The 59,968-nt window shown below is 40.5% G+C and overlaps 4 protein-coding genes and 1 long non-coding RNA gene across 7 annotated transcripts; 2 read left to right on the top strand and 3 right to left on the bottom strand.

Moving 5' to 3' along the window:
• The first annotated feature begins 1,975 nt into the window (after window positions 1-1,975).
• Window positions 1,976-19,295, top strand: LOC119900814 (GTPase IMAP family member 4-like). Its single transcript, XM_038716073.1, has 2 exons — window positions 1,976-2,096; window positions 17,924-19,295. Exons 1-2 carry the CDS (start codon window positions 2,060-2,062, stop codon window positions 18,931-18,933), a joined length of 1,047 nt encoding a protein of 348 aa, XP_038572001.1. The 5' UTR covers window positions 1,976-2,059; the 3' UTR covers window positions 18,934-19,295.
• Window positions 3,206-11,038, bottom strand: LOC119900808. The gene is made up of 3 exons (XM_038716063.1): window positions 5,031-11,038; window positions 3,416-4,488; window positions 3,206-3,315 (listed from the first exon to the last, which is right to left on the bottom strand). Exons 1-2 carry the CDS (start codon window positions 10,615-10,617, stop codon window positions 3,929-3,931), a joined length of 6,147 nt encoding a protein of 2,048 aa, XP_038571991.1. The 5' UTR covers window positions 10,618-11,038; the 3' UTR covers window positions 3,206-3,315; window positions 3,416-3,928.
• Window positions 11,438-12,055, bottom strand: LOC119900818. Its single transcript, XR_005444108.1, has 2 exons — window positions 11,647-12,055; window positions 11,438-11,547 (listed from the first exon to the last, which is right to left on the bottom strand). It is a non-coding gene; the product is annotated as an uncharacterized LOC119900818 (long non-coding RNA).
• Window positions 19,296-26,157: 6,862 nt separating the features above from the next.
• On the top strand, window positions 26,158-31,380 carry LOC119900816 (GTPase IMAP family member 7-like). Its single transcript, XM_038716074.1, is given in 3 exon segments — window positions 26,158-26,284; window positions 29,388-29,869; window positions 29,871-31,380. Coding segments are annotated over 3 exon segments (864 nt in total). The 5' UTR covers window positions 26,158-26,241; the 3' UTR covers window positions 30,210-31,380.
• Window positions 31,381-31,787: 407 nt separating this feature from the next.
• LOC119900810 (vitamin D3 hydroxylase-associated protein) lies at window positions 31,788-59,137 on the bottom strand. Of its 3 annotated transcripts, none has more exons than XM_038716070.1 (15): window positions 58,682-59,137; window positions 56,226-56,339; window positions 55,466-55,606; window positions 55,195-55,328; window positions 54,837-55,043; window positions 54,687-54,727; window positions 54,472-54,596; window positions 53,715-53,840; window positions 53,496-53,593; window positions 36,708-36,807; window positions 36,528-36,571; window positions 36,399-36,438; window positions 36,203-36,316; window positions 34,187-34,264; window positions 31,788-32,980 (listed from the first exon to the last, which is right to left on the bottom strand). In XM_038716070.1, the coding sequence occupies exons 1-15, from the start codon at window positions 58,895-58,897 to the stop codon at window positions 32,858-32,860; spliced, it is 1,701 nt and encodes a 566-aa protein (XP_038571998.1). In that variant the 5' UTR covers window positions 58,898-59,137; the 3' UTR covers window positions 31,788-32,857. The 3 variants fall into 3 exon arrangements, 2 of the variants coding, with proteins under 2 accessions (XP_038571998.1, XP_038571997.1); XM_038716069.1 differs by having other exon boundaries at window positions 34,187-34,332; window positions 36,208-36,316; window positions 58,682-59,118; XR_005444106.1 differs by having other exon boundaries at window positions 32,845-32,980; window positions 36,208-36,316; window positions 58,682-59,122.
• Window positions 59,138-59,968: the final 831 nt, after the last annotated feature.

Raw genomic sequence — 59,968 nt, 5'->3', positions numbered from 1 at the left:
AAACAAAATAATAAATAAAAGTGAGAGGCAGTCTTACTTAAAGGTCCAGTGTGTAATATTTAGGAGGAATGCTCAGTGTCTGATTTTACATAGAACTACCGTTTTTCTCCCAATAACATTATTAAATAATTTTTAAACAGTACAATTGGACGGATGAGCAGAGCAGAGAGAAAAGTGTCAAGTTAAACACACACACGCCCAATTCGATGATCAGTCGACTACAGGCAAGACGTGACAATTCTGATTCGACAATGTAAATCCTTAGTCAGGGACACCCCTAAAAACAGTAGGCTATGCTTGACATCTAAAAATAGCTTGAGTGCTGCAGTCAATCTAGCATGCAGGGACTCATGCTGTTTAGAGGGGGAGAATGTAGCCTGTTGGTCTCCAGCAGTCATTGTGGGTAATCAGGACAATCAGACAGATGAGAAATCCTTAGAACAGCTACTTTAAGTTTTATAGTCCGTTGGTACCTCCTAGTGGCTCTGTAGGGAGTGTGCTTGAAACCACCTGTTGCAGAGTTCCTGTTTATTTTCCGGTAGAGACACATGCGACACAAGCACGTTAGTGGCCTTAGCACACAGCCTCGTGTAGGAAGTTCACCAAAGCTAACTACGTGGTTAAAATTTAGTTAGTTAGTGAAGATAACGAAACAGAGATTCTTCTCAAGCTGCTGAACCGGTCCAAACCGGTGTGTTAATGGAGTATTCCGGTTGTTGTTGTTTTTTTTGTGAGACTGTACAATAGACTTGAACTGAGCGGACTGACCAAATAAGTTGGTGTGTGTTTCATTAAGCGGGGAGTTAAATGGTATCATTGGGTGCTTTGCCGATACCCTGTGTAATTAGCCTCCTCAAAGAACCTAGATATCTTCTGATATACCTAGGGGATATTAGCACCCTGCAGGTTACGTAAGCCTGATCGTCAGACAAACCGACGATAATGTGCTTCATTACCTGTTGTAATCAGCTGGTTCATTTGTTTTGAAGAGGAGGAGAACTACCTCTGCTCCTTGTAAAACTTAAAACAACTCTGGACGCAGTATTTAGACTAACTACATCAGCTGTTAGACACACAGCAGGACTAGTTGCACACTGGCTGCTATTTCAGTGCTATAAATACAATGCTGACGTACGATCTCAGGCCTACATCAGCAAGACTTCTGTGTGCTGTCAGGGTGTTTGTTTTTTGTTTGAGTCAATGGTGGAAAAGAGATGAGCAGTAGCAGCAAAACTCAACTTAGACCAATCAGAAATGCACTGCAAAGGGGCGCTTGGAAAGGGAGGGGTGAGTGTTTGATCAGCCATAGGTTGCAAATCGCAAACCTCACCACTAGATGCCACTAAAACTTATATCCTACACTGAACCTTTAAAATACAATCCTTTTTTTAAAATTAACTTTTAAATGCTTCAAAAACATGAGGAAACCAACATTTCTGTAAATAATATTCTGCCAGCAACATCAAATAGTTTTACAAGACATTCAGTATATCAGTAGGTATTTGATGTTCTCGTCTCAAACAGAGCTTAACCATGTTGTGTGACATGCTTCAGCAAAAACAAATACTAATGGGATAGAAAGTTGCAGATGCTTAAGTCATATTTAAACGTCTTGCTGTTTGTTAACTGTGTAAATGAACACATTAGCTTTTATGTTGAATTTGATTTCATGTTGAACAGCGTGCCTTTATTTTTATTATAAACTATGCTTTAACATGATGATTGTCATCTTGTCATCTTCAATCACATCATTATTAGAACTCTTAAAAAAGTGGTTGTTTGAGTCCATTGAATGCATGGTAATACACATGCACGTGTGTGCCAGTGATCTGGCTGGTAACACCTCCATCTCATTTTGCAGCAGGAAAAACCCTGATATTCCCATCTATATAATAATGAAACTGAAACTTCCACATGGAGCTTCAGTTTCACTTTTATTGTGTAAACAGTGCAGCTAGATGTGGGTGTGGTTTGGGCCATTTTAAAGAGGGCTGCAGCAGCCAGTCTGAACTCAGTGTCTTCACTTCATCTGCGATACTTCGTAATCTTCAACTCAAACATGACCAGCAACTATTACAACATGAGCAGCAACTTAGGTATGTTATGATACTGTATCTTATGTATGGATGTTTTAAAGTTTAATTATTTGATGGTGATATTGAAGTGATCACAGCTAACTGTGATTCCACCGGCGTCACCAGGTCATTTTCCCGGGGCTTTATCCCTGAATGTTTTGACTAAAGCACCGAATAGCTCAGAAACATCAAAAAATAATAATAAATCCGTGTTAATATGAAATAATCCTCATGAGGCAGCCTGTCTTGCAGGAGGCTACTGCTATAATATTGCTACATTATGTATGAAGTTCACGTAACGTGACCACAGGATCAGGATGCTTTCCTCTGAAGCAGCTGTGAGCCATACGCGTATAGGAACCATTGTACATGAGGGGGACATGTCCCCCCCACATTTCAAAATCTGTGTTTTGTCCCCCTCACTTTTTTTTTTGGCGATTTTGGAGTTGGCTCATAGCCAGGCGCTTTGAGTGACTAATCAATCAATCACACACTCCGCATCAGACATGATTAACAAAAATCATGTAGACCTAAAGAAAACATGTTTCAAAAGGCAAATGCGGTGCTGAAAAGTTATGGGAGAAAAAAAGAGTTTGCTCAAGGCAGGTGCGGCAAAGTGCCTCAATATTACATTTCTTTTGTGCTGTTCTTTTTGTACCTGAAGACAGCAGTGAGGACGCCTGCTGCAGGGTGGGTAGTGACGTGTTACAAGTAACATAATTTTGCAAAATAAATAAAATAAAAGAAGTAGCCTAATTGACACCTTTTAACGTTCCTTTTTGAAACTGCAGCCTACTTTTACTCTTTACTCCAGTATTTTCTGTGGGCCAGTAATCTACTTTTAATTCGCTTCATTTTCCTTTCACACCTTCATAATTTAACCAGTCTGTAATCTGCAATAGGCTTCTTTAACCGAATGAGCTGTCTGCAGGCTGTGGGGGCGCAGTTACGCAGAAGAGCGCAGGTCTCCTCTTTGGTACAGAGACGGCGCTTATATATACACAGATATGAAGATCGAATTATAAATCAGGCAAATACCTTTTCAGTTAAAGGCTTTATTGTTCAACTGAAAACTGAAATCCAGTGAGCGCTCACTGTAGCTCTCTTCGCGACAACACAGACACAGGTCAGTTCTTTGCAACGGGCGTTTATTGCTGTGGGCACATCGGGTCTCTTTGGTACATCCAGCTTCACACCATGTACGCCTTGAACGTCGTATATGCCTTATACGCCGTGAGAACTACATTGTAAGTGAACACAGTACAAATAAATCAATACATTATAGCTTAGCAGAGAAAATACAAACAACATCCAGATCAATAAAAACAATATAATAATACCTCGTTGGCCGCTTGTCGTGAAAAGAGGTTACTAAGTTCTTTGAAGTCTCTTGAATGTCCATTTGGTCGTCTGCATTAACTTCAAACCACATTTTTAACTTTAATGCAGTTTAACAAGCATCGGAGCTATCTGCTCCGCCGGAATTCAAGGCAGTGAGTGTCGACTTAAACCGTTGTAGCGGTAACACAGACAGAAAACATTAGTTCCGGGACAAACGTAAATATACAGAATGAGATAGATACACTGTTAACCACATATCATTTAGCAGCTTATTCTACCCTTTAGTTCTTAAACATGAATTACATTTTATCTTTACACCAAATTAAGTTATATTTGTTACATGAAATTATAACAGCAATTATGAACTGTGCATCATGAAAACACAAGTATTTATGCAACAACACTTACACTCCCACCAAATCCCTAATTAACTTGAAATGTAGGATTTCTATACGTGGAAGGTCAATTAAAGGTGTTGTAAGACTGAATGAATGTAATCTTGTGTATGTGACTCAGTTAGATTCAAGTAAGGTAACTACTTTGTGAATGGGCCTTTCGAGGTAGATTCTTTTAGTTAGTGGCTGTCCTTTATCAGTAGTGTCTCCGACTAGTAGCTTCAACTTCCGCACCATACTGTCTGCACTAGGGTGAACTTCTACGACCCTGGCAAGCTTCCATTCGTTTCTTGGAGAGCTGTCATCTTGTAGAATCACAATGTCATCCACTTGTGAATTCCGTGTTGTTCTTTGCCATTTCTGTCGTTGTTGAAGGTTTAGCAAGTATTCCCGCTTCCATCTTTGCCAGAATTCATCAGCTAAGAACTGCACTCTTCTCCAACGTTTGCGCAAATAGAGATCTTCTTTGCAAAACTGCCCGGGAGGGGGCAGAATAACTGATGATTTCATCGTTAGAATATGGTTGGGTGTGAGAGGTTCTGGTCCATTGGGATCATGAAGATGTTCAACACTTAACGGTCTGCTGTTGATTATAGCCATTGTTTCGTAGAGAAACGTTCTCAGCGATGTGGTGTCAAGTCTGCTTGCGGATTTGTCGAGCATAACGGTTAAGATGCTTCGGATTAGGGCTGGGCGATATGGCCTAAAATAAAATCTCTGATTTTATTTTTTTTAATTCAATTTACGATTTTTTCCGATTTCCCCCCCTACTTAAGGAAAGCAATAAGGTTTGTTGGTCAGTGCGGCTTTGTTCATCGCGGAGAGACTGGCATTTTTCATATTCGGCTGGATGTCTCTGTTTCAGGTGTTGGAATAGGTTTGTGGTGCTGCTGCCTTTCACTGCGATAGGCTTTATGCAAATGTTGCAGCGTGGTGTCTGTTGTTCCACATCTGTCGCAGCAAACCCATACCAGTTCCAAACAACAGATGACTTTATTCCTTTCTTGGGAACAAACTTCCCGCTCTCACCGGTAGCCATTTTGTCGCTTGCTGTTGCTGTTTAGTGTATGATGTTGTCGCTATGGGAAACGAACACTACGGAAACCCCGGGGAGCCAAAAATGTGCTATTACACAAAAACTCGATTTACTTATTTTTTAAATCATCCGCAACAAAAAATTCGAATTAATTCATTCAATCGATTTTTCGCCCAGGCCTACTTCGGATAGTTCGAATTTGACGCTCCCAAACTCCACCCATATGACTTGCTGATGGGACGTTCGTTACAAATTCGCAACCGAATGCTCGTTGACGTTCTTGGTCAATTCCTTTAAGCAATTCAGAAAACAGTCTCCTGGCACCCATGAAATTTGTTCCCTGATCGCATCTCAATTGACGCACAGGTCCTCTAATAGCTACAAATGTTCGAAGCGCGTTCATGAAAGCGTCTGTTGTTAAGTCGTCTAGTGTTTCTATATGTACTGCTCTGGAGCATAAGCAAGTAAACAACAATCCATAGCGTTTCAACTCTTTCCTTCCTTCCTTTACGATGAAGGGGCCAAAGCAATCGAGTCCGCAATAGGTAAAAGGAGGGGACATTTCTGTTCTCTCTTCCGGGAGATCTGCCATTTTTTGGACTTCTGTGGCTCTTCTGTATCTCCTGCAAGTTACGCATTTATAAATGTGTGAGGAGACAGCACTTCCGCAACCAAGAATCCATATTCCATTTGCGCGCAGCTCGTTCATGGTCATGCCTCTTCCTTGGTGATGTACACGCTCGTGATAGTGTTTGACTAGAAGGGCTGACACATGAGATTTCTTCGGAAGTATTGCCGGATGTTTTACGTCATGGTGTAAGGCTGATCGAGATAATCGTCCTCCCACTCTGAGAACATTGTCCTTATCCAAGAAGGCATTCAGCTGGCGTAACTTGTTACGCTTGTTCAGGGTGTTTTCTTTCTGGAGCTTGATTTTCTGAATGTCTTCAGCAAAAGCTTCTTCTTGCACCAGCTTGATAATAAAGATTTCGGCTTCTCTTCTTTCTTCAAGGCTAGTTGCTTCCTTTGTTCTTGGCTGATGTCCTTTGAATTCTCTGATGAATCTCTTTAGCCTAGCAGCCGCTCTCACTGCTCTGGACCAGTCCGAAAACTTTGTAAAGCGCTTCACCAGTGAATTCACCTCTTTCATCTTGACTGCATGAACATGGGCTTTGCGAAGCTCAGGATCGGTCATTTCAACTTCTCCCACCATTTCCTCTTTACATGGAAGATTCTGCTGCCAAAGAAAGTCAGGTCCTTTCAGCCAGTTCGACTCCTTCAACTGAACCGAAGTCAGTCCTCTTGAGGCATGGTCGGCTGGATTATTTCCAGAGCTGACATGTCGCCATTGTTCAGGATTCGTGCTAGCTCTTATACGTTGGATCCGATTGGCTACGAATGTGTGGAACCTCTTTGCATCATTGTTCACATAGCCAAGAACCACCTTCGAATCAGTCCAGTAATACTCTTCTAAGTTCTCAATCTCAAGCTCCCTTTTTACAACATCGCCGTTGCGCACTGAAGTCACAGCTGATGACAATTCAAGTCTCGGGATGGTCGTTAGCTTGGTAGGGGCTACTCTTGCCTTCCCCATGACAAGTGAACAACTGATCTGTCCTGTTTCACTTATTGCTCGGAGATAAGAACATGCACCGTATCCATTGAGACTTGCATCTGAAAAGTTGTGTAACTCATAACGCATGACTGAGTCAAAATGTGATGGAAGGTAACTTCTTGGAACATTCAGTGCTGCCAGGTGTGGCAAATCCTTAAGCCATAACTCCCATCTTGGCAGAATGTGTTCGGGAAGATCTTCATCCCAGCCTACCTTTTCTCTACATAGCTCTTGCAGGATCTGTTTGCCGACTAATATAAAGGGGGCTACAAACCCTAACGGATCGTAGACAGAGGCGACTGTAGAGAGAACTCCTCTTCTTGTCAGTGGGCTCTCTTTAACCACGACTCTGAATTTGAATTCATCAGTTTCGATGCACCACTGAACTCCAAGTGCTCGCTCGATGTGAAATTCTCCTAAGGCCATATCTTGATCTTTGGTCTGTGCACGTTCTTCTGGTGGTATTGCGGCGGTTACTTCCTTTTCATTGGACACAAACTTGTGCAGCCGAAGATTTCCTGTTCTGCACAAGGCTCTAGACTCTTCCACCAGATGAATGGCTTCATCGATTGTTTTTACGCTTATTAAGCCATCGTCAACATAGAAGCTTCTTTGGATGAACTTGATGGACTCCTCGCTGAACATTCCATGACCCTGAGATGCCAGATGTTTGAGTCCAAAGTTGGAGCAGCCAGGGGACGATGCTGCTCCAAACAAGTGCACTTTCATTCTGTACACTGAGGGTTTCGAGTCCAGATCGCCTTTGTCCCACCAGAGGAATCTTAAGTAGTCTTGGTGTTCCTTTGCGACATGAAATTGATGAAACATTCTTTCAATGTCGCACATAATGGCTATTGGACCCTTTCTAAATCGAAATAGTACTCCGACTAATGTGTTGGTCAGATCTGGCCCGGTCAGAAGATGATCATTTAGAGAGGTTTCTTGGAAACGTGCTGAACAGTCGAAAACGACACGGATCTTCCCAGGTTTGTGGGGGTGATAGACTCCATGGTGCGGAATGTACCACACTGATTGATTATCGAGTTCATTCCATGGGACCTTCTCAGCATCTCCTAGAGTTATTATGTCATTCATGAAACGGACATAATCCTTGTTATACTGCTCATTTTTTCTCAACTTTCGCTCTAAAGAGGCGAGCCTTCGAACAGCACATTGCTTATTGTCTGGGAGATTAGGTTTGTCCGTCTTGAAAGGAAGTGGTAGTTCGTAGTGGCCATCTTCCTTGTGCTTTATACCCTTCTCTACCTTGGACAAGAAAAGAAGGTCTTCCTGAGAAACGAGGTTGTCATCCGTAGTGTGATCTGCGAAATCGAATTCGAGAACCTTGATGATGTCTGTTGGACTAATCTCTTTGACCTGAGTTCTGCAGGCAAAGTGTACTTCTCTCTTTAACTCAACTGATTGATGCACTGCAGGCGTCACCTGTCGCACTATGATTCTATGACTGGTTCCTATTGCATCACTGCAGTCACTTTCTAGATTTGAGCAGCCGACTATGCTCCAGCCGAGATCAGTTCTCTGCGCGTATGGATGGTTCTCTTTGCCCGCCAGGATTTCCCTTGGTAGAAGAGCTTGCTGACAGTTATAACCAATCAATAGGCCTACTTCGCAGTCCAATGGTGGTGGAATCTTGTCTGCTAATTGTTCCAGATGAGGCCATTTTAGTGCTGTTTCAGAGGTTGGAATGTGCGATCTGTCGGCTGGGATAAACTCTCGTGTGAAAAGTGATGGTAATGGAATCCTTTTCTCTAAGTTGTATCCTCTCACTTGCAGGTTTGTTAGCTTTTGACAGGGTATGACTGTCGACCTTGTAGACATTGTGGATAGTCGCAAACTGACATTTTCTTTGTTTGTGTTGAGCTCCTGGGCCACTTCATCTAGAATAAAGGTTGTGTCGCTCTGTGTGTCTAGGAGCGCATAGACAAGAACTTCTTGATCTGGTCGTTTTGTGGATGAGATCCAGACAGGAACAATTGAAGAGGTTTGTGTGCTTACGCCGTCTTGTACGACTCTGTTTGTGGTTGCAGTTGCAGTCATCTCTTTGATGTTTGCCTTGTACTTTAAGTGTTCTTCTCCCTTTAGAGGTGATGACCTTTGACGTTCACTGACCTTGTCATCGTGCAAACATGTTGGATGTCTCCTCTGGCACCTTTCGCATGTGTTCTTGTTATCACATCTTCTCGAATGATGACCAGCCTTTAGACATCCAAAGCAAAGCTTCTCCACCTGTACAAACTTGACGCGCTCTTGAACTGTCTTTTCAAGGAACCTTCTACACTTGGCGAGAACATGCCCTGTTCTTTTGCAGAAACCACACGATGGAATGCTGCTCTCTGTTGTGTTTGTAGACAGTGTTTTAGCTTGTATGGGTTGGTTTCGTGGGTACCTTGGTTTCTCACTTTCCACATTCTTCAGCGCCTGTACCGAAGATATGGGATCACAAGCAAGATCTGCTTCCTTCGACAGAAATTCTACGAACTCTTTGAACGGTGGATACTCAGCTCTTGTTTGTCTGACTTCCATTGCCTTGCGATTCCATCTGGATACCAACCAGTCAGGCAATTTCAGTAGGATTTTTTGACTCTCATTGCAGTCGTTCAGAACTTCCAATGTTCTAATGTAGGGCATTGCTGTTTCACAGCTCCTAAGAAAGTCTGCAAATTCTCTTAGTTCAAACCCATCCTTAGAGCTTATTTTTGGCCATGCGTGCAGCTTGTTTCTGAAGGACTTCCCAATCACGAAAGGGTCTCCGAAACGCTTTTCCAGCAGCTGCCAGGCTGAGTCGTATGCTGATTCCGTTCCTAGTAGGACAAATCCTTCTACAGCTTTCTTTGCAGCGCCACCAAGGTACTTTCTAAGGTAGTACAGTTTTTCGTTCTTTGGAATGTTTTTCCTATTGATTAGCGCTTCAAAGGATAATTGCCAATCTTTGAATTTCAAAGGATCTCCAGTGAATAATGAGGGCTCTGGAGTTGGAAGACGATTAGCACTTATAGCTTCTGCTAGAACGTTGACCAAATCAGAGCTGTTCTGCACTTGAGGTATGGGCACTAAAGTTGATGGGGCTTGAGATACCAGTTGAAGGCTTTGTGGACTATGAAGGGCTTGCATTGTAGCTGGAAGAGATTGAGGAATGAACGGGGTGTTTGAGGCAAGAAGAGTTTGTGATGCGACTGGTAGGGATGGAGGACTGAATGGGGGACTTGAGGCATTGAGAATTTGTGATGCGACTGGTAGAGATGGAGGAATGAATGGGGGACTTGAAGCATAGAGTGTTTGAGGTTCTCCTGCTAATGCAACAGTATGAGGCAAGTCAATCGCTTTGAAGTTTTCTTCGATTTGGTCGTAGACCTTTACTCGAGCTCTTGCGGCATTCAGTTTCTTCACTTCTTCAAGACGTTCGAGTTTTCTACGCTGCTCTTGCATCGCTTGCTGTCTAGCAAGGTTCTCAGACTCAAACTGTGCCAGTCGTTGCTTATCTTCAACCTCTAACCTTTGAAGTTCTGTCATTTCCTTTTCTTGTTCATCCAACACCGCTAAAACCTCCTGCGATGCAGCAGCTTCGGCAGCAGCCTCATGTTTTTTAAGCGAGTGGAAGCTAGAGTTGACAGAACCACATTGTGATTGATGTGACAGTGGTCTTGATGGAGAACATGTAGAGTTCAGGATCGATCCAACATCAGGCCAGGGATCTTCTGTTGTGATGCCTTTAAGATGCCTTTCTGCCTTTTGAATGATAAATCCTGACAGCGATATACATGTGTCTACTCTACGTCGCAGTTCTGCTTCAGGAGCTTGGACTCTACGTAATTCTTCGTAAACCATCTTTACATCAGAACACGTAGCTTTCATGTTCTCAATTAGCTCATACAATTCGTCTTCGGAGGCCTCATCATTCAGTATTTCTTTGCTTGTTCTTGCGTGATACCTCCACTTCTCATAGAGTATTCTATACCGACGTTGTATGCTCTTTAGCTTTTCTTCTTCGAATTCTTTTCCCTTTTCTGTTAGGGTTCGGGTTCTTTCGCTTCTTCGTAGCCTTTCTACATCTTCTGTAGCTCCAATGTCTATAGTTTCGGCTTGAGCAGATGATTTTCTATTCTCATGACAGGTCTCAGGACTTGAGTTTGACATTTTGGGCTGTGTGTAAGCTACAGTAGGCTAAGTGTGATTAACTAGGAAATTTTAGTAATTATTTGAATCTTAACAGATGTGTGAAGACAGTGAGCGAAGTCTAACTCTGAATACGTAAATGTTGTACCACAAACTGTGTCAGTATTTAAACTTGTTTAGACTTCAAGTTAGCTTAAACTAGGAATTAGTTTGGCAAAACACAAACCTTAATTAACATAAACCTTAATTGTGAATTAAATATGCTCAAAAGGCATCAAAACACTTGTTTTTACACTTGAAATTGAAAAAACATCAATGAAATTACTCTTTAAACTTAGCTTAAGTTATACTTTAACTTCTGTTACCTTTCAAAGTATAAATAAAGAAAATAAATTACAATGTACTTTCCTTTAACCTTACTGAAACGTGTTAATTTGCTTAAGGGGTTGAACTTTCTTCCTTTTAGATTTGTTGCATGTAACAATCATGAATACCAGCACATTAGATATTTTCTTAAACACAGGCTAAACAGTATGCAAGGGTAATAGACTTAAATCCTTAACTGCAATTTCCAAGTTAAACCACTTCTCACACCACTTGACTTAAGATGGCTTTGGTAGAGCTCTTTCTGGCCTTTATACGGAAAGTCGCACCTTTTAACAAAGTCTTATAACATTTGCTTGTGGTAGCTATGTCGACAGTGTGTCCTGGGCTTTGCTTATCTTACATGCTGGATCTTCATCACGTCGTTACCCGCCGTAATCTCGTCTTCTCTCATACCCGCGCCGAGCAGGTCGAGTTCTCACTGTAGCTCTCTTCGCGACAACACAGACACAGGTCAGTTCTTTGCAACGGGCGTTTATTGCTGTGGGCACATCGGGTCTCTTTGGTACATCCAGCTTCACACCATGTACGCCTTGAACGTCGTATATGCCTTATACGCCGTGAGAACTACATTGTAAGTGAACACAGTACAAATAAATCAATACATTATAGCTTAGCAGAGAAAATACAAACAACATCCAGATCAATAAAACAATATAATAATACCTCGTTGGCCGCTTGTCGTGAAAAGAGGTTACTAAGTTCTTTGAAGTCTCTTGAATGTCCATTTGGTCGTCTGCATTAACTTCAAACCACATTTTTAACTTTAATGCAGTTTAACAAGCATCGGAGCTATCTGCTCCGCCGGAATTCAAGGCAGTGAGTGTCGACTTAAACCGTTGTAGCGGTAACACAGACAGAAAACATTAGTTCCGGGACAAACGTAAATATACAGAATGAGATAGATACACTGTTAACCACATATCATTTAGCAGCTTATTCTACCCTTTAGTTCTTAAACATGAATTACATTTTATCTTTACACCAAATTAAGTTATATTTGTTACATGAAATTATAACAGCAATTATGAACTGTGCATCATGAAAACACAAGTATTTATGCAACAACACTTACACTCACCATGGCACTGGTGGCCTGTTGGAAAGCAGCCTGCGTCGCTCTTTAACTAGCCGGCCGGCACCTACTTTCATTTTCCATTAACGGCGCATTAATAGCGTCTTTAGTCCCTGCAGAGAAAACGTACAGTTCACACAGTAACATCTAAGTCTGATGATCACTAGAATGATTCTGATAAATTAACAGTATCCTGTTGTTGAAAAGAGCATCGCTTTCTTCTGATGGATATTCGCCTGTTTTGTGTTGCGGTTTTTTTGTTGTTTTTTCATAGCCTACTGTTTAATAGCGATGTGAACAGAATGTCGCCGGTGAAACTAATCTTGGCTTTCACTCAGCAGCTACCAGCTGTTATTTATTCAGGAAACAATCATATTGGAGATGCACAGAGAGAGAAAATATGGTGGATAAAACAGTCCTGTTGGGCTTTAGGCATGACGCACAGCTTCCTCTGTATGTAGTTTTACCTGCTTCAACAACGAGCTCCGTGTTACTGCCACAATCATTATTTGCGTTGTAAAGATTATTTAGATGCTTTAGGAATAATCAGATTGTTTTGGCTGCATGTGCTGCTGCAAAGCAAGCGGTTTGGTTGGCTACATGTCCATAATAAGATACAGGCAACAATAGTGGCTGGGCAGCAAGCCTGATATTTTAAGGTGATCTTATCAACACATTCATAGAGATTTAAAAGGTAAAATAATTATTTAAACAGAAATGGCTAAAGATAATCAACCAGCAAAGCAAATTGCATTCCCTAGAAATAACCATGTTGCAGCTGTTTCAAACCTGATGAACAGCAGATAAAATATATTATTATATTTATACATGAGTAGGTTTGTCATTTGTTTTCCTTTTCCTTTTATGGGAGTAATTGTGCTTTTTCTTGAGTAAAGATTTTGAGTACTCTACCTGCCACTGGCCAGCAGCACCACTACTAGTGCTGTCATGGTGATTATGAGACTTGACAGCAGAGATGAGGTCAATAGCAGAACAGAGTCAAAGCCAGCAGTTTATGGTAAGATTGATGATATGACTTATTTAGTTATCTACTCTAAGGGCTCAGCTGAAGTGATTACTTTAAGGGTGTTACAGGGATGTTTCTAGTTTTGAAAATGTATTTTAAAGGTTAATTTAGTTATGTACTCAACTTGCATAAAATTCTCAAGAAGGCAGGAATAAAGGTCTCTAAAGACCCAGATAAATGCTTTGTCTGGAGAGCGGGCTGACCAGGGACAAACTCCTGGGCCACTTTTTTGCCTCCATCTGTGACCATCCTTGATCTTAAAAACTTGTGCCAGGAGGTGTGCATGTGTCTCTGCTACGTGTCCATAAACAATTAAAAAGTAGTGAATTGTCACACAGACGAGCATCCTGCAGTATTTTAAGAGGAAGAGGACAGAGGTCACAGGAGCAGGAATAGAACAAACTGAGGAGGATGAGCTCGTAAGTTGTATGGATAGCTAGTAGACATAATATATTCTAAAACTCACATGGTAAAAAGACTTTGTTAGGCCAGCGGCATGTCATCAGAGTTTGCATTGAAGACAGCTCTGTGTTCACAAACATATGTTGCAGGGAGAATCAGGGCCAAGTGAGACACAGGAAATATCACAGACAGCTCACAAGTGTAAAGTTAGGATAACTAAATACATTTGTACAGTGGCTAGCTACATTAACTAGCAGCTGTTCCAACATCTCAATGCGTCATAACTGACGCTTTCAGACAGCATATTTAACTGGACAGAATGAGGAGACATAGTTGTTTACAGACACACAAAACTTCCTATTTGACAGGTAGGATGAAAACCATTCTAGGGCAGTACCAGAGATCCCCACCCAGTGCCTCAGTCTGTCTAACATGATGTTGTGATCAATGGTGTCAAAAGCAGCGCTAAGGTCCAGGAGTACCAGGACTGAGCACATGCCTTCATCAGCAGACATGAAAAGGTCATTGGTGACTTTAAGCAGGGCAGTCTCAGTGCTGTGGTACTTTCTGAAACCAGATTGAAATTTTTCAAATAATTTGTTATTTTCCAGTACAGTGAGCAGCTGTTTGGACACAATTCTTTCTAGAATCTTTGCAATAAAAGGCAGTTTTGAAATTGGTCTCAAATTATGTGGGAGGGAGGGATCTAAACCAGGTGTCTTTAAAAGTGGGTTCACGCAAGCCGTTTTAAAATAATCAGGGACACAACCAGTAGATAGGGAGCTGTTGAAAACAGAGATCAAATGGGGCCCAACAGAATCCATTACTTTCAGTAAAAATTTTGTAGGTATTACATCAAGTGGGCTGGAGGACACTCTCATTTGTGATACGGTTTTTAAAAGCTCAGAAAAGTCGATGGGATAAAACTGGTTAAAACTCTCTTGTTGCTGGTGAGGAACCTCTGAGTAAGAGGCCGCGGGGGTAATAGAGGCTCTGATTGACACCACCTTATTGGTAAAATAAGATAAAAACAATTCAGTCATCATTACTTCCAATGATGCACAAGGAGGGGTTGGGTTTACCAGCTGAATGAATATGTTATTCATTAGGGTCCCAGATGTTTTTTTCTTTATTTAAAGTATTTTGAAAAATACAAATCCTGACTGTCCTCAGCCAAATTTGAGCTACATCTTTCATAGTTTTGTTATGATAAAAACTGTTATAAAAAAACACCATTAATTAAAAATAAGTTATTATTAACATTAATTGATTAAAAACATGAAATTATACATCCATTTTATAAATAAATAGTATTTTATGACTGTCCCCATGTTTTTGTCCTGTCACGGTTACATAAAACAGTATATAAAAAGTATGCAATACGCCTTTAAGGTTATGACTCAGTGGAATTGACCTAATTTGATCTAGGTGATGCTAAAAAAAAGGGTGAGTGATTTTGAATGTTTTTTGAGGAGGAGGACAGGCTAAAGGGTCAGGCCCTGTCACGTTAATATTCTCAGAAAAGAATAACATTTTTGTAAATCCAATACATGTCGACAAAGGTTACTGAAATTCCTTTCTTGCATGCTAACAGTTTTGCTGTTAGCATATTAACAGGCTGAGCAATGGCAGTTAAAATGGCTGACAGTCAGGCCCTGTCACACTGTGTCACACTGTGACAGGGCCTGACTGCCTTGTGACACAGCCTTTCAAATTAATGGCATTGTTCCTTTTTATTACCTTTCTAATAAATAATATGTATTTAACGCATTCCATATCAAAACATTATTTGAATAAATAGACATTACACTTTAAATTTGAAGCTTTTTTCATGCTCATAGACAAACGTTTTGAATCTGATAGCTTTTCAAAGACAACTTTGACCCACATATACTTTACTTTACTTCAGCATAGCTGTTATAATGCTTTTGATCATATGATCTTCATCAGCAGATTGATTTTGCCAGTTGCCAAAGAATTAAGGATGTTCAAATGTTCTCATTTTAAATCTAAATGTTAATTTTCAACCCAAATGTATAATAATAATAATATCTTAGCTGGTAAAGCCTACAGTATTTGCTGATGAAGATCATGTGAAATGACTGAAAGCACAGTGGATCTTGTGGTAAACTGTTTTATTAACAAGAAAGCTTTTTTTTTTTAACCGAATAACTACTCAATCTATTGAAATGAAAATATGTTTGGTCTTAGTTGTCAGCCATTTTTTTATGCATTTGATCATTATTATATGTCACTGGCTGAACATAACTGTGTTAGTCTAATGTTACATTAACATTATAATCATAATAAGAAATTAAAATAGGAATGTTTACCAATAAAGAACACAAACATGTCAGTCCTGTCACAACACCATCAGCCCTGTCACGCCACAGTCAGTACTGTCACATTAAATATTATGATAAAAAATTTTCATATTTAAGATAATATTGATTAATTAATTTTTTTTAACTGTGTAGATGAAGGTGGCGGTATATACCCACCGTTATGTGTTTGTAAAATATCCTATGTTAAAGTAGTTTTTTACAACTATATAAGTGCCTGGCGGTTATTCTGGACTTTCCATTCACTACTTACACCAAAACATTGCTTATATTTCTTATAGAAATTATAATACCATGTTAGATACAATCAGGGACTTGTAATCAATAAGAAACACTATTTGTGCCAAACTAAAAAAACATACAAATTGGTCTGTGACAAGGCCTGACAATTTAGGTGTGAAACGCTTTTAAAAATGTATTTTATTCAAAAATACAAACATGCTGGGATGGCACAATATGCATTTCCCATAGTTTAAAGTGTCTTCCATATGACTCAATGTTCAGATTAAAGAATAAGATCTATTTTTCTCCAAGACATTTAGAAGTGGAATTGTACGTTTCTGGTCCAGGAGTTTCTAACTGAATTAAAGTGAATTAATTAATCATTGAGGTGAAAAGGTGCTACATGCACATTTGAAGACTTTAGGCTACTTCAGTCGTGCCTACAAGCATGCAGACTCAGCAGGGATGCAATTAAATGAGAAAAGTTGATATACAGGAGAAACATATCTGACAGCAATACAGAATGCCTGAGAGCCTGTATTACACTATATTTTTTATATTTTGAATTATCACCTGTCCCCTGAATTTTGTGTTTCCTTTTATTTAAATAAAGACATTTCCTCAATAAGTTGGTGCAGAAAAATTCACCAGAATGCAGGAAATTAAGTGTTTAAAGCCCAAATTTAAATTAAATGTATTTAATTTGTTTTGACTGTTGTTGTATTTACTTCTGTTTGATTTGATTTATTTGATCCCACATTTATTATATAATTTAATTTAATTCAGCTAACAGCTTAATTTGCAATTGCATCCATATTTCGTTATATGCAGGGACAGTTTAAATTTAAAATGTACTGGTATAATGTGTTTTTCTAGGCTGCAGCGTTCATAATTTAGTAGTATTGAAATTTGTGAATGTGCTGCACTCCTTCCACCACCAAGTGCTGCCTTTAAGTAAGTTGGCCGGCTGACTATAGAGAACTGACATATATACTACTTTGTTTTTGTGCAAGTTAAACTACGTCCCAGTGTCTTCTCAATTCTCTGACTGCAACATTTTACACAATTAGAAAATGAAATTCATATTTTATAGCTTTATAATAATCATGCCTTTAATGTCTATGCTTACTTTCTTTGATTTAGAGACACCTTAGCACTTTTGCATTGTTATTTATATTCAGATAAATGTCTGTTTTATTAAAATATAATACAATTCATCACATCTTTGAAAAAGTAGAATAGATATAGCAGGTTACAGAAATTAGACTTAATGCAATCTGACTCCACTGTGGCATGACGTCCACATATGTGGACAGTTGGTTTTTGGTATATAAAAACTACATTTTAATTTATAAAACATAAACATGTTAATAACACTTTACGTACTACTTTTTTTTTTTTTACCTTGATTGACCCCCTTGAATAAAAGTCTTTCACAGATATGCCTGAGGCATTTAGCACATGGCAATCCGAATTGGCTATCTTGAACTGATGAGGTCAATAAGCAATAAATATTTGGAAAACAAGAGAGTAACCACTGTTACAGTGTTGGTTGATTGGGGGAACATAACCATGATATATTAACCCAAAATGGAGTTGAAACAAGTGTCCACAAATGTGCATGAGAGGGTATATCCTGATGTATGCTCTTAAGCTGATGATACACGGAGCAACGTTTAGAGCAATGGTGCTGGGCAATGTTGCTGTCAATGGGAATAGGTAAGATTACTACCGTAATCCCCTTCTCTCGCCACTCCGCCACCCTCCCCGCACCGCCTCTGTCCGTTCAACACACAGTCGGACTTGCCCAGCAACATTGCTCAAAAAATTGCCCCGTGTATCATCAGCTTAAATGTCACTCATTCTTCTACACAGGAAGCACCAGAACAAATGATGAGGATCTGAGGATAGTGATGGTGGGGAAGACTGGTAATGGGAAGAGTGCCACTGGAAACACCATTCTGGGACGACAGTGCTTTGAATCAAAGTTCAGTGCAAAGTCCATGACTGTTGACTGTGCAAAGGGCAAAGCTGAGGTGGATGGGCAACAGGTTGCTGTCATTGACACCCCGGGCCTGTTTGACACCAGGTTTGGCATAAATAAAACAACTAAAGATATGAGGCAGTGCATCTCTTTTGCTCTTCCTGGACCCCACGTGTTCCTGGTGGTCATCAGGTTGGGCAGATACACTGAAGAGGAGAAACAGACGGTGCAAAGGATTCAAGAAATCTTTGGCTGGCCTGCAGACAGATACAGCATGGTTCTCTTTACCGGTGGTGACCTTTTAGAAAACACTATTGAGGAGTTCTTGGATGAAAGCTCAGACCTTCAAGAACTCGTGGGCAGATGTAAGGGCCAGTACCATGTCTTCAACAACAAGGAGAAGAAGAATCGCTCTCAGGTCACTGAGCTGCTCCAGAAGATCAGAAATATAGTCCAGAGGAACGGAGGAAGCCACTACACCAACGAGATGTTCCAAGAGGCCGAGAGGGCACTTGAAGAGGAGAAACAACGCATCCTGAAAGAGAAGGAAGAGCAAATACAGAAAGAAAAACAAAAACTTGAAAGGAAACTTCAGGAAGAATATGAAAAAGAAATTAAGGAAATGTATGAGCAACTCCAGGCTGAGAGAGAGAGGGAGATGAAAGAGAGAGAGGAGGAAAGAAGGAGGGTAATTGAGAGGATGGAGAGGGAGAAGAGGAGGATGAGGGAGGAAAGAGAAGCAGAAAGGAAAAGAGAGGAAGAGGAAAGAGAGAGGGAGATGGCAAATATAAAAAAACGTTTAGAGGAACAGCGTGAAAGAGAACTGGAGGAGGAAAGAGAAAGGTTGAGACGGGAAGCTCAGCGGCAAGCTGAGACGGACGATAATTGTACCATTCTCTGATTTGATTTTCCTTTTATTCTTTTTATTTGTGTACTACCACAAAGACTTTTTTGGTTTTGAAGTACTCTATCTGCAGAGCAGTGTACTACATGAACTCAATTTTGGACGTTACTGTATGAATAAGCATGAATAAGATAATGAATTGATTGCTGGGTTATGTGACAAACTATGTCTTGATAAATAAATGTAGAATAATTGGTTGTCATGGTGATTATGGTGGGACTTTATTCAGAGCCAAAGCATCTCTTGTTCTCTTGCTAGATATATTGATTCACAATGTTTAAAGACTGTATGTTGTTTTTTGAATATATTCACATGTATTTCAATTAACATATTAAATCACTATTACTACCTTTATTATTCAAACTGCATAAAAGATGTTGAGTACCCTGAAAACCTTTAACCAAATGTATCTAAATCTGGACTCATTTTATCCATCCTGTTTCACTTTCATATCATAGGAGAGGCAGAATGGTGAGCTTAAAAGAACTGCTGCCATTTCTTGTAAATGGTGAGGGAGGGGGAGCAAAGTTTACAGCTTACAGTGTACAAAAGGATTTCCGGGAAACTAAGCAGGCATGCATAAAGAAGTCGGATAAACATATCATAAGCATGACACTGGATACGCTCTATGATACCAGGCCAACTATTATGAAAGTAGTTGTAGTTGAACATGTTGTACAAGTTGTACATGAACTCATTAGATTTTGGACATCAATGTATGAATTAACATGAATGAGATCCATTAAAAAGTGGAGTAAACGTTTCTGGAGAAATCCAACATCATGACAAATACCATGATACTTATCGAACAACAACACAGCCAAACTCACAACCCTCCTGCTACCATAGCTAACATCACATCAACAGCATATCTTGGCAAACTAGAAAGTAAGCTGAATGTCCTGTGTTACCGGACACAAAGATCATTGCGGGAATAGTGTTGGGTTTGTTTGTTTCCCATTTACAGGGCCAGGGCTGTTTACAAACACAAAAGTTATTTTCCGTGTACACCCAGAACAGACGGGAAGAGGGCCCTGATGAGATTTTTGTAAATAATATATTACCAGCAAAATCAACTTGTTTTACAAGATAGTCAGTATATTAGTATTTGATGTTCTCAGTCTCCAACAGAGCTTAACTATGTCACTCGTGCTTCGGCAAGAAAAAACAATACTGGGACAGAAATTTGCAGATGAACATTTATTATCCAGGAATTCACATCAACTAAACTGAAAGAGGATCCTGGACTATGAAAACAAGAACTGAAGTTATATTTGATTTGATTTGAAAATCTTAACTGTGTAAATTAACATATTGGCTGTATTTGATTTAATGTTGAACAGGGTGTCTTTGTTTATTTGTAAAATATGATTTAACATGATTATTGTCATTTTATTCTATCATATCATCATTAACACTCTTAAAATTTGTGGCTTGTAAAAAGCGTTTGCTTGAGCCAATTGAAGGCCCGGTACACATGCACATGTGTGCACGGGATCAGGATGGTACCACCTCTGCCTCATTTAGAGCCGGAAAACCCCTGATATTCCTATTGATCTTTTTTAAATAGCCTACTCATACCAAAATATCTTCATGAAGCATCAGTATTACTTTCACTTTATAATCGGTGCAGCTACTGATGGGTGTGGTTTGGGCCTTTTTAAAAGGATCTGCAGCAGATCTCGGTGTTTTCACTTCAGCTGCAGTACTTTGTACTCAAACATGAACAGCAAGTATTACAACCCAAACATGATCAGCAATTTAGGTAAGTTACTACACTCTATCCATATTTTATAGTGCAATTACTTTATGGTGATATAACAGTGATCATGGCTAAATCTAATTTTATGTAACACTAATGTACTGCTGTAGCTCCTATAGACAATTATGATAATCTGACTACAGATTCTGGAGTACTTTTATACATTTATAAGATTGTTTCCAACTAAACATAATGACTTCTTGGCATTTCTTGTGCATTTTTGAGATGAATGCCCTTTTTGAAAGAAGGTTCAGAAGACGTGCTTTTAATGTTATCAGTTTTTCTCTGGTATATTGGGTGACATCACAGAAACTAACGGTTATATTATCATCCTTTCCTAAGGAAAAGGTTTATTTTCAAAATCTAAGAAATCTTTAAACAAATGTCAGTCTGGATGAGAAGCCCCTCACTGCAGTGTACCGGCAGCGGGTCCTTCCGGTTTGTCTGCTGGTACGCTGCCCTCTCCATATGAGGTTCTCTGGACACTATGTGACACTCACCTGCTCCCGTTCTCGCCTGCCTGCTAAACTCTGTCGGCAGAGAGAGAGGGAGAACAGAAGCTGGGGTGCCTTTCAAGCAGCCGTTTGCTGAATTTAGCTCATCAATATCACTTTTCGTGAATGGCTCCATCACTTTTTGAAAGCTTTTGTTAAAAATGTTCTGAAAAACAGTTTGCAACAAGAAATTTTAAGTAACAAATGAAACAATGCACAATAAGAAAACATGCAATGGAATTAAAATATAGAAGAAACAAATGTGCATTTTCCAAAAGCTGATTGCTGCGTTATTAGTCCTATATTTCTATATTTTGATATGTTACCTACCACATTAATTCTGTTTCCCTTCATATAAATAAAGACATTTCCACCATAAACTGGTGCAGAACATGTCTCCAGAATGCAGGAAATTAAGTGTTTAATGCTCAAAGTCTTCTGGGGGAGGACGCCCAGACCCCTCCACTGATATATTTCAGATGAAATATTTATTCAAAATACTGTAAAAATATCTTCTCATCTTGTTCTCGTGACCGTCACACTCCTAATCTGAGACCCTTATGTCTTCACCACTTTGCAAAACAAAGTGATGCAATCAGCAAATTTTAGAAATGTGGGACTTGTTGTTCTGCATGAATGGTCATGATTATGTAGCGCATTTTTCTTGCACAATAATTGTATTATTTAATTATCCAAATAAAGTTTGATCTGTAAATATATTAATATTATAGGCTACTAAGATTTTACTTTGTATTTAATATTATAATATTTACTAGTTTCACCTTGAGGTTGAGGATAGTGCGCTGGGAGTACTGGAACTTATTTTTTTCCACTTCAAGTACTGTGTACAGTTTTTCCGATCTGTTTGACTGTTGATGTTCTGTGTCTCTTCACTGTGATTTATTCTGTCTCTGAATGTGTAGCGTTGATGGTGACGCCATTAAGTACATAATGAGCCTACATGGCAAGGTCATTTGATAATTTGGTACCGTTTGATTTGATTTACTTGATCCCTTGAATCCCCTTTGTAGTCAAGTGCTTTGACCACAATGTATGCTTTTGTTCACAACTGGTACGTTGGACATCATATGGACCCAAATAAAATAATAATTGGAAGGGAGTTGATTAAATTCAACTCTACCCTCATACCAAACTCCTAAAATTGTCCTTCCTTCGAATCCTTCGAAAGAGAGAAACTTGAAAGGAAACTTCAAGAAAAATATGAAAAAGAGATGAAAAAAATTAAAGAGCAACTCCATGCTGACAGAGAGAGGGAGAAGAAAGAGAGAGAGGAGGAGAGAAAGAGGGAGAAGGAGGAGATGAATGAGGAAAGAAAGAGGGAGAGGGAAGAGCTAGAAAGACAGAGACAGAGAGATCGTGATGACAGAGAGAGGGAGATGAAAAAACTAACCGAACAGCATGAGAAAAAAATTGAGAGAGGAAAAACGAAAGTTGCAGTCCAGATGTGAAAAGGAGGCCAGGGAGGAAGCTGAGGAGTTTAATCCATTATATCCTCTGGTTCTAGCTGGTGAAGCTATAGTTGGAGGAATCAAACAGCTCGGAAAGGATCTTGTAAGATTGTTCAAGTGAGTGGTCCTAAACTCATGCTGTTTAACTACAGAGGAACCCTCCAGATGCTCACACACAAGAACAAAAAAAAGCTATTATTATTTCATCCACAGAAATATATTCACAATTTCTTTTTCCCCATTATCTGAGTGAATGATGAAGCTAATTTTATTTGTTGAACGTCAAGTCACTCATCATGACACAGTCTCAAATTATCATCTAGCGTTCTTTTTACATGAGTATTTGAATATGGCCTAAGGAGATATTTAATGTGTATATTAACATTTGACAGTGTAATGTGTTTGCATGTCAACATTTTAAGATGACATCCTAACTAAACCTATGTATTACATTAAATTACCTATTGTTTCAAGTTTCAAGTTTTCTTTTTTATTGTGTTTTAAATCACTGCACTTTGGTTTCCTGCAGACTAATAGGACATTATTTGATTTTGTTTCCTTTCTGCTGGCAGTTTGTCATACACTGTGTTTATGTGCTTAACTGAACTAGAAATAAAGATGTGATTTTAAGACCAAACCTTTGTCAAAGTAATAATTTACTGTCAAATCAAGAGTTCAAAGGCCACAGGTTGCTTTTTCAGGAACTTGGTGTTTTACACTGAACTAATGACAAAATGTTTGTTCCATGCACGGGACTGGGGTTTGTTATAAAAAAGGACACCTCACCTCCCCTTTAACTGTTGCTGCTCTTCATCCTGAGATTGACACACTACTTTATATGTAGGATTGTACAGTTTTTCTTTATGTGCACGCACACACATATCACGTGTTTGTTTAAATTTGAACTGAAATACTACATGAAATGCTACAGCATATCTGACTGTAAATCACAGACACTGTTGTCCTGTGATTTAAAAAAATCCCAAATACCCATTTTCTTCCTTTTATTTGTTTAAAACTATTGACAATATATTTAAACATTTAACATTATTTTTGACTGCATAAAGGAATGACAAAATATAATTCAGTTGGAATTAAAACCTGCAGTAACTGATTTTTTTTAATCACTTTGGCAGCAGAAACATGTTGTGGACGCAAAACTGATGTTATGGTCACCTATCACTTAATACTGAAAACTTGATATCAAGTAGCTGCTTATTTACACATGATTATTCATTTGGAGTTGTGTTTCTGGCACCTGACAAATAGTATTCACTCTTTTTTAGCTGTTTTTGGTTTCTAACAATCTCCTGAAGGAAATATCTGGAGCTATCTTAGCTGCTAAATGTTCACAAAGTGTGTCTGTCAGCTTTTTGGTGCTTAGCTGGTAGTGTACAATGAGTTTTTAGAGCTTTCTCACTGAACATGCTGCCTGCTTCAGTACTGTGAGAGTGAATGAAAACAGTAAAGCTGGAGGCCGGACAGCTAAACAATGATCTGAAACTCACTATAAAACACTTTAAAGGAGACATATTATACTGCTTTTCCAATCCTATATTGTAGTTCTGTGACACCTGTATGTATTGCAGCTTTGCATGATTCAAAGTTCAAAAAAATAAATATTTCATAAATAAATATTTCATAATAATAATAATTCATTGAAATTGGAACACTACTTGGGCTGCGACTGATGATGTTTCACAGGTCCACAAGAACAAATACAGACAAGAACGCAGATTGAGAAACAGTGTTCAGAACAGGAGAAAAGCTGAGTTTTTTCTCTGTAGCTTCATACTACAAGGGACTTTTCAAAATACAAGATATAGTAAGTAAACAAATTATAACAGATGATGCTGATGATGAATCTGGACGGTACCAACTGTCCCTGTTTTAGTGCATATCATAACGGCCAATATACGACATATATTGACTGAGAGGAGTTATGAAAGCAGATCGTTACTACAAGTCTGTTGTTATTGACAAAAGGTTGGTACAAATTGTCAAGATCTGTTGAGGTTAACATTAAAAACTTAATCATCCTCATTGAAAAGGACAAAACAGAGATAGAAAGACTATACGTGTACACATAATTGTGTAATTTATAAAAGCAATACTTGAAGGAGAGAAACATGTATACAAAAACAATAGTTCACCTCGCCATGACAACAGCATTCAGTAAAAACTCAAAACTTTTTTTTGAGGTGCATCTGGTTAACCTGCTAGGATGAATTTATAAAAGTAAAGCACGTGAACATTAAATTTAAAATTCCTATTGGGTTCAGGGCAGTGCACAAGACACTGAAGATGTGACATGTGCCTCAGTCTAGACACAGGACTGTTACTGACAGTTACTGAACAGTATGTTCTGTTTGTATAGGCTACTATATACGTACATACCACAAACAGATGCAGTTTCACTTCAGTCCTGTTTGTCCTGCAGTATTTCCTGCAGTTTGAAAGAACTACTGCCATTTCTTGTAAATGTTGGAAGGAGGGGTGAGCAGCAGTTGAAATGTGGAGCTATCTGATAGTATAAGCAGCATACTGACTAGTGCTGAGCAAGCAGCAACCTGCAGGTTTGAAAACAGAGCAGATAGGTGATTTTAGCATTATTTCCAAAATTAAACTACTAATATGTCCATCTGCTGATCATGAAATTTGTTACTCAGTTATAATCGACCTGATATGATTTATGCAAATCATTTGGTAACTTCATATGCACGTCAGCATAGATATTTTTACAGATTAATAGGTCAAACAAGGTTAAAACTGCTGTGTACATTTTCAGTTTACAAAGTCCATTAAAAAGTCTGTGACAGCCATCCCACAATTTTAAGCCGCCTCCTCTTTGTCCCATCTCTACTTCATTCTTCATAACATAGGTTGGTTTGCAGTCTAATAATATTAATACTGCTTATAATCAATTATTTGGGGGTGGTGATGGCGCCATAGATAAGACACATGCCTTTGGTGTGAGCGACCATGTCTCCCCGAGCAAGACATTCAGTATATCAGTAGGTATTTGATGTTCTCAGTCTCAAACAGAGCTTAACCATGTTGTGTGACATGCTTCAGCAAAAACAGATACTAATGGGATAGAAAGTTGCAGATGCTTAAGTCATATTTAAACATCTTGCTGTTTGTTAACTGTGTAAATGAACACATTAGCTTTTATGTTGAATTTGATTTCATGTTGAACAGCGTGCCTTTATTTTTATTATAAACTATGCTTTAACATGATGATTGTCATCTTGTCATCTTCAATCACATCATTATTAGAACTCTTAAAAAAGTGGTTGTTTGAGTCCATTGAATGCATGGTAATACACATGCACGTGTGTGCCAGTGATCTGGCTGGTAACACCTCCATCTCATTTTGCAGCAGGAAAAACCCTGATATTCCCATCTATATAATAATGAAACTGAAACTTCCACATGGAGCTTCAGTTTCACTTTTATTGTGTAAACAGTGCAGCTAGATGTGGGTGTGGTTCGGGCCATTTTAAAGAGGGCTGTAGCAGCCAGTCTGAACTCAGTGTCTTCACTTCATCTGCGATACTTCGTTATCTTCAACTCAAACATGACCAGCAACTATTACAACCCAAACATGAGCAGCAACTTAGGTATGTTATGATACTGTATCTTATGTATGGATGTTTTAAAGTACAATTATTTTAAGGTAATATAAAAGTGATCACAGCTAAATCTAATTGTATGTACATCGGCGTCGCCAGGTCATTTTTACCAGCGCTTTATCCCTGAATGTTTTGACTGAAGCCACAAATGTAGCTCAACAAGAACATCAAAAATATTGTCCGTATTATTATTATGCAATAATCATCATGCCTGTCTTGCAGAAGGATACTCGCAATAATATTGCTACATTATGTTTGAAGTTCACCTAACGTGAACGAGCTGAAGTAAGCATTTGTGTGGATGTGTAGTGAGATTTCTGTCTGATCACAAGTGTTTTCATTTTCCGTTTTTCACCTCTAATGAAGAGCAGTGCGCTCGTCTCGTCCAGTACAGTCCCAAACAGGCTCTGTGTCTGTCAGACGGTCTAAAGAGGGTAGCCTACAACCCTATCAGCAGAGCAATAACGCAGGCTAATGCACAGCAGTGGGGCAGTTAGATTTTGTTAAAATATTATGACTTTATTCTCATTAGATTGCGATTTTATTCTTGTAATATTACGACTTTTGTCTCAAAATATTATTTTGCAGATGTCAGAGAGAACACAGATGTGTGGGAGAGATTGGTAATGTGAAGAAAGTTTTTAACATGAGCAGAAAACCTGCTGAAACATAGGAGCTACTAAAGTCGAGGAGTTTCTAACTGAAGTAAAATAAATTAATTTATCATTGAGGTGAAAAGCTGCACATTTTAAGACTTTAGGCTAGGTGCCTACATGTTTTTTGACTCAGCAAACTTATTTGATCCCACATTTATTGTATATTTTAATTGAATTTAGCTAACAGCTCAATCTGCAATTGCATCCATATTTCTTTATATGCAGGGACTGTTTAGATTTAAAATCTTCTGGTGTTTTTCTAGGCTGGAGTGTTTATACTTTAGCAGTATTGATTTGCTATTTGTGATATGTGTGTGCCAGCTGACAAGAGAACTGACATATATACTACTTTGTTTTTGTGCAAGTTAAACTACGTCCCAGTGTCTTCTCAATTTTCTGGCTACATACACATAGTTTACACATTTAGACAATTAAATGCCTATTTTATACCTTTATAATTATCAGGCCTTTATGGTCTATGCTTACTTTCTTTGATTTAGAGACACCTTAGCACTTTTGCATTGTTATTTATGTTCATATAAAATGTCTGTTATTATAATATAATACAATTCATCACATCTTTGAAAAAGTAGAATAGATATAGCAGGTTACACTTAATGTAGGTAATCTGACTCCACTGTGGCATGACGTCCACATATGTGGTCAGTTGGTTTTTGGTATAAAACCTACAATTTAATTTATAAAACATAAACAATTAAGTTAATAACACTTTATGTACTACTATTTTTTTTTTTTTTTACCTTGATTGACCCCCTTGAATAAAAGTTTTTCACAGATACAGTGGATGGTCTACACACCCCTGTTAAAATGCCAGTAAAATAATGAGACAAAGATAAATCATGTCAGACCTTTTTCCACCTTTAATGTGACCTATAATGTGAACAATTCAATAGAAAAACTAACTGAAGTCTTCGAGGGGGAAAAATGAAAAATAAAACAATAACCTGGTTGCATAAGTGTGCACACCCTCTTATAACTGGGGATGTGGCTGTGTTCAGAATGAACCAATCACATTCAAAGTCAGGTTAACTAGAAATCATTTCACACCTGCCATCATTTAAAGTGACTCTGATTAATCACAAATAAAGCTCAGCTGTTCTAGTAGGATTTTCCTGATATTTTCTTAGTTGCATATCAGAGCAAAAGCCATGGCCCGCAGAGAGCTTTCAAAGCATCAGAGAGATCTCATTGTTGAAAGACAGGAGACGGGTACAAAATAATTTCCAAAGCATTAGATAACCATGGAACACAGTGAAGACAGTCATCATCAAGTGGAGAAAATATGGCACAACTGTGACTTTACCAAGAACTGGATGAAAAACATCCAAGCACGGCTGAAGTTTGCAAAAACAAACATCAAGTCCCCCAAAAGCATGTGGGAAAATGTGTTGTGGTCTGATGAAACCAAGGTAGAACTTATTGGCCATAATTCCAAAAGGTATGTTTGGTGCAAAAACAACACTGCACATCACCCAAGGAACAGCATACCCACAGTGGAGGTGGTGGCAGCATCATGCTTTGGGGCTGTTTTTCTTCAGCTGGAACCGGGCCTTAGTCAGGGTGGAGCGAATAATGAATAGTTCCAAATACCAGGAAATTTTGGCACAAAACCTTCAGGCATCCACTAGAAAGAGGAAGAGGAAGTTCACCCTTCAGCACTACAACTGCCCAAAGTACACATCCAAATCCACAAAAGCATGGTTTCACCAGAAGAAGATTAATTTGGAATGGCCCAGCCAGAGCCCAGACCTGAATCCAATTGAACATCTGTGGGGTGATCTGAAGAGGGCTGTGCACAGGTGATGTCCTTGCAATCTGACAGATTTGGAGCGCTTTTGCAAAGAAGAGTGGGCAAATACTGCCACATGGAGATGTGCCATGCTAATAGACTCCTACCCAAAAAGACTGACTGCTGTAATAAAATCAAAAGGTGCTTCAACAAAGTATTACTCTAAGGGTGTGCACACTTATGCAACCAGGTTATTTGAGGAATTTTTTTCATTTATTTATCATTTTTCCCCCTCAAAGATTTCAATTTGTTTTTCAATTGAATTGTTCACATTATAGGTCACATAAAAGGTGGATGATTTATCTTTGTCTCATTATTTTACATCATGAGGACCTGGCATTTTAATAGGGGTGTGTAGACTTTTTCAAACCACTGTATGCCTGAGGCATTTAGCACATGGCAATCCGTATCGGCCGTCTTGAATTGATGAGGTCATCAAGCAATTTGGAAAACATAACTACTTTCACAGTGTTGCTATCAATCAACCAACACTGTCCTCAAATGACTTGGAGAACATAACTATGATATATTAACCCAAAATGGAGTTAAAACAACTGTCGATCAATTGTGCATGAGAGGGTATATCCTGATGTATGCTCTTAATGTCACTCATTGTTCTACACAGGAAGCAACAGAACAAATGATGAGGAGCTGAGGATAGTGATTGTGGGGAAGACTGGAATTGGGAAGAGTGCCACTGGAAACACCATTCTGGGACGAGAGTGCTTTGAATCAAAGTTCAGTGCAAAGTCCATGACTGTAGACTGTTCTAAGGCCAAAGCTGAGGTGGATGGGCAACAGGTTGCTGTCATTGACACCCCGGGCCTGTTTGACACCAGGGTTGGTATAGAAAAAACAACTACAGATATATGCCAGTGCATCTCTTACGCTTCTCCTGGACCCCATGTGTTCCTGGTGACCATCAGGCTGGGCAGATACACTGAAGAGGAACAGCAGACTGTGCAAATGATTCAAGAAATCTTTGGCCAGGCTGCAGACAGATACAGCATGGTTCTCTTTACTGGTGGTGACCTTCTTGAAGACACCACTGTTGAGGACTTCTTGAATGGCAGCCCAGAACTTCAAGAACTCGTGGGCAGATGTAACGGGCCAGTACCATGTCTTCAACAACAAGGAGAAGAAGGATCGCTCTCAGGTCACTGAGCTGCTCCAGAAGATCAGAAATATAGTCCAGAGAAATGGAGGAAGCCACTACACCACCGAGATGTTCCAAGAGGCTGAGAGGGCAATCGAAGAGGAGAAACAACGCATCCTGAAAGAGAAGGAAGAGCAAATACAGAAAGAAAGGGAGGAACTTGAAAGGAAAATTCAAGATAAATATGAAAAAGAAATGGAGAAAATAAATGAGAAACTCCAGGCCGAGAGAGAGAGGGAGATGAAAGAGATAGAGGAGGAGAGGAAGAGGGAGGGAGGAGGAGATGAATGAGGAAAGAAAGAGGGAGAGGGAAGAGCTAGAAAGACAGAGAGAGAGAGAGCATGAGGAGAGAGAAAAGGAGAAAAATGAGCTAACTGAACAGTATGAGAAAGACTTGAGAGAGGAAAGACAAAAGTTGCAGTCCAGATGTGAAAAGGAGGCCAGGGAGGAAGCTGAGGGGTTAAATCCATTAGCTCATCTGGTAAATCATTTTGAAATTATAGCTGGAGCACTTCTACAATTTGCAAGGGCATTTAAGCGCTTGTTCAAGTGAGTGTTCCCAAATTCAGGCTGTTTAACTACAGAGGAACCCTCCAGATGCTCCGACACAGGAACAAAGTATAAAATATAAAGAAATCCACACAGAAATATAATCACAATTTCTATTTCCCCAATTATTTGAGTGAACAAAGCAAATTTTATTTGTTGTTGATTTGAGCTATATACACTGCAGGTTAGGAAGGCTAAGTCACTCATCATAAGTTTAAAATTACCATCTAGTGTTCTTTTTACATGAGTAGGCCTATGTGACTATGACATAAGGAGATATTTGTGTGTATATCAACATTTGCCAGCATAAAATGTTGCATATCATTTATATTTTAAGATATCAGAACTCAAGCTAGGTTTTACATTAAATGACCTATTATTTTAAGTTCTTATTTTTTGTATTTTAAATCACTGCCCTTTTCCCCCCCTGCAGACAGAGATCTCATCAAAGTCTGTCTTCTGATGCTTTTAGGTGCGTTTGACTCATAGGTTTGACTTCAAGAGGCGCATTTGCAACTCACGTTAGACCAAGTCGGCGAAAGTCAGCCGCAGTCATCTCGAACGTACCTTTTGTCTTTTGCTGAGAGGTGGCGCCACCTAGTGGGTTCACAATATAAACAGTATACCATTTTCACTCTGGTTTTGGTTAATCGAATTTATTGTAACTTTAGCATTTTGTCCTTCATTGGTTTATGTTTACATATGCCACTCAAGAACAACTGTGTGCATGTGCATGGGATGGCGATGAGCAATGTATCCCTGAGCAAGACACTAAACCCCTAGTTGCTTCAGAGGTGTGCGACCTCTGACATATAGAGCAATTGTAAGTCGCTTTGGATAAAAGCGTCAGCTAAAGGAATTAATGTAATGTGCTGAACTGAACTAGAAATAAAGATGTCATATTAAGACCAAACCTTTGTCAAAGTAATAATTAACTGTCCAATCAAGAGTTTACAGGTCACTGCTTTTTCAGGAACTTGGGAGTCACTGAACTAATGGCAAAATGTTTGTTCAAAGCACAGACTAGGGTTCATTATTTGCACCACATTGTGTTGTCAAAAGAAAATAAGGTACACATTTATATTTCATATTCTTTGTTTTCATGATGGCATATGTTAGTTTGGCATTCATTTGACAGCCAATCTAATCTGCATAAAGCCGTAACTTTTTATCTATCAATACAGACAAAAAAATACATTTCTGATACTTCCCAAAGGCCCATTTTTATCCTTTTAGTTGGATAAATTTATGCTAGACAACACATTTAAATACCTAAACAGTATTTTTGACTGCACAAATGACTAAGATGACTAAACATGATTCAGTTGGCAAAAACAGTTTTTGATCACTTACGAGGAGAAACAAGTTTGACAACATTGACGTATCATCCCTTCTCAGTTGATATGGGGATCTTGTTAGCAAATAGCTGCTAATTTAGGCTACACATCCAGTTATGGAGCAACATTAGCATTCGATTGTGTTTCTAGCCACCTGACAAAATAGCATTCACTCTTTTTGTTTTGCGACCTCGTGGCTGCTGGGTGCCTTGAAGTTGCACCATGCTTTATAAACTCAGTTCATTAAATATTCAACAACAAAAACAGATTTACTGCACAGGTTTTAAAGGCTGGAAATATCAAATCAAAATGTATCACGACCCAGACAAGGAGAAATTCCAACATTTCTACAGTTGAAACAAATAACAGCAGTAGCTACTAGTTACTCTGTGAGAAATAAGTTACTTTTATATTCTTAGTCATCATTATCAATACAAGCAGGCAGTTCTTGTGAAGAGACAAATATGATTAAGTAGAAAATATAATTTTCCATATTCACTATAAATCCTAGTTTTCAACATTTTTCAAATGAAGTTTAGGTGTCTGTTTGCCTAATGGTGAACATTTTTTCTATTGTGTGAAATATTAAACAATGCCAGGGGTGAAAAAACTGAGCAAAGACATTATTTCACATCTAGTAATGCCTAAACAAGATGCAACAAAAACAACAAAATTGAGAGGTTTGTCCACAAATGAATTAAAACACAAGCGAACAAATACAGAAAAGAAACATTTTTAATTAGTAACCATGAATATTACCTTTAACAGCTTTTATTAAAGTTATTTATTAAATCTTCATTATGAACCTAAAAACCCAAAGAGCAGAAAATGCCTGAGTTCATCCTGAAAAGTGAAAAATATTTAAGAATTACACATAATGACCTACATTACAATATTAATTGTTTTAACTTTCACCCATTTCACTGTGTTTTAATGTGGTTAACAGCTGCTGTGTTTTGTGCAGTTAAAAGAGCACCTGCATCATCAGTGATTCACAGCATGAATAACCTGAAGCTCCTGCCGGTTAGCAGCTCCACCTGTGGCCTCCAGGCTTTACTTTCTGTTCTGTTTGACGAGTTGTTCCACTTCCTTCATGAAGCGCAGGCAGAGCTCATCCTGCCACGGCAAGGCGACACACTGCACCGCCACGGGCAGACCCTCACCTCCAGACACAGCCTGAACACAAACAGCCGCCAACAGTCACAAACCAAGACCAGCACAGTCTTCTGCCTCCACTTACTGAACAACTGCGGAACTACTGTTTTAAGAGAGTCACTAAATGGCATGATATTAAAGTTTGGGTTGATACACAGGAACATAAGTTCAGAGGCGGGGCCAGAGGGGTCACTACGGGTGGCACGGGCACCCCCTGGAATCTGACTGGTCCTTCCTGGTGTGCACCCTACCCCACAGATGAAAGGTAGTTTGCTTGTTAGTACCATGGATGGATCACTGAACAGGCCAACCAAATACAGGCCCAGGGTTCAAGGACCACAGCCTATGTGTGAAGTGACTTAACATTTTTTGTTGGAAAGTCAATTAAACGACCACAAAGAGATGCAAAAGAAAACGATTAAGAAGAACCAAAATGACTAAAAAGAGAGTTTTTTTGGTAGTCCTCAGTCTTAGTGTCTCACTCCTTGTAGGAGGGGTGGGGGCCTTTCTGTGTCCAGGGGCCCATTGTCTCAATCTTTCCATAGCTGTAGGGTATTCAAGATATGCAGATATTCATTCTACAGTTTATTACTACAAAGAACCGGTGCTTTAAATTTCAGTGTTAAAACATTTTTATGAATGTTATGCCCCAGTCCCACCCCTGTACACTAAAGTACAGCTAAAACGATTGTTGATTGATTATCCGTAATTTAGTACAATAGCGTAGTTAACCACAAGTCGTTTTTAAAAATACAGGTTCCAGCTTCTCATATGTGAAGGTTTGCAGCTTTGATTTGTCTTGTAGTACACAGAATATATTTAAGTTTTGGGCTGTTGGAAAGACAAAACAAGCAATCTGAAGACGTCACATAGAATGCCAGTGGGACTGACACTTTTGTTTCTTTCTGAGACACTAAAAGATTAACCAATTAATAAAAAGAAAACAATCAGCCGGTTTATTGATGGTTAAAAAAAGTTAGTTGTACTTCAAAGAAATACAAAAGTCAATATAAATCACGTGTTGTTCTGTCACAAAGTGTCAAGCAAGTTGAAACACTTAATGCTTGATGCTGCCCCTTTGTTGACAACAACTGCCTAATGCAACTATGTTGAGCCCCAACACATTGCCGCGGTGGAAATTACTTCACCGCGACAGCCCTACTTCCAGAATCATCATTAATTCAATCATTTGGCATCAGTCACCTCTTAGTGGAATGACTTTCTTACCTGTTTGAAGACCTTGTCCCAGTAGTCCTGATAAATGCCCTTATAATGCTTGAGTTCCTCCTCATCCTCTGCTGTCACCTTAGAAACAGGAACAACACCAGCGGGAAAGTTGAGGAGATTGTAAAGCATCGTGTAAGTGAGAGCATCTGGGAAGGCAGAAGAGTGAAACAATGTTATACTGTTTTTTATAGTATATATATAATATTATTGCTGTTCTGTGTGGTAATCATCTGCATAATTTACAGTGCTGTGAAAAGATATAGTGAGGAAAATAAGTATTTGAACACCCTGCTATTTTGCAAGTTCTCCCACTTAGAAATCATGGAGGGGTCTAAAATTGTCATCGTAGGTGCATGTCCACTGTGAGAGACATAATCTGAAACCAGAAATCACAATTTATGATTTTTTAACTATTTATTTGTATGATACAGCTGCAAATAAGTATTTGAACACCTGAGAAAATCAATGTTAATATTTGGTACAGTAGCCTTTGTTTGCAATTACAGGTCAAACGTTTCCTGTAGTTTTTCCACCAGGTTTGCACACACTGCAGGAGGAATTTTGGCCCACTCCTCCACACAGATCTTCTCTAGATCAGTCAGGTTTCTGGGCTGTCGCTGAGAAACACGGAGTTTAAGCTCCCTCCAAAGATTCTCTATTGGGTTTAGGTCTGGAGACTGGCTAGGCCACTCCTTGGTTATCCTGGCTGTGTGCTTCGGGTCATTGTCATGTTGGAAGACCCGGCCTCGACCCATCTTCAATGCTCTAACTGAGGGAAGGAGGTTGTTCCCCAAAATCTCGCAATACATGGCCCCGGTCATCCTCTCCTTAATACAGTGCAGTCGCCCTGTCCCATGTGCAGAAAAACACACCCAAAGCATGATGCTACCACCCCCATGCTTCACAGTAGGGATGGTGTTCTTGGGATGGTACTCATCATTCTTCTTCCTCCAAAAACAGTTAGTGGAATTATGACCAAAAAGTTCTATTTTGGTCTCATCTGACCACATGACTTTCTCCCATGACTCCTCTGGATCATCCAAATGGTCATTGCAGCAGGGGAACCTTCCATGCCATGCATGATTTCAAACCATGACATCTTAGTGTATTACCAACAGTAACCTTGGAAACGGTGGTCCCAGCTCTTTTCAGGTCATTGACCAGCTCCTCCCGTGTGGTTCTGGGCTGATTTCTCACCTTTCTTAGGATCATTGAGACCCCACAAGGTGAGATCTTGTATGGAGCCCCAGTCCGAGGGAGATTGACAGTCATGTTTAGCTTCTTCCATTTTCTAATGATTGCTCCAACAGTGGACCTTTTTTCACCAAGCTGCTTGGCAATTTCCCCGTAGCCCTTTCCAGCCTTGTGGAGGTGTACAATTTTGTCTCTAGTGTCTTTGGACAGCTCTTTGGTCTTGGCCATGTTAGTAGTTGGATTCTTACTGACAGGTGTCTTTATGCAGCTAACGACCTCAAACAGGTGCATCTAATTTAGGATAATAAATGGAGTGGAGGTGGACATTTTGAAGGCAGACTAACAGGTCTTTGAGAGTCAGAATTCTAGCTGATAAAACAGGTGTTCAAATACTTATTTGCAGCTGTATCATACAAATAAATAGTTAAAAAATCATACATTGTGATTTCTGGATTTTTTTTTTTAGATTATGTCTCTCACAGTGGACATGCACCTACGATGACAATTTCAGACCCCTCCATGATTTCTAAGTGGGAGAACTTGCAAAATAGCAGGGTGTTCAAATACTTATTTTCCTCACTGTAATTGATAGTGATTTTTAAATGTAATGAACACTGCAATCTTTATATGTGCAAGAGTGAATTCCTCTTTTCCTTCAGTGTTTCAAGATTCAGTGACTTGCTCTTGTTCAGAAACCACACAGTGAGTCTGCAACGTCGTCACAGGAAGGGAAGCACTGTATGAGATTCAGTTTTTGAAAATTACAGTACGGCCCCAAAGCCCCCTTCTATTTCAGGTATTACACATAACTGCTCAGGGTACCGTACGGGTAGCGTTGCCGCAGTATAAGAAGTTGTAGGCTGGTCCGATCACAGGGCACAGCAGCACGTCGATGTTGCATCTTCTCCAGTTTTCTATTGTTTCACAAATGTAGTCCTAAGGAAAACACAAGAGAATTAAATTTCACCTGTATGCACTGATACGTGCACAAGCATCATTAGCTGACAGCTAAAAGTACCTCAACAGCTGCATGCTGCTTCCACAGATTAGGAACAGACCTAAAAATAAGGCAGAGAAAGAATCAGTATGTTTTGGCATTTTGCCCATTACGTGCAGTGTCTGATTAATTCCAAAATTACTTTCTCACCCAACTCCAGCGATAGCATTAAAGACAGCGGAACCACGAGGAGACTGTGAAAGACAAGTTTAACTTAAAACACACAAAGTACAAAATCACTCATTTTCAAACCAAAATCATGCTCAATGTACAGTTTTATTATCTTTAGTCTGTATTTATGCATGTCTATCACAGACGGAGATAACTCACCAGAGGCTTGAGGAGGAATGAGAGGGTTTTCTTCAACCACTTAGGAAGATAGTAAGGTAAAACCTGTGATCTGAGACAGGGGTCCACAGGGCCCCCCTCCCTAAAACAGAAACAATGAAGGGTCATTGGCATACAACAGAACAATCCATTCAATGTGATTTGAATGTGGTTTACTGTAATATTAAGTTAGGTATAATTAAGTTTCAGAACATAGCATTCAAAAATAAATATTAAAACTCTGTGAAGCTGTACTTTGGCACAGCAAAGCTTTGAGCTAAATGCCAACATCACCATGCTAACGTGCGCAGAATGACAATGCCAACATGCCGATTTTAACATGTTAGCACTAAACACACACAAGTACAGTTATTAAGGTATTTGGTCATAAATCAAAGTATTAGATTAAAATTGACCTGATGATAATGCCAAAAGTTATTACAATTCATGCTGAGGAGAACATACAGTACGTGTGCACCAAATTTCATGACAGTCTGTCTAATAGTTGTCAGAAGATTTCACTCTAAAGCACAAATGTAAACTTCACGGTGGCGCCAAAGGAAAAGTCAGGGGACCAAAGCCTTTTTCTTCCTTGAGAGAATGTGCCCCTTTTCTGGGGTGCTTTATTAAAAAAAAAAAAGAAAAAAAATCCAAATATCGGGTCGAGAGATGAGACTTTGGAGTTCCGATGCCCTCTCTCCCTCCCTCTCTCTCTCTCTGTACATCAGACACACAGACAGAACAGCAGGCAGGCAGCAGTCGCTCCCAGCTCCTCTCCCAGGTAGTGATGGCAAGTTTGAATCTTTTGACAGACTCGAATCTTCAAATGTCATTCATTAAAATTAACTAATCTGTTTGAGTCATTTCGTTCATTTGAACTAGGATGGTTATTGCGAGGCTGCAGCCCTCTAGTGGGCGATTAAAAAACAGTGCAGTTCTCAAACAAAGAAGGCTGCCTGGTTTGCTTTAATTGACAAATTATAATTCACAAATTCACCTCTTGATTATTCTTTATCATCTTTCTATAAAGCCCCATGGGGCCACAACCAAACCATGTAAAAACCACAGAATATGTTGTCAATATTCAGTCGCCACAACTTTGGCTAAATCAGTCCATTTTTACAATCTCTCCTGAGTATACAACCAGATCAGCCATATATATGAGAGAGTAACAAAGAAATATTAAAACATAATATAAACACAGCAGTTTGGCAGTTCTGGATGCAGAATGGTCCACATCAGGGCCCTGTTTCAGAAAGCAGGTTCAACAAACCGAGTGTAAACCTGAACTCTGGGTTGACGAACTCTGAGCTGTCAAACTCCAAGTTTTCCTTTTCAGAAAGGCCGGTCAGAATACAGGTGCTGGTCATATAATTAGAATATCATCAAAAAGTTGATTTATTTCAGTAATTCCATTCAAAAAGTAAAACTTTGATATTATATTCATTCATTCCACACAGACTGATATATTTCAAATGTTTATTTAATTTAATTGTGATGATTAAATCTGACAACTAATGAAAATCCCAAATTCAGTATCTCCGAAAATTAGAATATTACTTAAGACCAATACAAAAAAAGGATTTTTAGAAATGTTGGCCAACTGAAAAGTATGAACATGAAAAGTATGAGCATGTACAGCACTCAGTACTTAGTTGGGGCCCCTTTTGCCTGAATTACTGCAGCAATGTGGCGTGGCATGGAGTCGATCAGTCTGTGGCACTGCTCAGGTGTTATGAGAGCCCAGGTTGCTCTGATAGTGGCCTTCAGCTCTTCTGCATTGTTCGGTCTGGCGTATCGCATCTTCCTCTTCACAATACCCCATAGACTTTCTATAGGGTTAAGGTCAGGCGAGTTTGCTGGCCAATTAAGAACAGGGATACCATGGTCCTTAAACCAGGTACTGGTAGCTTTGGCACTGTGTGCAGGTGCCGAGTCCTGTTGGAAAATGAAATCTGCATCTCCATAAAGTTGGTCAGCAGCAGGAAGCATGAAGTGCTCTAAAACTGGTAGACGGCTGCGTTGACCTTGGACCTCAGAAAACACAGTGGACCAACACCAGCAGATGACATGGCACCCCAAACCATCACTGACTGTGGAAACTTTACACTGGACTTCAAGCAACGTGGATTCTGGGCCTCTCCTCTCTTCCTCCAGACTCTGGGACCTTGATTTCCAAAGGAAATGCAAAATTTACTTTCATCAGAGAACATAAGTTTGGACCACTCAGCAGCAGTCCAGTCCTTTTTGTCTTTAGCCCAGGCGAGACGCTTCTGACGCTGTGTCTTGTTCAAGAGTGGCTGACACAAGGAATGCGACAGCTGAAACCCATGTCTTGCATACATCTGTGCGTGGTAGTTCTTGAAGCACTGACTCCAGCTGCAGTCCACTCTTTGTGAATCTCCCCCACATTTTTGAATGGGTTTTGTTTCACAATCCTCTCCAGGGTGCGGTTATCACTATTGCTTGTACACTTTTTTCTACCACATCTTGTCCTTCCCTTCGCCTCTCTATTAATGTGCTTGGACACAGAGCTCTGTGAACAGCCAGACTCTTTAGCAGTGACCAGGTGTTTTGAGCTAATTAGCTGATTGGAGTGTGGCACCAGGTGTCTTCAATATTGAACCTTTTCACAATATTCTAATTTTCTGAGCTACTGATTTTGGGGTTTTCATTAGTTGTCAGTTATAATCATCAAAATTAAAAGGAATGAACACTTGAAATATATCAGTCTGTGTGGAATGAATGTATACATTATACAAGTTTCACTTTTTGAATGGAATTACTGAAATAAATCAACTTTTTGATGATATTCTAATTATATGACCAGCACCTGTAAGTTCAGTCAACTCTGAGTATGTTGAGCCTGATGGAAGTGCGTGCGTGGGGATGGAAAAAAGCCATTATCAATAGAGCTCCAATACTATGATTTACCATGGCATTTACAATATGAATGCGTTCCAACGTGGACCGTGATTGGCTCAAAAACGCAGGATCGATACGTTAACAATATTACATTTTATACAGCGTTGCTCATTCATCATTTACCAAACTGGAATTTCCTTAATGATTGATAAAGGGCTGTAATTCTCCTACAGCCTGTTATTCATTTTAAATAGGCTACAGGCCAATTTATTCAGCTGGAACCCGACGGGACTAAATGCTGGTGGCAATAACTGAAGATGAAAATCAAACAGATTAGACACAGTTTAGGATACTCATGGACCTGTGATTGTAAAGTGACAGTCCGACTCAGTAGGTCTATTAATGATTTTTTTTTTTTTGCAATGTAAAATGTGTCAAGGTTCAAACTGACTGAAGTTTTAGACATCTATTTTACATTAATAATATCTTGCTCATTTCGTATTTTATGAAATGCTGTCAAAACACATTCAGACTATCAGAAGATAATGAAAAACTCACTTTTAAACTACATTTATTTGTTTCAGCTGCACCACAGTCATCCTCACTCAGAAATATTCACATCATATCCAGTTGGTAACTATTAAAATACTCCTTTGTCTGTTTTATTATTTATTTAATTATGTATTGATTTGTCACCGGGCCGGACAGGGGGGCAGACATGGGGATGGGGGGGCACAAACAGACAGCACAGAGAAAGGACAACACCTGTAAGAGAAGGGGGAAAGGGGGAGGGAAGGTGGGGACAACAGGGAAAAGCTGTGGGAAACACCAATTGCAGAAAGCAACGAAACCTGCAATAGAACAGAGAGGGGGGCTTGGGGAGGAGAAAAACAACAACAACAAACAAACACAAACAAACAAAAATTATAATAATAGTAAAAGACAACCAGCTGAACAGCAGCAATAAACAGCTGACATATTAAGACAACTAAGAGAACAATGAAAACAAGAAACAGTCACACACACTAAATAAGCAACACAACACAGCCACGAGAGCTGGAATAATAATTAATTTAAATAAGTAACTGAAAGAAAGGCATCAGGAATAATTCTACCAGGGACAACCTTTGTTGTTTGTTTGTGTCTGTGTGTGTCTGTGTGCGTGTCTGTATGTGTGTGTGTGTGTGTACATGTGTGTGCGCATAAGCCTGTTAAAGAATGTAGTTGTTAGTGAGAGTGGGACGCCACGACTAACAGGCAGGCAAGAACCCCAGTAGCCAATAGGGGTGGGAGAAAGAAAAAGAATAAATCAAATAAAAAACAAACAAACAAAGAATCCCAGATGCACTGCGATGCAAACGCAGAAGACCCCGACCCAAATGCTGGTTGACAACGTAATGCCGACGGAACGCAAAAAGCGTAACCCGCGGAAGAGCAGCGCCCGGACCGACTGCACCTACCTACCTACCCCGACAACACCGGTCATGCGCCCCAGAGACTCCCGAATGCCCCCACCGTGAGAGAGCTGGCAGGGGGGAAGCAGCGGGAGCCTCACCTCTGCCGAAGAGGGCCCAGGCGAGGAGAGGAGACAACGGGCCCCCAGGCCCAGGGACACACCACCCGCCCAGAAATGAGCAAAGGCCACAAGCCCGAGTCCCCAGAACCCTAGGTCAAGGGCGGGCCCCCACGCCAGGGGTGCCCCGACCCCCCCCCAGCCCACCCCAGATCAGGCAAGGCCGTCACCAACCCCACAGCACCCCCGACGCCCGGGGCTCCAGGGGTAGGACACGAGGCCAATGAGAATCTCCCCCACTCCTTCAACCCCTCTGCCTGCCTCTGTAAATGTATTGTTTTGTGTTGGATACATGTCATGGATTGTGAAGTGTGGTATGGCAAGTATGGTGGAGTAAAGATAAGGTGTGTGGTAACTAAGGTGCAACTAAAATTGGAGGGTAGTTGTGACACAGGCACCCCACAACTGTCCGGTAGTGGAGCCTCCCATCGTGCCCCTCCCACCCCCCAAGCCCTATGTGTCTAATGTGTAATTAAAATTGAGGGGCAGGCAGTGAGGGAGGAAGAAGTGCGAGGCCGCAATAAAGCAGCCCCACCCCCCAAACGCCCTGCAGGCTGCCCGCCAGACCCCCAGGGTCCTAAGGGTGTATGTTGTGAGACATGACCAAAGGGGGAAAGGTGAAGGAGGTCATAGGGAGGCTAAAAGACCAGATTCCTGACTGGCCCCATCATTTATTCAGTCCCGTCCCCCACCCCCCTAAGCAGGTGGACGCCAGGTCCCTCCAGCCCAGGGCTTATAGCAAGAGCCCCTCTAGCACCAGCAGCACCCCAGAGTCAGCGACAACCCTGCCTATCCCCAGGACGGGCCCAGCCCCCCCAGCGCGCAGACCCGCCCCAGAGGCTCCAAAGCCCCGTGCCCCAGACCCCCACACACTCCCGAGGCAGGTCAGTGCAGCCCCAACCCAAAGTCCAACAATGCCCCATCCTCGCCGGGGCCCCTCCGGCAGCCCCACTGCCACCCCCCCACCTCACAGCTCCCCAACAATCAGGAACACTCCGAGCACCACCAGGCCATTGGAGCTGGCACAACCCCCCCCCCCCCCCCCCTACAAGGGAGCAGGTCCGGAGCAGCAAGGACCCCGCCCAAGGACAGAACGGCCCAACAGCCCAGACCCGAAGGTCGGCCCACACCCAGGAGGCAATGCCACTCAGGCCAGGTCAGGCCAGAAGACCCCCACCCCCGCCCATCCCTCCCTAGCAGCGAAGCATCCCACACACAAACCCCCACCGTCCCCAAAGAAAAGAGACAGCAATCACCCCGCGACAGCAGCAACAGCCCCTCAGCCCTAGGGAGTCAGCAGATGCACCTAGCCCCTAGGACTCAACACGACCACAATCCAGAGGGCCGCGACGCGATTGCGAAGCAACCATCAACACCCCAAAGCACAATCCCTCTATACACAGGATCTCGGCACAACCACCAAGCATCCAGTCCGGGCACTAAAATCCAGAGGAGACACCCCCCAACCAGCTCAAAAAAGGACCAGCCCGCACCCCCAACCCACCCCGTCAACCCCTTCTTCCCGGTCCCCCACCCCTCCAACAACCAGTTGCCAGACCCCTCAGAGAACCGAAATGTAATTATCAGGATGCACAGCATGCACACAGGACAGAGCCACACACCAGCCCAGTCCAGGCCCGCACCCCATGCCCCCAACCCCCGACAAGCACGCAAGCCAATAATGACCTACAGATGAGCCAATCAACACTACCCCGCTACCAATCTAACTAGCGGCACACAACAGCCAAGTAATGCGCTGCACAGGAGAGATGACAGCCAGCGCAAACCGCCCCCACCACTGACCCCACCCACGGCTACACCGTGACCCACACTGCACGTTCACCACCGGACCGAAACCCACCACAAGCATCCCCCCCCACCAACCTCCACCGCCATGCCCTCCGCCCGCCCCCTCCCCCCAACCCGGACCCACACACAGGACGCACAGAGAGGCAGCCAAGCACCGAGCGCCACCACATCCGCACAGTCAGGATCACCACCCGCGCACCGATACCAACAACCGCGCGACACCCAAGCAGAGTGGCTACCCACCCCGCAGCAGCGGCACGCCGAATACAGGGCAAACACCGGTCCCCCCCGTCAAGCCCGCGCCCTAGGTATCATGAGCGCCGCACCACCGCCCCACCCCCCCGCCAACACCATGCCATCAACCAACATTTAAAAAAATAAAAATAAAATCCCCTACGCCCGCACCGCAATGCATGTAAGAATCAACCCACCCCCAGACACACCTACCGGCCGTACGTGTTCCTGACCAGCAAGGCAGTACACACCTACCCCCATTAAGTGATAAAGTTGATCAAGATTTTTAGATTGATCTGTTTTTAACAGTAACATGTATACTTTTGATAACAGTTTTGGAGGCGAGAGTTTAAGAAAGTCACTGGAGGTAAATCTAAGTCCATTATTTTATCCTTAAATCTAGCCTGAATTATGGATTTAAACTGTTGAAAATCCAGAAATCTATTATGGCTAATTCCATATTGTGCCACTAGATCCTGGAATGGAATAAAGTTACTGCCTTGCATTACATGCTCTAGATGTCTTATCCCTTTGTCATACCACAGTGGGGAATTTAGTGTTTTCTTATTTTGCAGGATGTCAGGATTAGTCCAGATTGGGGTAAATCTGCATGGGATAGGTGAAGACCCAGATATTTTGAGAAGTTCCCACCAAGCTGCCAAGGAAGTGCTTATGTTAATGCTTTTATAGCAGGTATGACGTTTGATGCTGGAACTGATGAATGGCATATTGGAAATTTTAATTTCCTTACAGAATGTTTGTTCTATGTCCATCCATGAGTGGTCCGGGGGGCTCTGATTGATCCATTTTGAGATATATTGTAGTCTATTGGACAGGAAGTAATGATAAAAATTTTGCAGTTCTAAACCACCACAGTCTTTTGCTTTTTGCATAGTTTTTAGACTCGTGAGGGGTTTATTTTTCCACAAAAATTTTGAGATGTTTGAGTCCAGTGATTTAAACCAGACAGCAGAGGGTTTGGTGGGTAACACTGAAAACAGGTAATTGATTTTAGGTAGGACCATCATTTTTATGGTGGAGACTCTTCCCATGAGTGATATAGGTAATGATGTCCACCGTACAAGGTCATCCTCTATTGATTTAAGTAAAGGCGTGTAGTTTAGCCATGTCAGTTCTGACAGCCTGGAGGAAATATTGACACCCAGATATTTAATATTCCCAGACTTTAGCGGTGTGGTAGATATACTCTGGAAATCACACTTTACAGGTAAAACTATGGATTTACTCCAGTTAATGGAGTAGTCCGAGATGGATGAGAATTTATCTATAAGTGTGATTGTCTCAGAAAGAAGTTTGTGAGTTTAGGAGGAAAAGTAATACATCATCTGCATAAAGGCTTATCTTGTGGTGTATATTTTCTGTTTGAATTCCTTTAATATTATTATTGTCTGATCACAGCTGCTAGCGGTTCTATAAAAATAGCAAATAGCGAGGGAGAGAGTGGGCAACCCTGCCTGGTACCCCTCTGGAGACTAAAGCATGGAGAAGTATGATCATTTGTTTTGACAGAAGCTCTTGGGGAACTGTATAAGATTTTAATCCAATCTATGAAAGAGTTTCCAAATCCAAATTTATATAAAGTAGCGAATAGAAATTTCCAATTTACTCTGTCAAATGCTTTCTCTGCATCTAAAGAAACAACTGTAGTTTCCAGGTTATGAATAGTGGCATAGTCGATTACGTTAAGTAGCCTGCATGTATTGTTGGTGGAGTGCCTGCCCTTAATAAATATGTATGTGTATTATACCAGGAGTGACCTTCTCTAGCCTTCTTGCTAGGGTTTTGCAGATGATTTTAAGATCTGCGTTAATAAGTGATATTGGGCGATAACTGGACGGGAGTGTGGGGTCTTTGTCTGGTTTAAGGAGCAGGCTGACATTAGCAGAATTCATTGTTGGAGGCAACATGCAAGTACCCCTAATTTGCATAACCATCCTATAGAATGTGGGCGCAAGTATTTCGCAGAATTCCTTATAGAGTTCAGCGGGAAAACCATCTGTCCCAGGGGCTTTATTATTCGGCATATGTAAGAGAGCTTCCTGGAGTTCAGCCATTGAAACAGGTGAATCCAGAGCCCTGATCTGTTCATCATCTAACCTTGGCAAATCTATATTGTTCAGAAATGCATCGATGTTAGAGCTAGATGGGTCAATTTGTGATGATTTGTTATATAAGTTTTTATAATAATCTCTGAATGCATTGTTGATTTCTTCTGGGTTATAAGTCAGATTCCCAGCTGAGTCCTTTAAGGAAGAAATAGTTATTTTTTCTTTATTCAATTGGCTGGCTAAGAATCTGCCGGATTTATTGCCATGTTCAAAGTTCTCCAAGCGTAGTCTTTGCAACTGAAATTTGGTCTTTTTATTAATAATTTCATGTAATTCAAGTTTTGATTTTCTCAGATCATTCAGCATGTGTTCCTGTGGGGAGGTAGCAAGGGTAGTTTCTAATGTTTTTATTTTTTGTTCTAGCTCTAATTCACAAGATCTCTCTTTCTTTTTTTTGTATGATGAATAGGAGATTATTTTACCTCTCATGACTGCTTTTGCTGCCTCCCAAAGAAGACATGGCGAAGTTCCTGGCAGGTCATTAGTTTCCATATATATTGCACACTCCTTTTTGAAGTAATTTATAAAATCTAGGTCTTTAAGCAATGATGCGTTAAATCTCCAACTTCTAGTTGGCCGTGTGACCCTTTTTTTAGTAAGAGATAGAAACCGGTGCATGATCACTGATAGTGATAGGGTGAATCTGACTGTGTTAAAACTATAGCACAACATCACTGCGATGTACCAAAAGTACCACCCGTTTCTGATCCCTTTTCCCACAGAATGGCTGAGCCATAAAAACACCACTCCCTTCTCTCTTTGGCCGATGTGCAAATGTGATAAGCCAGGCATGCGAAAGGGGAACACGAACGACTCCTGCCTTCTTGAGCTAATGTTTCATTATAAACTGTTGTTCTGTTTAAATAATAATCCTTGCTAAGTTAGTAGTGGCGCAATTACATCTTTAATTTTGAAGTGTTTCAATTTTCAGCAAGGTCCTCTGACATTGCCTCATTTTATGTTGTAACCAATGCTTTGTTCCCAACACTTTATGACACTTCCTTTAGAAAGGATATGATAAAGAAATGTCATCCTATACTCGATTAAATTTCCCGCTCAAATTTAATGTTAAATCACTAAAATTCCCCAGATCCTGAGCAAAGGGTTATTTTAGGATTAATCAAAGCTATCCTCATGGAACCAGAGCTCCCCCAATTGGACAAAATAACTATTACATGCCATCGTTCTGAAATGCCGATGTGATTCCTAGGAAATGCTATCCTTAAGGCTGAACTACTGACAATTGTTTTCTTTTTTTATCAAATGCTTAAAGAAGAACGGTATACCCGTTTGACAATTAAGGTTTGATTATGGGAAGATATTTGATTATAATACGCGCAAATAGATTTTTGAATAGACATATTAAAAGTCTAAAGAAATGACAGTTTCTCAGGAAACCCGAAACAAGCCCTCAGGGGAACAAAAGACTGCCCTATGGGAACCACGCCCCAACACACAAAAGCAGCGACACACGCTCTCTCCAACTGCACTTCGGCACACGCTCAGCATGCCCCGTCTCCCGGCAACGCCCTAAGAAGTTCGACCCGGTGCCACGAAGGCTCTTTGTTAGTAAGCCACATATGCGAAGCGCCGCGACCTCAGCTTTCCCTCGTTTCCAGCAACTTACTTGTTGTTTTTATTTTATTTTGTTTGTTAAAAAAAGTTATCAGAACTTTAAGTTACACAATTTTAATTCAAGAACGACCAAGTTCTTTTTAAGCTTTATTCGTCGAGCTAACTTACATTGATCCCACCAACCCAGCCATGTGGGCCCGCCCGCAGTAACAAAGGACGACCAAACCTATAATCCAAGCCAGGGTTATAAAGGCCGCCACTGCCAGTTTCTTCAATAAGCCGACAAAAGACGGAGCTCCGGAGCTATTCCCTGGCAGAGAAAGCGGCCGGCCGATGGTTTTAAGCCGTCCTAACCGAGAACGCAGTTTAATAGATTATCTTTAAATCTTAAAACTCATAGCTTGCGTTCATTAGCTGGCCGTGTGAGTCAAATTCTCCCCACAATAGAACTCCACATTCTCATTGTTTAGCCATTGTTTATTTCTGTCGGTGTGTATTTAACCACATTTATGTCACCTTAGTTAGTTAATACATTTCACCGGAATCAAAGGAATTGTGTGTGTGTGTGTGTGTGTGTGTTGCCTACCTCCAAGTCCCTGCCACGAGAATTTATCCCTTCGATATGAGACTGACTGATTTAGGATAATTGAGCGATAATTAACTGATCACTAGTGAATAATTGTATAATTATTAAAACGCTACCCAGAGGTACGGAGACTCTGGGTGAATTAAATCTCTGGTGGTGCCCTGCAAAATGAGACCTTTATGAATTAATATTCTCTGAATATTAAAATTCATAATTTTGTATTAATTCTCATAAGTTTATTAAAACCTAAGTAGACATGCTACAGGAGCTTGACAGACTGGTGACTGAGGTGCAGCTGAAAGAACGCAGCCCTGAGGGGAACCGGTGCTGAGGGTCCTGGAGTCAGAGATGTTTTCCCAGCTTAACGTGCTGCTTCCTGTCCGTCATGAAGTCACCTGCAGGTGGAGTCAGGCACGTTCAGCTGAGAGAGCTTGTCCTGAAGCAGGGCCGGGAAGATGGTGTTGAAAGCAGAGCTGAAGTCCACAAACAGGATCCTGGCGTAGGTTCCTGGGGAGTCCAGGTGCTGGAGGATGTAGTGAAGGGCCATGTTTACTGCATCATCGAGTAGGCAAACTGCAGGGGGTCCAGGAGTGGGTCTGTGATGGATTTCAGGTGGGACGACACAAGGCGCTCAAAGGACTTCATTACCACAGATGTCAGGGTGACGGGTCTGTAGTCGTTTAGTCCAGTGGTCCTTGGTTTTTTGGGGACAGGGATGATGGTGGAGACTTTGAAGTAGGCTGGCACATGGCATGTCTCCAGTGAGGTGTTAAAAATGTCTGAACACCGGAGACAGCTGATTGGCGCAGTGCTTCAGGGTGGATGTGGAGACAGAATCCGGTCCAGCTGCTTTGCGAGGTTTCTGCCTCCTGAACAGTCTGTTGACATCCCTCTCTAGGATGGTAAGAGAGGGGGATGAGATCATGGACTGTGGCCGATCAGTGGTGTGACGGTGGACGGTGTCAGGTCTGTCCCATTGTCTTTTAAAGTGACAGTAAAACTGGTTCAACTTGTTGGCAAGGCGTGAGTCGTTCATGGATTGCGGGGATTTAGGTTTGTAGCTGGTGATCTGTCTGAAGCCTCTCCAGACAGAAGCAGAGTCATTATTTGAGAACTGGTGTTGTAGGCTCTCTGCGTACAGCTGTTTAGCATCTCTCACCGCCTTGCTAAACATGTACTTTGACTCCTTAAACCTGGCCCGGTCGCCACTCTAAGGTGGCTTAAGTTCAGTTAAGGCAATATATCATGGCCATACAGGCTAATGTACTGTACTTAATGGAGACATTACAGGTGAATACAATAAAACTTGTGTCTAATAACGTCATTGCCACTTTGATATGCAGATTAGGTGTTAAATTAAAATGTGCTTATTTAACAACACAACACACAAAATAACTGAAATGTTATGTTTAAATACGCAGCCTGTTAATTTAGAAGAAATCCACAGATGTAAACAGACGTAGCAGGGTAGTGGGCTTAAAACAAACACCATCTAAAAGGTATTTTAGAAGTTTTCTTTCCATTAGAGTAAAAAAAAAAAAATCATGGAAGCAAAATAGACCAAAATCACAAAATTGAATACTACATGAAAAAAGTGTCTTGCCTGGAACAATAAATTTGATCATAGGCTCCTCATCCAATAACTATCCATTCTATTAGTTTGTTGGATGTAGATACAGATAGCCCCCCCTCAAATCAGTTAGAGAGAGTGAGTGAGTGAGTGAGTGAGTGTGTGTGTCTGGTTGTCATGGTGATTGTGGTGGGGTATTATTCAAATAAAGCATCTCTTGTTCTCTTGCTAGATATATTGATTCACAACGCTTTAAAGACCGCTAATTGTGCTTTGAATATATTCACGGTTATTCCTGTGTAGAGAATTACAAGGCGGAAGTAAAATAAAATAATAAAGTGAGTGATAAGCGTGTGAGAGGGTTACTTAAAATACAATTTAAAAAAAAGAAGTTTGAATGCTAACATACATTTGTGTAAATAATATTTTGCCAGCAATATCAAGTTGTTTTACAAGATATTCAGTATATCAGTATTTGATGTTCTCAGTCTTTAACAGAGCTTATGTCGTGTCACATGCTTCAGCAAGAACAAGTATTACTGGGACAGAAAGCTGAAGATGAACATTTAATATCCAGGAATTCACATCAACTAAACTGCAAGAGGGCACTGAAGCATAAATGAAAACAAAAGCTTAAGTAATATTTGAACATCTTGCTGTTTGTTAACGGTATATTATTATTATTATTATTATGCGTAATTATGGTTTAATGTGATAATTGTCATTTTCTTGAATGATATCATTTCAGCATTTGAGCCAGTTGAATGCCCGGTACACATGCATTATGTGTGTGCATGTGCACCTCAGCATCATTTTGAGACAGGAAAAAACCCTGATATTCTCATTTATATATTTAAAAAAATTCTCAACCAAACAACCACATGCAGCTTCACTTTCATTGCGAACCAGTGCAGGTATTTGTGGGTGTGGTTTGGGCACACCTGCTCCCCATTTACACCTAAGACCTTGTAACACTAACGAGTCACATGACACCGGTGAGGGAAAATGGCTAATTGGGCCCTATTTGGACATTTTCACTTAGGGGTGTACTCCCTTTTGTTGCCAGCGGTTTAGACATTAATGGCTGTGTGATGTGCTATTTTGAGGGGACATCAAATTTACACTGTTATGCAAGCTGTACACGCAATACTTTACATTGTAGCAATGTGTCATTTCTTCAGCGTTGTCACTGAAAAGATATAATCAAATATTTACGAAAATGTGAGGGGTGTATTCACTTTTGTGAGATACTGTAATGAGCCTAAATGGGAGAAGTTAACTGATACAGAGAATGTTGTTGAATGGTTTTGGCTGTTGTTGTATTTCCTACTGTTTGATTTGATCCCACATTTTGTGTGTAATTTAACTGAATTCAGCCAACAGGTCAATTTGCAATAGCATCTACATTTCTTTATATGCAGGGACTGTTTAGATTCCAAATGTACTGATGTAATATGTTTTTCTAGGCTCCAATGTTCGTAATTTAGTACTTGCAGTATTGATGTTTATGAATTTGCTGCACTTCTACCACCAAGTGGTGCCTTTAAGTAAGTTGTGCAGATATATATGCTCCTTTGTTTTTGCAAGTAAAACCACGTCCTAGTGTCTGCTTATTCTCTGGCTGCAACATACACATAGTTTACAATTAGAAAATGAAATGTCTATTTTATACCTTTATAATTATCATGACTTTTATTAAGTATTGTAAGTACAGCTGTATACTCTTATTGTTCTACACAGGATGCAGCAGAAGAAAGGATGAGGAGCTGAGGATAGTGATGGTTGGGAGGACTGGAATTCAGAAGAGTGCCACTGGAAACACCATTCTGGAGCGAGGGTGGTTTGTATCAAAGTTTAGTGCAGAGTCTATGACTGTAGACTGTTCTAAGGCCAAAGCTGAAGTTGATGGGCAGGTTGCCGTCATTGACACCCCGGGCCTGTCTGACACCAGGGTCCTCCCCCATGTGTTTCTGGTGGTCATCAGGCTGGGCAGATACACTGAAGAGGAAACACCACAATCGAGGATTTCTTGAATGAAAGATCAGACCTTCAAGAACTTGTGACCAGATGTAACGGCCAGTACCATGTCCTCAATCTTATGATGAATGATTATTCTCAGGTCACTGAGGTGCTCAAGAAGATAGAAATATAGAGAAGAGGAATGGATGAAGCCACTACACAAAAAGATGTTCCAAGAGGCCAATCAAAGGGGAGAAATAGAGCATCCTGACAGAAAGAAGAGCAAATACGTAAAGAAAGAGAGGAACTTTAAGGTAAACTTCAGGGTAAGTATAAAAAAGATGAGAGATGAAGAAAATTTATGACCAACTCCAGGTTGACGGAGAGAGAGAGAGATTGCAATGACAGAGAGAGGGAGATGAATGAGAGAGAAAAAACAAAAGTTGTCCAGAAGTCCAGATATGAAAAGGAGGCCAGGGAGGAAGGTGAAGAGTATAATCCATTATATCCTCTGGTTAAAGCTAGTGAAATTATAGTTGGAGAAATCAAAAAAATTCCCAAGCAGTTTGATCACATAAGAACCCCCCAGAAGCTCCCACACTCAGGAACATAAGGCACGTATTTTTAAAAATTTCATCCACATAAATATTTATAAATAATTTTTTCACTCCATTATCTGAGTGAACAATGAAGCTAATTTTATTTGTTGAAATAGAGTTACACTATAATGCATTTTACATTTTAGGACACCCCTCCAAATCACTGAATTCAGGTGTTCCAATGACTTCCATGGCCACAAGTGTATACAATTATGCACCTAGGCATGTAGACTGCTTCTACAAACATTTATGAAAGAATGGGTTGCTCTCAGGAGCTCAGTGAATTCAAGCGTGGTACCGCGATAGGTTGCCACCTTTCGTTAAATTTCCTTACTACTTAATATTCCATGGTCAACGGTTAGTGGTATTATAACAAAGTAGAAGTGATTGGGAACAACAGAAACTCAGCCACGAAGTGGTAGGCCACATAAAATCACAGTGCGGGGTCAGCACATGCTGAGGCGCACAGTGCACAGACATCGCCAACCTTCTGCAGAGTCAATAGCTACAGACCTCTAAATATCGTGTGGCCTTCAGATTAGCTCAAGAACAGCACGTAGAGAGCTTCATGGAATGGGTTTCCATGGCCGAGCAGCTGCATCCAAGCCTTACATCAGCAAGGTGTAAAGAACGCCGCCACTGGTACTTGCCTGACTGCATTGTGCCAAGTGTAAAGTTTGGTGGAGGGGGGATTATGATGTGGGGTTGGTTTCAGGGGTAGCTCCAGTGAAAGGAACTGTTAATGCTTCAGCCTACCAAGACATTTTAGACAATTACATGATCCCAACTTTGTGGAAACAGTTGGGAGCATGGGGATGACTCCTTCCTGTTCTAGTGTGGGGCGGCTGTGGCTCAGGATGTAGAGCGGGTTGGCCATTAATCGGAAGGTCGGCGGTTCAATCCTGGCTCCCCCAGACTGCATGTCGAAGTGTCCTTGGCTGGGCAACCCCGAATTGCCCCTGGTGGCTGTACCGCCAGTGTGCAATATAGTGTGTATACTGCAGGTTAGTAAGGCTAAGTCACCATCTAGTGTCCATTTTACACGAATATTTGAATATGCCCTGATGATGATGAGATATTTAGTGTATATTCACATTTGACACTATAAAATAGACTCAAGCTCAAGTTCTCTCTTTTTTATTGCATTTTAAATCACCGCACTTTGTTTTCCTGCAGACTAATAGTAATCCATGATTAGAGAGAGATCTCAGCAATCTGATTGCCTTCCTCTTTTGGAAGGCCCACCTAGTGAGCTCACACGTACACACACACACAGTAGATATTATTAGCCCGAGGGGGACTGGGAACCGTGAATTGCAAGGCATCACGGTTTCCAATACTGCGATGCCTTGTGGCGTCTCTGATCTTTGCTAGAATCCGTCCCCGTTTCAGTGCGAAACGTCACGGCCAATATGCGACAAATACTGACTGAGAGAAGAGGACTTACATTTGTGAAAGCACATTGTTACAACAAGTTTGATATACTGTTGTAATTGACAAAAGGTTGTTAATTGTCCAGATCCAATGAGGTTAACACTGATAACTAAATAATTCCCACTGAACAGATAAAAAGTAATTCAGAGAGAGAACAAGGGAGCATTATGTGTGTACTTGAGCTATACATGTACACATATTATGGTAATGAAAGAGGTAATATTTGACGGAGATAAATAGGCATACAATAGTTCACCTCGCCATGGCAACGGCGTTCCATAAAAACTCAAAAGTTTCAGAATCGAGCATCGTGAAGATATTTAGATTTCGCTGGCAATATCTGAGGTTGCTCTGGTTAATCTGCTCCTCAAAATGCATTCAAGTTCTAAAAATAATAAAAGATAATAAAGACATCTACACTGATTAAATAAATCATCTTAAACGGAACTTCAACTCACAGGTTTTGAAGAAGAGTGGTACTTCCATCTGCTAAGACACCCTTTATCAACAGTTCACTGGCAACATGACTGAGCTTCAGAGGAGAGTAGGGCACCAACTACAGGCACAAATGACAGAACAGAACTGCATAAAAAAACAAACAAAAAAAAACATATAGCTTATAATATACATTTTACATGGATGAGATCGTACAGTGTGTGTGAGTGGCTGGGTCTTACAGTGTGCCCTGCTTGCTCTAACAGAGCTTTGACCTCTCTGATGCCTCGGGCCATGCTTGGAGACGGTTGTACGTAGCCATCATTTTCTAGGTAACCAATCCTCAGAGTTTTGGAGCTCTGGTATATCTGAGGACAAGACATTTTTTTTTCCTATAAGATTAGTAGGGAGATATTACATAACAAGGAAGTGTAAAGAACCTGTCTGCAGGGATTTGTTCCCAACAGCATTAGTGAGGTTGGTTACTGAAGTTGGGTGATAAGGTTACAGTTTTGCTGCAGTTGAGGTTTAGGGTTTACTAAGGCCAGTAAAGTTCTTTCACACCAGACTTTAATAATAGTCTTTGTGGACGTGGCTTTGTGCACAGGAGCAATGTGATGTTTAAAGTTGGAAGCATACTATTATCTAATATATAATTATTTAAAATATCATTGTATTGCTGTAACATTACCCTTTGACATTTCAGAAATACAATCATTTGCTTTCTTGCTGAGTGATAGGTGAGAAGATTGATACCAATTTCAAATGTGTACAGGTGGTAAATACTGTATGTAGATGAAGCCAGCAGCCAGGTAGCTTAGCTCAGCATAAAGACTGGAAACAGGTAGCCTGGCCTTGACAATAGGTAAAAAAAATCTGCCTACTTACCAGCACCTCTAAAGCTTACTAATTAGGATGTTATGTCTTATTTGATTAATCTGTGCACAAAAACTAACTGTGTTAGTCACACCACATTTCCTGTTTTTGTAGTGGACACACCTGCTCATTAAAAGGTATGGGTGGAACAGTGGGGTCCAAGAAAAACATGTGGTCGCAGAGCAGAGCCTGCATACACAGAGCCAGACTGTCCACATCCCTCGCCATGGGTCCAGAAGATGACAGCACTAGTTTAATAAGAAACATAAGAAAAAGTAGCCACATTTTCCAGAAAACACATGTTCAGTATCATGTAGGCAATGATGATACAACCTTACCTGATTTTTGCCCTCGATAAATGGGTCTCACACCCTGTGAACTGACCAAGACACAAAGAAATACAGCATCTAAACAAAGCAAAGATTAAAGTGTAGCACTGGGACTGTATAATGATTATCCATAATACTGATAAAAGCAGAAGCACTCACCTTAAACGACCTGATGTTGGTTTAAAGCCACAGATCCCACAGAATGAGGCAGGAATACGGATGCTACCCCCTATATCGCTGCCTAAACCAAGCACGGAGCCTCCTCCCCCGATGAGCGCCGCCTCGCCACCAGACGAACCTCCAGAGGTCTTCTGGAGGTTGTGGGGGTTTACGGTCTGCCCATAGATGGGGTTACTGCAGTCATAACTGGATATGAGGCAATAAAAGAAAAACACAGTAAGCAATGAGTATCACAGCTGTAAAAGTCATACATTACCCTTTGTGTTGCAGTGTGTGACAACACTGTGAGTCAAGCTTCACTTTGTGATAACTTTTTTGGGAATGACAAAAGACTTACTTTAATAGAGCTTGGGGCAAGTTGGTTTTCACAAAGGGAATAGCTCCCTGTCTCTTCAGAACTTCAACAAGCACGCTGTCCTTCTGGGCAGGCTGATCCAAATTGATGACTACACCACAAGAACAGTCATGATCCTTGTGTTGTAAAATGAAAACAAGCAAAGACAGCAGTATTAGATAAGACAAGTTACATTAACAATGCCATAATGGTTGTGTGCATACATATCATGAAACCCTGTCAGAGTAATTGCCATCTGGTAATGATGAAATACCTTGTATGCAATGTTTTCTTTGATGCTAACTGGAACTCCATACAAGAGACCTTCCTTGTTGGAGGAAACCATTTTCAGCTGGTCAAAGCTCTCTAACAAGATCCCTGTGCAGCAGTTCAGCTTTTTGTTTACATCCAGAGTCTGTTGGAAAAGACAGGTTCATGTTTATGCCTTTCCCACAAATGACTGGTTTTGTAAAACATTAGTCTAGTAGATAAAAACTAGCAAGTAGGTCAATATTTACTTGGTAATAGTGGATGAAATGTACTTTGGGCCAAAAGCCTTGAATGAATGATTGTGTAAAGTACAGTTATAGGCAAAATGCAAAATGTTTATTGTATCACTAACATCTTTTTATTTTCTTATTAGTAGATTAAAACTTGTTTGTTTATCTTGCAATGTAAAAGTCACATTGAAATTGTACCAATACTTAATTCATTACTTACGTATATTACTTATATGTTATCATGATGTCAGCATACAAACAAGAATTGAGTAGATTAGCAAGTGGTTGACTCTACTTTAGATCCCTGTAGAGATAATGATTAATTTAAAATGAAAAATTGGAGCACTGAGATCTGTAACAGCAACATCTCTTCAACAAATAAATAAAACCATATGAAGCAACAGGGCATTAAGCCATGAGAGGCTGTCAACAACTGCTGGTCAAATTGATTATTGATTTCCATGTTTGTTGCCGTTTCCATTTATTTCTGTTTTGGTGTGTGAAAAACAAGCCATGTTATGTTAGGTTTTGAACCTTTTCCATGTAAGAGTAAAACACATCCTCAGGACTCAGCAAGCCTTCCTGCAGCTGCTTTGTCAGCTCAGACAGGGACAGCGTCAAGATGGGAGCAGAGTTGGTCATTGGATGCTAGAAGACACACACACGAAATTAGTTCACACACTAGGCAATAATCATCTATTTTAAAAATTACCTAAAAGTTCTTCACAGATGACAAATATAAGTCTGTAACAAACTATTACTTTGATTAGTAACTGATCTGCTGATTATTGTCTACATGAATCACTTTAACATGTTGTCAATAAAATGTAAGAAAATTATGTAAAAGCCATTATAAATTGTGAAACGCCCAAAATGACATTTTCAAATTGTTTGTTTGGTAAAGTAAGTAACTAAATTGTAAGTAACTTACAGCTTCAACACAACCACGGTTCTCCCAAACAGCTGCTATCTTCTTCACTTTCCTGAGTAACAAATACTTGTGTGGATGATTCCACACAAGTATTTGTTACTCTTGCAAATACTCTGCATTGCAGGGTCTTAATCAACAAGAGAGCCTTTTTGCAAAAACATGCATGAGAAGCACAGGTCTAAATCAGTCTATGGTCTAAATACGGAGCCATGTTAAGGTTAGTATGGTCTAAATCCTTACATTAACATGGCTCCATTCCATTAACATTCCCAAGAAACGGAGACCGGAGTGCTATTTGCTTACGCATATTTACGTGTTTCCTGTTAAAAAACAAAGTTAGGGAGGGAATTGTGGCAAATACTGATTGGTGTTCGAAGTAGCCAATAGCACTGAATGTGTGTTATGCCCCCACCCTGTCATGTAGACACTGGTTCCAGGCCAGCTCTCAGTGAGTGAACATTGCGACCGGGACCGAACACGGCCTCTGAGACCGACAGCGGCCAGCTTGACAACAGTGAATACAGTGTCGAGGTGATTTTCTTTCTTCGGGTTTGGTTCTTGGAACCCTGGGACCAGAGTCTGCTAATAGGACAGCTAGCAGCTAACTGAGCTAACTAGCTACAGATGCAGACAGATACAGTTAGCAGCAGTGAACGGTTTAGAAAAAAGTACATTTATTTATCCATCAAGAAGCTCGGTGAATCACCTCAGTACTGGATTCCCTGTTGGTGTTTGAGACTGTGTTCGGCTCTGTGTAAGCTGCTGAGCACGGTTTTGTTGCCCGCTCGCCTGGCTCCAGTTCAGGCGCCCATTCCTACATAGACTGTACAAAGCCCCTGGCCTGAAAACCTCCAGGGCTTGAGTAACGTTGGTTAGTGCTCTGAGCTTCCAGTAAAGGCAGAGTCAGCTATTAAGTTAAAATTACAACTAGCTAACTTAGCTAACTAGATTACAGCAGCATACAAGTAGCAGTTAATTCAGCAACAAGTAAAGCTATCTGTTAATCAGCAATAGTTGAGGCATGACAGCTGGGGGAACATCTGAGGGAAGAAAAATCAGGAAACATTTTTCTCCAACAAATCTGACCCAGTTTCAGCAAAATCAATTAATAAAGTGTTTTTGTACAGTAATCAGTGAGACCTGGTTGGCCCTCAGAAACACTGCTCTGTCATTAAAATTGAGAAAGCTTTAATTGGATGCTGAATTAATACATGCCCCCTGTGCAGGATGAGTCATTTTAAAATCGTTTTCCAGGAAATTACCATCAATAACAAACAAAAAACAACAGCGGTTTTTTTTATCATTATTGGGCCAGATACTAGTGTATTGGTGACATATAGTGCAAGGCATATGCTATAAAAACAATTAAACAACGATTTTAACTTCATGGGAACTTGCAGTTAGTTCAAGTCAGTGGGGCATGTAAAATACCAGAGCTAGAACTGGCCGACCTAAATGGGATGCAGCCATCAGTCATGTTTGTAGGCCTAATTCTGCTGTGAAAATGGTTTATAACAAACACCTTTTCCGTCTGACACTGTCACTTATTAAATACAACGTGACTAATACTGTAACATTACTATACCTGCTAACAATCCCGTTTTTTTTCCCTGTTACCACGTATTTAAAAGTCATCTCCCTGCTCGTTTCTCCGTGCCACCTTGACCTGGCAACCCGATCCAAAGGACTTGTGCGCATGTGCTCTCTGCGCAGGCAATCGGACCGGTCCGTCTGCCTCATTTCATAATAATGGCATAAACCATCATCTAACAAAAACGCATGTTACTGGTGAGCCCCTCTTTCTACAAGTCAACATCTGAGAGCGGAAAATAACAGGTGCAGAATGGTAGTCTATTAAAAGTTCAGACGTTAACTTTTTCCAAAGCGCAGATTCGCGTGTTGACAACAAATGATGCCATTTAGTTATTTGTCAATAATTCTTAATCATTCAAACTTAATTAACGTTACGTGAAGGTCTGAATTAAAATAAACTGATGCACGTGTGGTTGAACTTTCCCAGCAAACACAACAAGCCCTCCCATCGAGTCACAGCTCTCACCGACTCCCTATACTGCAGCACAGCCTGCTCCGCCCGCTGCAGGCTCTCATCCCTCCGGGTTCTGGCTCTCTCGATCTTTTCCTTCGTCTCTTGGTGGCTGCTGACCCTCCGCACCAGCACCACCAGAGCTCCCACGCCGCAAGCTGCGCCCGTCAGTAGTGCAGCTGTCCGGTGGTCAAGCTCCACTCCCTGAAGAAACTGTTGAACACTTTCCATTGTTCCCTCGTTTGTCCTCTCCCTGCAAACTCAAGAATGCACGTCGCCTTACGTGACGGTTAGTAAAGCAGTTATAGTTGTCAGGGCTTTAAATTCAGCATGTGGGCGTGATAAACGCGGTTGCTTGTGTGTTCATTACGGTTCTGGGACGCTCTGACTAGAGTAGTGAAGTGGTGGCTAGATGAACTGCGGATAGTCCCGGATGTATCGCAGGCGTGGCTTCAGGATCCAATGTCTTCTAACCAGGGGCCCTTCTCATTTCCCAGATTTCCACCTCCTCGATCCTCGACTCCTTCAGACGCATTTTAGTGCCGCCCACCCGAGGTGCGAGCTCGAGGAGGAGACGCGAGTCGAGGAAACGGGCATTTAACGAAATGAGGTGTCCTTTCCTCGGAGCCGTCATTTTAAAGCGACGTCAATTAAATATGACCTGTTGCACAGTTGCATCATCTGTCCACTGTTAGAGCTGTTAGATCTCTGTCAGAGTAGCAGAGCAGCTTTTGGCACTAAAGGCTACAGATCATTTCTTCACAATCCAGAAACATGTCTGTTAACATTATAACGTGTAGAAACATCTCGTGGTTCCAATAAACATTATAGCATCTGTTGAAAACAGTCAGATTAGAGCAGCCTGATCATTCACTACCCAAGTGAAAAAGAAATATACTTAAGTAGCACTTTTTTTAGATGCACTTATCATATTTTAATTGTTCTACACTAAGTGTATATTAAATGTGTTATTTTGGAACAACTCAAAGTATGTTAAGTGTCATTTTAGAAATACTTAAAGTCAACTTTAAGATAATTGCAATATATTTTAATATACTTAGTTGTGTTAAAATGGACCTATTTTAAGTACCTTTAACAATTACAAATACTTCTAATTTTCTGAGATCCTGATTTTGGGGTTTTCATTAGTTGTCAGTTATAATCATCAAAATTAAAAGGAATGAATACTTGAAATATATCAGTCTGTGTGGAATACATGTGTATACATTATACAGGTTTCACTTTTTGAATGGAATTACTGAAATAAATCAACTTTTTGATGATATTCTAATTATATGAAAA

Source organism: Micropterus salmoides, unplaced genomic scaffold (genome assembly GCF_014851395.1).
Source record: "Micropterus salmoides isolate LMB-PRFRI ecotype aquatic unplaced genomic scaffold, ASM1485139v1 Ms_hic_scaffold_13, whole genome shotgun sequence".
In the NCBI taxonomy this organism is placed as follows: domain Eukaryota; kingdom Metazoa; phylum Chordata; class Actinopteri; order Centrarchiformes; family Centrarchidae; genus Micropterus; species Micropterus salmoides.
Note: the sequence above shows the minus strand (reverse complement) of the source record. Positions and strands in the feature narration are given on the sequence as shown.

Coding starts and splice junctions, on each gene's coding strand:
- LOC119900810 (XM_038716069.1), bottom strand. CDS start 58,897: ATGGAAAGTGTTCAACAGTTTCTTCAGGGAGTGGAGCTTGACCACCGG. Junction 55,607..56,225: donor TTTACTCTTACATGGAAAAG/GTTCAAAACCTA, acceptor CTTTTCCAACAG/ACTCTGGATGTAAACAAAAA. Junction 32,981..34,186: donor GGGACAAGGTCTTCAAACAG/GTAAGAAAGTCA, acceptor GTTTGTGTTCAG/GCTGTGTCTGGAGGTGAGGG.
- LOC119900808 (XM_038716063.1), bottom strand. CDS start 10,617: ATGTCAAACTCAAGTCCTGAGACCTGTCATGAGAATAGAAAATCATCT. Junction 4,489..5,030: donor TCAAATTCGAACTATCCGAA/GTAGGCCTGGGC, acceptor CCCTAATCCGAA/GCATCTTAACCGTTATGCTC.
- LOC119900814 (XM_038716073.1), top strand. CDS start 2,060: ATGACCAGCAACTATTACAACATGAGCAGCAACTTAG. Junction 2,097..17,923: donor CAACATGAGCAGCAACTTAG/GTATGTTATGAT, acceptor TCTTCTACACAG/GAAGCACCAGAACAAATGAT.